Raw genomic sequence first — 60,948 nt, 5'->3', positions numbered from 1 at the left:
AGAAGAAGTAGAACCAAAAAGGCTCATGGATACATGGGACATAAATACAGAGGAGAAAAAAGCAGCAGCAAAGCTCCCGGATGCATGTGACATGAATACAAAGAAAAAGAAACAGCAGCGGAAAAAATATGTATTTGAAGTTACCCAATAATTATATATCAGTCAAACTTCTTTAAAAAAAATGGATACATGTTAAATGGGGGAGACCAAAAGGACGGCCGGTGAAAATTTTACATTTGTTACATGCAAACTTACAGCTTGTTTGGATGGTTGTTACCCATTGTATTATATCGTATTGTTACTTTAAATACGATATTTGTTTTAATTGTTACTTAAATTTTATTGTATCGCATCGTTAAATCCGTCGTTACATAACGACGAAATGTGTCACTTTATGTAACGATCGATTTGGTGTGGTTGCGTTGTTATCTTGTCTTTTTTCTCTCAATCTCACCCTTTATTATTATTAAATAATTTTATTTTATCATTTACCATACCTTTCTATATAATAATTTTATCCTGTATCATAATTTTTCTTTATAATATTGCAAGTTTATTCTTCATATTGCTGGTGCATGATATCATGAATCGATGACAAACGACACAATCTATCCAAACATTATATTTACCAAACGATACAGTACGATACGATACATTATGAAACGATACGTAACAACCATCCAAACAAGTTGTTAATAACTAAAAACAAATGTTGGACATTATTATGAGCCTTTTGGCTATAAATAATACTTATTAGTATTTAAATTTTAAACTTCGATATTCGTAAATCTAGTGCGTCGTCAGTATGTGTACTATCGAACTTCAATATTTCAAATATTGACATGCTAAACACAACAACATTCCAACTTTCACGAACTTAATTGGGTTTTTTTTTCTTCTCTAAATTCAACCGCAAATATTCCTTTTTTGCAACTTCAATCTAATATTTATTAAAACACCTTTAACATCTACCATTTATTTGTAATTATTATTGCAGAAAGAAAATGCATCTAATAAAGGATTGACGGGGAATAACCTCGCAGTAGTTTAGCTCTTTTAAGTAAAAAAGAATAAGAATCTCATCATTTCTCTTAAAGCTAAAGGTAAAAAACGCAAAAAGAAGTGATACATTTCTTTTTCCTCTTCAACTTTCACTCCAAAAATATTTTCACTTTCTCTCCCTTAAAAATTCAATTTTTAATTCAACATGATCTGAAATTACTACAACAGTAATGTGACAAATTCAATTTTCGAAAATAAGGGGTCATAATGACCTTTACTTGAAAAAAATATGTGAAAGTTAAAGATTTGAGAGTGCAAACCATTATTTCACTAGAAAAATAATTTTAACCAATATTTCAATATTTATTATTATTATTATTATTATTATATTTAACTTTATTAGTTCCAAATAATAATTCGTGCTATCAAAAATTAAAACACTGAATTTCAGTGTTCGAAATACTGAAATATTATTTTGATGGCCAACGGTGCTAGAATTGACTAATTATTAAAAAAAAAAATTACCTAATAAATGCCGTATAATAATTTTAAAGTATTAATAAAATAAACTTTTGGATTGAAAATACCATATTTAATGGCCTTGGATAGAGATGGACCTTTCTATCAAATTCTATGCATCAAAAACTATTTCATGATTGCCACTTAAAATGCTCATTAATTCCCTAATTTCCTTTGTATTTAAACCTTTTCTCCTCCCTGGTTAGTAGAAAATAAATAAAGCTGATTACGAAATAACAGGATGAAAATTGAAACAAAAGGGGAAAAAATGTACAATGCGTCTGGGTCGAATTTGAATGGATGAAATCATCAATTAAAAATTACTGCATATTTCAAATCCGAAAGTACGGAAGTACCTAATCATAATCAAATGTCATATCTTTAATAATTCTTTACAATTTGAATAACAATGGACAATGGTGGTGTAATATTTTGAATCGAATAATTGTTTCTACATAGATTTTGAAATGTGAAATAACTGATTCCCAGCCTCTCAAAGCAAAACTGAAATTTCATTAAGAATAATTGAATTTCGGATGTGCTTTAAAAATCATTTATTTGGTTATAGACCAAACAAAATTAATTTGTATTGACAAAATATTACATTCACTCCAACTTCAACTTCAAACACTTTTTTGCGTTAAAGTAACTACTAAAACTTCGAACTTGGTCGTAATATTTTATGTAAAATCTCCAATTTCGTTAGATATTTTTGCATGATGCATTTTTTTCTCTCCGTTTGTTAAGACGGCTTTTTTGATTTTTATCTTATAACAATATATCAAGACCCTCATAAAGAATTCAGTAATTGCCTTCCTGGTTTCCTCTCCAATTATACTCCAATAGGTTTTGAAAAATTTAGCAGAAAATCCATCAATTCCTGGTGCTTTCTCATCAGGTAATTCTCTCACTGCATTATCAATTTGTCAAAGAATTTAGACCAATAACATGTTGTACGACCCTCTACAAGATAATAGCAAAGATCATCACATCTAGATTGAAGCTGGTAGCAGATTCTATCGTGGGGCCCGCTCAGTCTGCATTCATAGAGGGAAAGAACATTTTGGACAATGTAATCATAGCACATGAATTGGTGAAAGGTTACAATCAAAAAGGGGTGTCTCCTAGGTGTTGTATTAAAGTTGATATAAGGAAAGCATATGATTCAGTGGAATGGCCTTTTTTGAAAATGTTTCTGATGGAATTTGGACTACCTGTGGGGTTTGTAAATCTGATAATGGAGTGTGTGACGACAATCAGCTACTCTTTACTACTAAATAGAGGTCTAACAGAAAAGTTCCAAGCTAAAAAGGGGCTAAGACAAGGAGACCCTATGTCTCCCTACTTGTTTGTGTTGGTGATGGAATACCTAAACAGATCCTTGAAGAAGCTGAATCAAAATCCAGATTTCAACCACCACCCAAAATGTTCCAAAAATAATATAACATATATTTGTTTTGCAGATGATCTGATCCTTTGTAGTAGAGCAGACAGGATTTCAATTCAGTTAATGCTAGAGAGGTTCAATCATTTCTCTGAGGTGTCAGGATTGAAGGCAAATATGGATAAAAGTGCTTTATACATAGCTGGAGTCTTAAAGGAATTTACAGACAAGATACTAGAGGAGATGCAATTCACATTAGGAGAGCTTCCATTCAAGTATCTAGGTATTCCACTATCTTCAAGAAAACTGTCTACAAAATAATGGATGCCTCTGGTTGAGAAGATAACAGAAAGAATAAAATATTGGACAGCTAAGTTTTTGTCATGTAGTGGAAGGATGCAACTGCTAAAGAGTGTGGTTTTTGAGATGCAAACATATTGGGCACAGATATTTCTACTCCCAAAGAAGATCATCAAGATGATAGTTGCAGTATGTAGAACTTTCATGTGGACTGGAAGTACTGAGCATTCAAGGAGATCATTGGTTGCTTGGGACACTACATGCAGACCAAGATCAACAGGAGGATTAAATATATTAGACCTTTATTACTGGAATAAGGCTGCCCTATGCAAGTTATTATGGGCAATAACTGAGAAGAAGGAGACATTGTGGATACAATGGGTTCACAGTTTCTACATCAAAGACAGGAATATTGGAAATATGAGTACTCCAAAGCAAGCAAGCTGGATAATCAAGAAGATTTTTGATGCAGGAGAGTGGTTCATGCAGAACTGTCCAAATGACACTCTCAATTCTTATTGTAAGGGAGTAAGTTCTGTATCAAGAAATTGTACAAGGCTTCAAGACCTCAGTACCAGAAGTGCAACTGGAAGATATTAGTCACCACCTCAAAAGCAATACCGAGACATCAATTCATTCTTTGGTTGGCACTACACAGAAGATTGGCTACTGTTGAAAGACTACGAAATGGGTTATAGCAGTTAGCAAAGATTGTGTACTATGCAGCAGAAGCACTGAGAAAACATTTGAACATCTACTGTTCGAGTGAACATACTCCGGAAATATGTGGAATGCAATGTTGAACTGGATAGAAATGCACCATCATATAGGAAGCTGGGATGAGGAAATAGAATGGATAACAAAGGTGGTGGTAAATAGAACAAAGGGTGAAATACTAGTGTCTCTATTTACAGCAGCGATATATCAGATATGGAAGGAAAGGAACAATAGAAGATTTCAAGGAATTGAGACAACATATACAAAAGGATAAAAGAGATTGTCCTAATGTTGCATATCCGAGGACAACAAATAGATAAATGGAGGAAAGAGTTAGAAAAATTGAATAGTTATCCTAACTAGATAGAAATTTTGTAGATAGGTATTGATAACAGAATGTTAGTTTGATGTTTTTTTCAACAGATTACAAAAGGATGTATAGAAACTAGCTCAAGAGTCCAAAAGAGCTAGGGATTGTAAATATTATACTTGGTTAAATAAAGTTTTTAATTTTAACCAAAAAACAAAAAAAAATATATCAAAACCCAAGTTCATGTCATGTAAATTTGTACGTCACCGTATTGATATATTGACTGCCTTTCATCATGAATGTTACATTCACCTCATGTTTGAGAATTAGGCTCTGATACCGTAGTTTTCACGACATAAGCTCATAAGGCGTATTTTTTGCTTTGACCTAATATATCTCACAAATTTATCATGTGGGCAATGCTATCATCGAGCGCAAGAATAAGCATACCATGTGAACATATATTATGACTTATAAATCTCTTTATTTTTCTTTCCTATTCCAATGTGGAATTTGCTTAAGATGACATGTGCACCCATTTTTCAGAAGCTTATCATCCTAGAAGCCTGTCAATCCTTCTAGACCTGCCTCCATGGGCTCGCCATCCATCATAAGCGTCATATAATTTTTCAAACTTTTTACTAAATATATACTCTCGATGCGCAACTGAAAAACAAATTAAGCAAAAAAAGTAATTGAAAAAAAACGCCATTGTGAAAGGTAATAAAGTTATTGTTTTATTTAAGCTCCATATGGAGTTCCTTTTGAATTTTGCACGGCAGGTCCCAACTAGCTAATTCTTGAATACATGAAAGCGAAATAATTGAAGTAATTTAATTGAAAAAATTAACGACTAGAAATTCCAACAAAAGATCAAGAAAAAAAAGAGTCTTTAACTCTTATTCGAACATATACACTAATTGGTACATCAACCAATCACCTTGAACAAGAATGAGTAAGAATAGTAAAAAAAAAAATATGTACATTAAATTAAAACAATAAGATTTTTAACTTCTCAAAATGTTTATCAATCTCGAAATATCTACGTGTGTACAACACAACAACCCAATAATTTCCTACCTTGCTCTTGGGGAGACTCGAACTCACAACCTTTTGGTTGGAAGTGGAAGTTGCTTACCATCAGAGCAACCCCTCTTGTCTAAAATATCTACGCGTGTGTATGTTTAAAAGTTCAATGTTTTGTAGAGTCTATGCATCAACAAATTTTCATAATGAAAGATAACTTTTGTCTGTGTATTTATATAGTGTATTGATTTTCAATTTCCATAATGATTCGGGACATTAGTAATTTTGAATTTTCGATACGAAAGGGAACACAAAATTAAAAACACATGTAACATACTCGGAGAAAATCAAGCTTGTACGTTGTAACCTTTTGCTCACACATTCCAAACATTTAAAATTTGAATTAGATATTGATTATATAAATCTCTTCACATTGACTCTGTCTTATTCAAACGAAGCCAATTTTGAGATGGAAATTTGCTAATCAATTACTAGACCACTAGAATTTTTGCATATTGCACTACCTATGAGGATTAATTTTGTCCATACTTTAATTTTTATTAAAATATTTAATTATCAAAAAATAAATTACCAATAATCTATCTATCTATATTATTATAAAAGCACGAATAATTTAGGTTAAATGTTGAATGACTAAAATATCCTTGAAACATTGATCGACTTTTATAATCTTATTTATTTGTATAATTTAAGGATATAATTGTAAATTACCTAAGACTGATTTTTCTTTTCATTTAAATTACGTATACATTAATGCCACATAGTTGACTTTGGGTCAAATTCTACACACCTACCTTTTGGCCGATTTGGTTTACGATTTGGCCGATTTGGTTAGCTCAACTTTTTTTTTTAAGCCTTTTCCTTGACGATTTGGTTTACGATTGGTTTCTTTAGCTCAACTTTTTTTTAAGCCTTTTCCCTTTTTTACAAGAATATTTTTCTTTATTTATCTTATCCCATAAAATTCAGTCTACTCACCGCCAACGTTTTTCCTGTAGCCTTTTCCTTTTTTGACAACAATATTTTTCCTTATTTAATCTTCTCCCATAGAATTCAGCTTAAATGCACGAATTCATTTAGGAAAAGAATAAGCCAATTATTCCTATAAAAGATGATATGGTTCCACATTGTTTATTATTCTCTAAAGATTTTGGCGTAGAACGAAGTAATTTTCTCCAAAGGTATTATTAGTTCTCTTTATTGTTCCCGTTTTCGTAAAATGCTTTAGGGTCATGTATATGAACTAGAGAGAAAAACAATGACATCTTAACTTTTATTGTAATTGTTTTTTGTCTCGTACTTCTTTCTTTTTCGGCGTAGTTTTTAGTTTTATGTATCAAAGTCTTTTACATTGAAGTAGTATTATGTTTAAATTGTATAGCTTTAGAGATTAATGGTTTATGTTATTTCAACTAATGTTAGTGTAACAATATTAATTTTCAGCTATTACATAATATTTTGCAGCTTATACTTATATATTGCAGGTATTTCGCACAGTGTAATGGAATCGGATTTGGAAAAATAATGTGTCCCAATGAATAACCTTAAACTTTATGATGTTGAATGGGTAATTAAGGTATTGGTTATTCGAAGAGGACCAATAATAAAATATAAGAACAACAAAGGAGAGGGTTTGCGTTGGCATTTAACATTTGTTGACGAAGAGGTAGGCTTATTTTGTATATTATTTTGATTTAATTTATTACTTATTTTTGTTATTTTTAATTAATCTAAAATTATTTTTATATTAATTTATAGGGAACAAAGATCCAGGCAGTACTCTTCAATAAAAATGTTGAAGATTGGAAAAATTTATTTCAACAAAACAAAAGCTATTACATTATAAATGGTCGCGTGAAGGCTGCTAATTCTACATATTTATCTGTGCACAAAGAGTTGGAAAATATTTTAGCAATTATACTACAGTTACGGAATGCACCAACCACTTTTCCACCACAAAATTTTCGAATAATTTTCTACCTTTAGAAGAGGCAACAAAATCCACCATCGGAACATTATTTGGTAATTTTCTTCTCGCTATCTTTTGATAATACATTGGATACTTTTATTTTGTTGTATTTAAGTTTCACATTAATTCCTTTTAATAGTTACTTTGTAACTTACGTGTGATTTCTCTTTATACTTTTCATAGACGTAATCTGCATACCGATAAAAGCAAAGGGACCATCAATGGTGGGGAAAAAAAGAGGCTCGAAATAATAGTTACAGATGAAACGTAAGTAAATTAGTTAAGCCATTTAATTTTTATATTAAGTAACTACAACAGATAAAATATTTACTTATTTCTTGCACAATTAATACATATTTTGATTGTAAAATTTAGGCATGATCGTAAAACTATAACCATGTGGGGTGAGCTAGTTGAAAAAGATGGTGAAATTCTACAACAACTGATAGATGAGAGACCTATCGTAGCATTTTGTGATGTGAAAGGGTTGATTTTTCAAGGTATTATATAAGAAATTTTTATAAGCCAAATTAATTCTTTATCAATTAAATTTATACTAAGCTTTATTTGTCTTTTGTGAGTAGGGATTTTGGTATATCTACGACTCACATTAGTAGTGTGTTGATTCACCCAACATTTCAAAGAGCAAAAGAGATGCAAAATTGGTAAGATATGACATTATTTGTTGACCCAAAATGTTACTTCTTAAGATGCCAGAAAATATTTGATAATCCATTAAATTTCATATTTACAGGCATGATGGTATGAAAGCGCAAAATAAAGATATTACTTTAATGTCATCTAAGCTAATTAGAGAAGCCAAAGAAGTGAAGATCAAAGATATCATAAATGGTTCATCTGCAACTATGAAGGTAAGTTTTGTCAAATACTTTAGAATGATTATACTCCTTTTGAACGTGCTAAACAAAATTAAATAATTGTTATTTGTAGGATTCATATTGTAGATTTAATGCACGAATAACAATGCTTGTAGACAAGGATGAGTTGTGGTATTCTTCTTGCAAGAAATGCTATAAAAAAGTCAATATTGAAAATAAAATTGCGAATTGTAGTTGTTGTATGTCAAAAAACGTTGACCACGAAGAAAGGTAATATTCATACTCCTTCACTTCCTTTATATCTCTTGATATTAATTAAGTTATTAATATAGTTATGCATTACTTTGTAGATATCGTCTAAAAATTGATGTGTTTGATGGCGATCGACATAGCAATATTACACTTTTTGATGCTGCAAGATACTTGCTAGGTTGTGATGTTAAAGAGTATATCCAATCGATCTCGGAAAAGATTATTTTATCTTTCACTTTTATATTTAGTATTAGTATACTTAATATATAACTTGACGGCTATTTGAATACTATTGTGCTTCCTTTCAGCAAAATAATATTTCAGCTAATATATTCCTTTTAATGCTACAGAAAGAAGACTCGGAATTTTACCAGAAGATGATCTTGAGTAAAAATAAAGAATTTACTTTTCTGGTGAAAATTGATAAAAGACCTCAAGGCAATGGAGCTAAAAGGGACTTAGTTGCTGAAGAGATGCATGAAGTTGGAATTATTGTTGCCCCTGAAGCTGAGGAAGACGTGATAGAGTTGGACAAAAGAATCAAGAAGACAAGAGATTGCAGAGACAAAGAAGATACTCATTCAATAATTCATACAAAAATCAAAATAGAAAAGGATTAGGGATTTATCAATCCTCTGTCACTCCAGTAGATTTTCATTACAATATTTCTTTTTTTTTAGGTAATTTTCCAGTATTCTCCAATATGTTACTATTTCAACTTTATTTTTGAGCTACATGTTAGTAATTTGACAAATTCGATTTTTCTACTTAAATTGGTGTGTTGGTCAAAATTTTGCTACCTCATTGCCTATTACCCCTCTGTAAAACTATTCCCTAAACTTAATGCCAATACCTTTGAGAAACACGTTATACATTGTAAATATTACTATACGGTAAACATTTCTTGTCATTTTAAATTATAGCGGCTTTACATATGTATATATTTTAAGGGTTGTTTTATTATTGATATTTATCTTATTCATTTAATTTGGTGTCCCTTCATATTAAGAATTGACTAAACCATCATATGTCATTATTAACGTGCAACGCACGTACATAATAACTAGTATTATTATAAAAGCATGAATACAGTGTCGGTTTACAAAAATAACCTTATAATATTAAGCATAATAACTTATAGTAAAAGGATATAACCGGAGTTCTAGACATTAATTAGCTTTATAATCCTACTAGTTTTAGGACATAATACTACACGTTAGGAATCCTTTATGATGAATCCCACGATCTCACCTAACCTATGAGCATTAAGTTGGCACAATTAAAAAATATTAGTATTTTTACGACAAATATTTCAAAGAAATAATATTCTATTATTTTGGACTTCACAAATATAGTTAGAATATAAAAACTACCAGCAAGCGAAAAATCAAATTGATGTACATGCATTAGTTTATTTCCTAAGCATTTAAAACATGAAAACCAAAAACACGTCAAAGAAAAATGCTCTAATATGCTCTAATTTGATCAATACTATATATATATATTATTCAGGTATTTTTGAAGTTTCTATTACTAATTTAATTTGAAAACATATTATAATGTCCTATTACTAATATAATTTGATAATGTATTATATTGTTCAAATCCATTTAGAAATAAAGAGAGTCTATATCTTCTGTATACTATTATAAAAGCACGAATATAATATTGATAGACCAAACTAGCCATAAAATATTAAACAAAAGAACTCATAGGGAAAGGATATAACTATAATAACCTATTTTTTGGACTACAATACCTTCTATGTTAAGTTTTATAATATTTAAAATTAGTGAATTTTGTCTATTACATTCTTATTACAAATATGTAGGAATATTTAATAAAATCAATTTCATAAGAATCCTCCGTATTGGCAATACATTCCCACCCCATAATATCCAATAGCAAGAAAAAATAAAAGTAATATTAAATTGATTACATAAAACTTTGAAATTGAGAGAAAAAAATTTCCCACGATATATTTTATATTATATTTGAACTATTTTTCTACTAAAATAATATTTTTTTTAATAAATTTTTCGTGTAATATTGAAAAATATACCAATTATGAAACAACAACTAAGAAAGTATTTATGAATATTTAAGAAAGAGAAAGAAAAATGATTTGTAAGAATCAATAGCACTAATGATTTTAGAAATATAAAGATCTAAAAGTGGAATGTCAGATCGATCTTTTTTCTCTTTGAAAATAAAATTTATGGTGGATAAAATTATAATTAAGATTAAATATTCAAAAGAAGAGATGAACTAATATTAAGAATCTAATTAACATAAAATAATTTTTTTTATGTTAAGATCAAATAATTAAATCTTTCAATTAATTATTTAGCAAGAGAATCCAATTCAATTATTTTTAAATTCATAATATGAGTAAAATTATTTTTCAAGTTAAATAAAAATCTTAGGGTACATAAATTTATTCTGTAAAAAAGAGCGTTAAAGATTAAAAAACTAATCACATAGTAAAAAAAGGTTAGTATGTTATTAAGAATCAAACGGCCATACAAGTGCTTGAGGAAGCACAATCAAAGCTAAACCTTGAGCAAGAACAAGCTTTCAAGACTATATTACAAAGAATCGACTCTGGTATAGGGAGATTATCCTTTGTAGATGCCTCAGGCGGAATCAAAATAATTTTTCTATGTCATGCATTACTTGCAAATATCATATCAAGAGGCATGATACTGTTCGCAATAATAACAAGTGGTGTACCAACAAGGATTTTATTATGAGGTCACTCACTTTAGACTTGATATACCTCTTCAAACAACTGAAATAACCATCACAAATATAACAAAGCAGAGCAATAATGTGAAATTTAAAAGGAAAGCATAATTGATAATATGGAATAAAGCGCTTATGGTTAAATGTCAAATAATCGAAATAATGCACGGAGTTCTAGAGATATATTAAATATCAATGAACCATTTGATGAAAAACTAATGGTCTGGAAGATGATTTTTGTTAAGTACTACAGTAGTTCAAAAATCAACAAAAGAAGAGACTGTACTACCTTGCCAAAATTATACTTATGGAATCAAATGAAAAAGATTCAACTGACAAGAAATATAAAGTAAAAACGAATCCAATACAGTGACTTCTTGCTTTGTATCAGAAACGAAGAAGAGCATCCAATAAAAGATGAATCGGTTCTTCTAGAACACTTAGTTATCAACCCTAATGGTAATAGTAGTGTATTTAATAACGGAAATATTTCCATCATTAGATCAAAATGCAATTTGTGCAAATTGCATGATAGAAATTTAAAAGCTATTTTAGCTAGCAAAAATGAATATGCCGGTCAACTAAATAAAAGGTTGATTCCGAAGTTTTATGATAAAAAACAAATTGTTTTTTAGTTTTTGACTTACCAGAAAATGATATCAATAATTACTATAAAAAAAAATACTTAAATCCTTTAATACCAAATGACCTTCTACCATACAAGTTTGTTGTCAAGTTTATTTTTCCTTATCTCGTATCCGCTCACTTTATCTTTGCACGAAAACTCTTCGTGTTTTCGGACAAAGAGAGGCAGTTGTAAGCACGTGATTTTTGCCTCAGACAAATTACCCCAAAATAATTCCCAAAATTAGGTTTTGGCTTTGATTATGTGTTATTTTAGGAATTATTGTGTGATTTTCCTGATTGTTCGCATGTATTTGTGTGCATGTTTAATTTTATTAATGCATCAAAAATACAAAAAATATATCATTTGCATTTAAGATTTGATTTTTACATTTTTTAGAATTAATTAATAATTAGGTGTTTTACAAAAATGAAAATTCACAAAAAAAAATAAACAAATTTTTGTATTTTGGTTAAATTGTGTGATTTTCTTTTAATTTAAGTGTTTAATTATTTGTGATAGGTGTTATTTAAAGTTAATTAATATTTTTAAGCTAATTTAGGTCTTCTGTAGTTTAATTTAGGATTTTTAAGTTTAATTTTTTGAAAGAAAAAGAAGAAAAGAAAAGAAAAGGAATTAATGAAATAGAAGGAAGTCAAATTTGGCCAAATTCAATTTAATTCAAGAGGCCCAAATAAAATGCACTGGAAACCCACCCCAATCCAGCCCAAAACCAGCCCCAACCCGGTCCGTCTTCAGCATCGATTAAACGACGTCGTTTCATGTTTGTTGATCTGAACCATTCGTTTCATTCGATCGAACGGTCTAATATTATCCTCGCAACCCGACCCGTCCACCCCAATAACCGACCCAATCCCCCAACCGGCCAAAACGACTCCGTTTTACATAAGTGGATTGATCCACGTCGTTGATCTCAATTGATCCAACGGTTTGGATTCAATTCCACAACCTGTATATATATGTGTAACACACCCCGCCCCCTAAAGCCCCTACCTAGTCTCCTTCGTCTCTTCAGAGACACCCATGTCTCTCACCGCCTCACACCACCGCCCTTCGCCCACCGGAAATCGCCTCACGACGGTTCCGGTGGCCCAAACAACCCTAAATTAACGCCATTGATTCTCCTTCACCCCATCATCTTAAATCCCCGAACCATTGCCTTCGAATCTTAGTCAAATCCCTCGAATTTCAGATCGAAGATCGGACCCGGACCCTAGTTTACCCAATCAACCCCAAACTAATACCATATGACCACCTTGACCCCCTCTTTACAAATCCCAGAATGGTTTCCTTCGAATCTTTCTAGAACTCCTCGAATATTAGATCCAAATTTAAGCTCTAAAAACTCACAACTCGATACTGTCAAAACTGGTGGCATGCATCGACTCGAGAAGGCTGATTCGTTACAAAATTGATGTCATTCGCTCTTTCTCAACAGAAAAAAGCGATTGGTATCAGTTTTGTATGAATCAAGTTATAAGATTCTAACTTCGAGTTTAGTTGGTGAGTATCCAGCACTACTTCTTTTCTTTTCTTGTTATTATTCCACTTCTGCCCCGTCTTTTTCTCTTCTTAGGTTTGAATTAGGTTTAAAATTGTGAATTATCCATTCGATTGCCTTTGATGAATATCATATTCATGTATGTCGTTAAGTAATTTAATAGCGATTTTGATTTTTCAATCTAGTTAAAGGTTTTAGTCTTTTGTTTACTATAATTATGGTACTTCGGAACTTAGGGGGTATGAATAACAGAAGCCTTGAGGGTAATTTAGGCAGGGAAACTTGTCAATAATTAATTAGAGGGCTTCTCAATAGTGGTAGGGTCTAGGAAATGCACTACTGAATTAATTATAAGCACTAAGTAGTGGAATGAATTAAGAATGAAAAGGGGACTGGTAGTGGCTGGCTTAATGCCCTTTTAGGAGTTGGGAATCAGAGAACATGGGGGATATAATTAAAGACTAAAAATACAGGTGTAAAAGGGTATACAATTTGGAAAGGGAGGGGAACATAAGAAAAAGGACAGAATACACCTTAAAAGGGGGATACTCACTGATATATAAGAAGCAAGGACTGACTTTGTAGGAGGAGAACATTAGAGGAGAGAGAGGCAGAGATAGAGAGAGAGATAAGCATTAAGATATACACAGCAGTTGGATATTCTAAAATAGGAGGGAGGGAGATCCGGATACTCTAAAAATACTGAGAGGAGAAATTCTGAAAATACCAGGCAGCTGTAGAAACTATTGTTTCATTAAGTTATCTTGGTAATTTCTTAGATTTCGAATTCCTGAAATGAATCCTAGTTCAATGTTTCATTAATCTCTCTTGTTTTGATTTTTCTTTCTCAAATTTTCAATCTGTCCAGTCTAGTTTAGTTCATTTGAGTGTTTAAAGTAGAATGGATTTCGTTTTGAGTGGGATGTGAAGTTGGTTGAACAAGTAGATACTCTACGGGTTTCTGGGGTCGATCTCGACACCTGTTGGTTTGAATCTGAGGTTATCTGCTGTACTGCTGATTGTTTGAGCTTGTTGAGTCTCATTTCTTCATTGTTTACCCTCTTTTCCAGGTATTCGCTTCTATTTCCACCTAATGTAAAGCTTGGCTTGGAATATATAAAAGATGGATTTATGGAGCTTTGAATGTGATTTATGTTGTGTTAGTTTACTTGTTTGTTTCTGTTTCATTTAGGTAGTTTTGATCGTCACCCCTCTACCCCTGAATATGTGATCAAGAGAATAACTTTCTGAATATTGTATATTACATGATAGTTTGGATGGGTATCTCTTTTAGTTGAAGCCTTTTAAATATATCTGGTTGGTTGCTTGTTTTTGCTTTAAGGTCTGGATTTGAGCCTGGTTGAATATAGCTAACTCAGGATCTTTTGGATTGATAAATATGTACTAGTTAAGATTGTTCCAAGGTTTATTTGTCGAAGGAAATAAGTATTTTGCTTCCTACTCTCTTATGAGTTTCTAAAATGTATGGACTTTTATGATGATATGGTTTGTTTTGATGCTGGAATTGAATCTTAGTTCATTGCATCCTGCTGTCAGTTAATTCTTTAAAATTGAGTCATGCTAATCAGAATAGAAGTGTATTTGTATGGCATTGTGGAGTTTAGTCATTGCAGGGGACTGATCATTTAGCAGTTGTAATCACTAGTTGGTCACAGTTGTAAATTGACAAGCATGTACTCATGCTAAGTGATTCAAATTGTCCGATGGTTTGTTTTTCTATTCTTGTTTCCATGTACGAATATTTGATAGGCTTCTCATGATTAGTTGCGATCTCATTTGTATTCAAAGATTTACATGAGTTCTCGTATAACTAGCAGGAAGTGTATAAAAATTGGAATTCTAGCGAAAAGTCAATTGAAGCTGTATGTGTCAATATCACATGAGTTTTTTTTTTAATTTCAAGCATTGAAAGTGTATTGCGTGAATTGGCAGTATAATCGTTTAAGTCGACTATTCACGCACCTAACAAATGTTGAACTGGGTATTTGTTCTTGTACAAGTCATTTGTGTATTCTGGCTCATGTAATATTGCAATACAATTGTTTCATGATACATCAATTTCTTTTTATTTTGATTTAAAAAATACAAAGTGTATAAGGATTTTTAGAATTCAGGATCCATGTTGGTAGAATCCATTTGATGTACATGTCAAAAACTAATCTCTATACATCTATCCATATTGACCTTCCATAATCAATGGCCCTCACAAAGCTAGTTAGCTTTTTATTTTTATTTTTTTTATATAGAAAACTTGAAGTGCGCCATTTTCATTAAATAATCCATGACCCTTGTGTAATTAATTTTAATCCTTAGAAACCGAGGCGTGCCATTTAGTTAAATTTTCACGACCCTCGCAAAGTTGAAAAATGCGTAGTTGCTTTAGGCGCGCCATTTAATAATATTACTTTCCTAAACTCGGGTGCGCATTTATGTGACCCAAATCAAAATCTCAACGATCTTGAAATACGTCAAGAATCACGGGTGCATTTATGTGACGTGGTTCGAGACGTGTTTTGATGGCGTTGCAATTCTCTTAAAAATGAATAAAAGCGGTTAAAGTTAAAATTTGCACATAGGTTCATAATTGTTTAAAATCAGATAATTCAAGCCAAATATAACAGTTGAGCGACCGCGCTAGAACCACGAAACCCGGGAATGCCTAACACCTTCTCCCGGATTAACAGAATTCCTTACCCGGATTTCTGGTTCGCGGGCTGTTAAACATAGTCAATATTTTTCTCGATTCGGGATTCAACTGGTGTCTTGGGACACCATAAATCTCCCAAGGGCGACTCTGAATCTTTAATAATAATTCTGTTTCGATTGTCCTTTAATTGGAAAAACTCCCTTATACCCTCCTTCCGGAGGTGTAGGTAAAAAGAAGGTGTGACATCATGTACTGAAAGACTTAGATCCGTCGAATAGCTTATGTAATAGCACATAAATAGTATATAGAAGTTTTGACAATAACATCATACATGCAAAAATTATGATATTGGTCATGTGCTCTAAGTATATTTTTATCCCCGAATTCAACTTTCGTCTTCCTAAAATAAAGAATATACTTCAAATTTGTGTGTAAATAATTTACGGTAATAAATAAAGCACAAAGACAAAAATCCTAAATATTGAACTATATTTACCGCAATAGAAGGAAACGTATACTAAAAAGCATCGTCTAGAAAGAAATGTTCAGTAAGATACCATCACATTAAATACTTTTAAATTATAATACATAGTTATCGAACTAACATGACTAAATTGATCATTTATGTAAGTTTCTGATGATGTCTTTTCATTTTGAATTCAGGTATTATGCTAATGTAATAATATTTTTCGACATTTAAATGATTTAAATGTTTAAACCATCATGTGCCATTATTAACGTGCAACGCACGTTCATAGATACTAGTAATAATAAAAAAAGGTAAGTAACATACTATGACCGACTAAATTATAATTATCGTATAAAATTAGAGCAATTAAATTAAATACCTAAAACAAATAGATTTTTGAATCGCTTCCCTAGCCCATACATATGTGAAAACTAGCTAATACATAATTACTCTTTTTATTATCATATATTTTCCAATCTATCAATGAAATAGGATCTAATTTTCTATCTTAACAAATCCCCGACCCCATCCAAAGAACCTTAATCCCCAAAAGTGAAAAATCAGAAAATTGAAACAAAAAAGGAAAAGTGATTATGATGATGAGACAATTATTTTCCTACTAATACTCAAAATATATAACAAATCTTCACAATACATTTTGTTCAAGCATAAAATCGCAAAAAAGGTTCAATACTACAAAGTGATGGTAAAAGATTATTCTTTTCATTTCATTTTATTTAATCATGTTTGATTTAGATACAATACTTAAGAGGTTAATGCTACTATGTTAGAGAGGGTGGGGACAAAAAATCAAAATAATGGTTAAAAGTAAGTGTGATAGAGAATATCATATCAAATTTAAAAATGTAATAAGTTAGATAATAAAAAATCTTAAAAATCGTGGAAGTGTAAAATAAATTTCAAAAGTTCTAGAAGGTCAAAAATTGAAAAAAAAGAAACATACATGGCTCTTTTGGGTGTTTTCTAAAATATGTTTATTTTGGATACTTATTTTTACAGGAAATTTTATGAAAGTACTTTAGAATATTAGTACTTAGTTTGTATTTGGTTAAATCATTTGAGAAACAATTTTGTTAATGTTAGAGTTATAATTTGAGTTTGGTCAATTTTCAAAAAATGATTTTAACTTTCAAATTATGATTCGATACTTTAGTTAAGCAACTTAGATATTTGTGAGTAAAGAAAAAAGAGTGTGCGAGACATATGAGATAAATTAAAGAAAAATATTGTAGTAAACATAATTTTTTGGTAAAATTATTTTTGTCATGAAACAATTAATTACAATTTTGCTTCTTTTTCAAAGATAAATGTGAATTTTTTGCTCTTTTTTTGTGGTTTCAACTGTTATTCAAAATCACTTATTTTTAAAAATTCGGTTAGACCCTTTTAAGTTTTAACTCTCAACAAATAAGATTTGTTTATTTAGAAAAGAACAAGCAATTCTAATTTCTTAAAATCTTAACCAAAATAGTATAAAAATGAAAAGATAGACCCGACGGAGTAATTAGAAAAACTCTTTCATTTTCTTTTTTCTTTTTGGCTTTTCAGAATCAGAAGTTTGAACTATGGACCATCCCGCTCTCACTCATCCCCCACCCACCCCACCTTCACTACCCACCCTACCCCTTCCACATCTACAGTGTTATATATGTATCATGACTCTCTCACTCTCACTCCCCCTCCCCCCACCCCGCCCCCCTGAAACCACACAGACGAGCTACATTGATTGATCGGAGAATATAGAAACCCTAGCTCTGCTATCGAGGCACCTCCATTTTAACGGTGTCGTTAGCTCATAAGCTATTAACAACGCAGAGTAAGCTCAACTTATATATGTACAAATGAATATGTATATTGTACTAGTTGATTAGCTGCAATGTACCATAACATCGCAGTATTTTGCGACGAATAATGGATTGATTTTGAATTTTTGAATAATTTTGAGCTCCATTTGTGAAATCCTGGAGGATTTGCTTTCGGATCTGTGAGCTTAGCGATTTTCCTGAATTTTCCGAATTGGACTCTGGATTTATTAATTTATTTATTTAATATTTTTGGTTCTTGGTTGTAGTTTTTTTTAATGGTGCATTTTGTTGTCTTTTGAGGTTGAAAAACTGTGTAATTATCATTTTATGGTTACTTATAAAAATGATATAGATTATTATTTTCATTTTTATTTTTGTTCTTAGTTGTAGTTTTTACTTTTTAAAAATTTTATGGTGTATTTTGGTTATCTTTTGAGGTTGGAAAGCTATTTAATTTATTTCTTTGGTTGCTAATGAAACTAATTTGATTTGCATTTTTTAATTTGTATTTTCCTATTTGTTATTCTCAGTTGAAAAAACAATTTAAAATTTATGGTGCATTTTTTGTTTTGAGATCTTAAAGCTATTTAATTCTATCTTTTCAGGTTGCTTTTGAAAAAAAAATTGTTCTAATACTTTTGCTTTGCTTGTGGAACTAGAAGTTAGAAGGAAATAGAGTTTTGCAGTGGACTTGAATTTCCAATTGAAGAACATTGATGGATCTGTCGTGCCATTTTCAGAGGATTTAGGCTAACTTCTTATTTTTGAGTTTATTTATGGATTTTTAAGAAAATCTCCGAGTAGATCAAATTGAGTGATTTTTTAGAATTAAAAATTATCTGTTGCATACAAAAAGGTAATTAAATTGCTTAAACGTTGACTGAGATGAATGATATCTCTTGATTATTTGCTTTCTGTTTAATATAATACTAAAGTAATATTTTAAATTTAGTATCTCATTGGTTGTCATTATAAAAAAAAAAGTATCTCACTTGTTGTCACCCTACATGTATGTATGTTCCCTCAAACTTGTCGTGGACAATAGAGGTGGATTATACACATAGAGTCGAAGTCCAGCATGCACCAATTGCTTATATGTAAGGTCTACCTTTTAATGGATAGGTGCTAAATTTTGAAACTGAATGACTTAATCTGCAGCAACAATGTATGAGTAGGGTACTTTACATTAGTAGAACTTTCCGTGCGAATGCTATGTGCTATCTTTCCTTTTCAGACCGTAATGCTTAACTCATAAGTAAATGTTTGATGCAGGCTTGTTCCCTGGTTCAAGAGTACTATGACTGTTGCTTCTTATTTATACAAAGCTCTAGAATTGTGGTGGAACGCAATGCAGGTGAATTTCACTCTTTAAGATATAGGTGACCGTCCTACATATAGTGTCATTTTTAAGATATTCCGGTCTAGTTAGATCACACTTAGCAGGCGCCCTTTATTCTTTCCTTGTAAAAAAAAAGTTAGAATCAAGCTTAACTAGAAGGTGGGAACATAAAAAACATATGAGTCTTGGCAGTTTGTTGTTGAATAGAGCATTAGATAAGCTCTTACCACTGGTTAGATGTTAGCATAAAGATATTTTGGTTATTAAGTTTGTAGCACTTTTTCATCTTTGCTTCTCTCCAGATAATATCCTTCTGCTTTTAATCAGAATATATGATTGTATATACGCTTGTTATTGATCCTTAGTTGATCAAACGAGTCAGAGGGGGATTCTTTTGCCTGCTGCATTTGAAGATCTAGATTTCCTTTTTTAGCTCTCTTACAGTTTTGGACCTCTTTACTTTAAGTTTCTTTTAGTAGATTGCTAGTGGTCATGCGAAAATGTAATACCATCTTTCATGGAACAGTTTAAAGCGGATAAAGAAAGTCAGGAAAAAGACAGTCTGTATGAAAAGGTGGATCTTTTTCTGTTTGTCATGGGAAAATCTACTAAACATAGTAACAAAAATAGCATAGTTTGAAAATATTGACTGCACTTGACGAAAAGAAGAAAACAAAGTAATGACCGGTTTGTTCCTTTGTAGCTTATTACATTGTTTTGTTTTTGGTATGACTGACTTTCATTATCTAAGTTAATGAAAACTCCTCTAAATTTTTCACTTGTTCTTTACTTCCTTTTCCTAATCAATTTTATGCTTAAATGAATGCTACAATCAAACTAACATTATGAGGTTACATCAATAGTGTTGGATATTCTGACTCTGTGTTTGTAGATGTTACTTGCTGCTTCTATATAAATAGCTCCATCTGGCATAAGTTGCATATAGTTAACTGGATAAGATGAATCCAAGTTCAAGTTACTGTACCAGTTCATAGTAGTTTCATGCTTTTTGATGAAGAGCTTCTCAATTCCCATTAGATCACATGCTGGTCATGTCAAAAACCGATCATGCACTAGTCATCTTCTTGTTCATTTATTTGCTTTACTTTAATGTATCCGAGCTTGCTGATGAATGATATTGTCAGAGCCCTACATATTTATCTATATAACTGTCGTTTCTTTTTATTGGTTGTGTTTTCTTGCATTACATATATATTCTTTATTCTTTTTTCGTCTTCGGGCCCTTGCTAAAGCCCCAAGTCTTTCGACACTCTCTTGCTTTTCACCATTGACAACACTGCTGAAGAACTGTTTATGCTGCTTTATAAAGTTCTATGATATGTCTTTTGAGATTAATGTTAAGTTCCCGCTTATAGGTCCATGTTACACATTTGTTTCCACAGTATCGTTTTCTTAACACTTTTATGTGCCATTTTTATCTTTGGCTATTGAAGGTTTATGATGATGTAATGTTGGCTGTGCAGTTGTAGCCCAGATAATAGGCATATCACCACCTGGATCAATGAGGAATGCAAATATGACAATTGGATCTTCTAATCTTAAAGAGCCCACTATGCGAATCACAAGATCACGGGCAAAAGCCTTGGGTTCATCAGGAGGATTACCACCTCGACACCCGTCTGTCAGACAGGATAACAAACAGGGACTGGGAGCACAGGGAACTAAGTACAAAAGATCTGCCTCGGATGAGAATAATCCAGTTACTAATGCTAGTACAGCCTGTCAACAGCCTAAGCGAAGGGCCGTTCTCAGGGATGTCACCAATGTGCTTTGTGAAAATTCATACATGAATTGCATCAATAGAAGCAAATTTCAGGCGAGTTGTTTTTTTCAAGATTCATTATATCATATTCGCTCTTTCGTTCGAAATGAAATCACTTTGCTGGACATAATATTGGTTATTGAACTAGTGTCTTTGTTTCATCGAATGGAGCTTCAGTGGTGAATCTATCTCTTTGTTCAATATTTATCAAAATGTGGCCAATGATGTCAACTTGTCTAATGGTGATAGGTTAAGAAATTCTCTGATACGAGGAATTCAAAGGTGACACCTGCTATTTTGGTAAAAAGACCGCATAATGAAGATAGAAAAGAAAACACGATTGAAGAAGCAAAAAAAGTAAAGATCGAGAAATCACAAGAACACTGTTCACAAGCACGCTTCAAGGACCTTACATTAACTCACCCAAGTAAATATATCACTCCAGCACAGTGTGGTTTTGTTGATCTTATGCCTGTGAATAGGAGTTTACCTACAGCCATTGCAGTCCCGAATACAACAGAAAAAGGTACGATATTGTGTGCTATCATGCAAGATTTGAAGCCTTCGAATATTCTGATTTATTCACTCTTTTGAAGTAGTCTGAAGTGCAACTATCGTGACTGAGCTGTGTCTGCTCCTTTTAAGTTTGAAAAAAAAAATCTGGTTTCTGTTCAAATCTGTGATAATTGTTGCATGCTTGTTCATAGGGACCAACAACTAATATACTTGTTAAGTGTTAACCGTTCTGGAAACTTTATCATTTTGAATAGTTCTACCAAGATCGCTGGGACTGCCAAAAAGTTTATATTAATATGAAACACCGTTGAATCTGATCCTTATGTGAAAGGTTCTGATGGAACCACATGCAATTCTCTAAGAGCGCGAGAAGTTCTGTAATGATATATGTTTTCGTTAGTAGTACAAAACTGCTTATATCCCTTTGTCTAAGTCAGATATCTCATCATCATTACATTAGGTATCGATTTGAATTCAATGTTATAATTTTGATCGCAATCTCTTGAATAGAAGTTTGTAATGACTTTATTCACTGCATTTTGCATTATATTAAATCTCAATTCAGTAGACTGTTTCTTTTCCCTGTTCCTCATGCGCCCTTGTTCTGTATGGCTGCAACCTTAATTGCTCTCACAGACAAATACGTAGAATTAAACTGTAACTAAGATAACTATGCAAAAAAGAATGAGTTTAAGCTAATTAACTTCTAAAGAGAGATCTTGCTCACTTGAATATGTAGTATCTGACACGTACTACCATCAGAAGAAATGGAGATCTTAGAATAACTGGAAGTTAAGAGACAATGTAATGCACACAACGGAAAGGGTGAAGAAACCAATTGAGTGCATACTACCTTACCAGTGACATGTGTTTGTGGTTTTAAGGGAATAGGTTTTTTATGTATCCATTATAAAAGGGGTAATGTGTCAGTTCACAAATGGATGGACTGCAGAAACGTTTTTCCAGAAAGGTAAAAAGCAAATTGTTGGCAGGAAAACTTATTAATCTGGCTGATCTTCTGTCATTGCTTGCAACATTTAATCATCTAATTTGCATGAATGCATTAATAGTTCTGAAAGGATATCTTTCTATTTGATATGTTTTTCCTGGAAGGGCCTTATTTTGTTTCTGTTTCATCGTGCAGATGAAACCAAGGTTTGCCAGAAACAAGAAGGCTCCGATTCTCTTGGTATAGCAGATATAGATTCAAAGCACAAGGATCCACTAATGTGTAGTCTATATGCTCCTGATATATATAGCAATTTGCATGCCATGGAGGTTTGTATGCATTCCTGTCACTACTTTGAAAATGACTGACGCACTGCTGATAAGTCTAGTGATAGCATCAGCAACTGTAACCATCTAAACAACATCAACCTAGTGTTGCTCAGCAACCGTAACCATCTAAACAACATCAACCTGGTGTTGCCTTTAGTATTTGATTAAAAAAAATATTATCATGGATAATAACAATGAAATAGTTTATCTTTTAAGCACTTTTTCTGGCAAGGGAGTGAAATAGGTTTTTATACTTCTGAACAAGTTTAAGAGATGTACTCTTCCCCTTTCTTTGTCAACCTAAGGAGGACCACTTGTTGAGAAAAAAGCTTTCTGTTGCTCAATTACTCAAAGACATTTTCTTCTCACGAACAGCTTGACCGGCGGCCTTCATTTAATTACATGGAAAAGCTGCAGCGGGACGTTAACAAGGGTATGCGAGGTATTCTAATTGATTGGCTGGTGGAGGTCAGTTAGCTTACTTGATATTTTTACAATGCTTAATATTATGTGAAAGAGTATCTTAAGCAGGATTTTGTTGTTCTTAATAAACAAAATGTTCTCACATCTTTTTCCCCTACCTAAGTTAGTGATAGTAGATAACCTTTTTGTTGATTTCTTTTACTTTGATCTTTTGATAAGTGGTTCCTTTTCCGAATGCATCATCAACTGAATATTTGCTTTACATTAAAGCATTATTATCTTGTTCAACTTTTATGTTTTACTTCTACTTTTTTCTCTTTTGAGTTATTTCCTGAAGATCATGTGTTTTTTTCTTCCTGAAAGCATATCATTGGATGTTAGTTATGACAGGATCTGTCATATTTGGTTTGGTTCACTGATAAGTTATGTTGCGATTGTAATCGGTAAAAAGTAATAACTAAATTATTTAGTACATATATATATATATATATATATTGGATTTTTGGTTTATCGAATCATAAATTAGATGCGAGATTGTAATATGAAACATGTGTATGGTTTTAAACTTGAAAAATGTTTGTTCCAGTAATACCCTTGGAGGTTGTGGGTTAGGAAAAATAATTATAGCATATTATCACATAAAATAATACAATGGTTGGGGAGATTAGAATAAGTAATTTCTGCATAACAAATGTAGTGTTTGTTTGGCAGTATAAGAATCCCTGCATAACTAATGTTTGATTGACGGTTTTAAATAATAAATATAGATAGGTGTCTTTGGAACAAATTAAAAAGGAAATAGTGTCACATAAGATGGAATGGAGGCAGTTTTATTTATGCAAGAGATGAAAATGGCAACCAAAACATTCTATTAGTAATCGGAATTTAATGCTGGAATTGTTTTTTCTTACTGGGAATCAAACCAGCCTTTACGCATATTGCCATAGTCATTTATGCATATTCATAATAGCACTGGCCTATGAAACTCAGACTTACTTTTGATTAGCTCTTTTCCTACTTGTCAAGTGTTTGGATAATTGTATCTGTTGACCATCAATCTTGTTCCCCCTCTTGCAGGTTTCTGAAGAATATAGGCTGGTTCCGGACACACTTTACCTGACTGTACATCTCATTGATAGGTTCCTCTCTGAGAATTACATTGAAAAACAAAAGCTGCAGCTGCTCGGAGTTACCTGCATGCTAATTGCTTCGTAAGTAATTCTCGTTTGTGACAATCATATCAAGGATGACCATTGACCAGTCATGAAGGCCTTTGCACTTCCTTTATTCATGTTTTCCTGTTGAATATTTTCTTAATGTAGTCTAGTAATGATTGGTAGATTTTAAGGTTATAATGTAAACTAAAATGTTTTTACATATTTGAATTTGTAGATCACATAGATATCCCTATATTTTCCATGGGAGCTTGTGGAAAATAGAGCCTTCTAACTTAGTTCTTTTATTCTTTTAACTTGTATGTGCATGTGCTTTACAATAAGGTGATCAGCTCTTCCGAATTTCAAGAAATTCATTATAGCTTCAGAAAAGAGAAACTAGCTGAACTTCCATCTGCATTTTTTCATTGGATTTTTTCTGCAGAGTATAATCTTTTATCTTGTTTTTGTGCTTCCAGCAAATATGAAGAAATTTGTGCCCCTCGTGTGGAAGAATTTTGCTTTATTACAGACAACACTTACTCAAAAGAAGAGGTATGCTCATTCAAATGCTGATCTATTTTTAGATTTCTTTATCATTATGGAGAATGATGTACATGAAGATGGGCTATGCAATAAAGGCAGTTAAATAACCTTAGTTTTGATTAATGTAAGAGGCATGTGTCAGTCTTTTTTTTTGTTTTTGTTTTTTGTTTTTGTTTATTTGAGTTTATTTTCCTGTTTGCATAGGTCATTAGTAACCATCTCCAATGTTTGGTTACTCAATGTTGGGCTCTCATGTTATGTCATCCTGCTCCTGATGTCCATCACTGGGCGTCCTGGGTGTGTTAGAGGCCCATATTGGTTGAGAGTATAGGTTGTAGCTTCTTAATACAGTTTTGACAATCCTCAACTCATGAGCTAGTTCTTGGGGTTAAGCCCTAGGTCCGATATATTATTCTGTATCGTTATGAATCCAACTATTCTTTCAGAATTTGTCCTGGTAAATCAATAATAGTAAAAAACATGCTCCTTCATACTCCAACGCTAGTTCTTTTGACTGCCATTCCAGCAAAGTCGCTCATCCTACAATTTTTTCTTTTGCTGGTTTGAACTAAATTGACTAGCATATTCTGCTTATCTTCTGTTAGACGAACTAGCTAGATTGTGTCATCTAGCTTTCCTCTTTTTTTTTTGATGATATATTCGATGCATAGTTGTTCCTACTTGAGCAATTATCTGAGCATTTTCCAGAATGTTTTTCTCTGTCTTCTATGATATGACTTAAAGTTCCTTCTGGATGTGAAAAGCCTAATATATCGCATGTCAGGTAGTAAGAATGGAAAGTCTAGTATTGAATTTTTTGGGCTTTCAACTTGCTGCTCCGACCACTAAAAAGTTCCTGAGGTACCTCCTACAGCTAGCATTATAAGCAAATTTTACTCATGTTACTTGTGAGAGCAGGCTCCTTATTTGTGCCATTGTCCTTTGTTTTTAGGAGATTTGTTCAAGCAGCACAAGCTTCATATGAGGTAGATGAGATAGCATTCTTGCTTTGGTTGAGTCCTAGAAAATGATGCTTATATGACCAAGTAAAAATTGCTCCAACCTGCAGGTTCCCTCTGTTGAACTGGAATTCATGGCAAACTATTTAGCAGAGCTAACACTTGTTGACTATAGTTTTCTTAAGTTTCTTCCGTCTATCACTGCTGCATCGGCTGTATTTCTAGCCAAATGGACACTTGATCAATCTAACCACCCATGGGTATGCAACTTTTTTGCTCCTTTGACCCTATCTGCCCTTCTCTTTGCAATTGTAATGCAACCACGAAATGACTTTGGAAATGGTTTGCAGAATCCAACTTTGGAGCACTACACTAGTTATACAGCGCTAGAGCTGAAAACCACAGTTCTTTTGCTGCAAGATTTACAGCTGAACACCAGCGGAAGCACCCTGAATGCCATTCGTGAAAAGTATAGACAACCAAAGGTAAGTAACTGTATCAGAACCTTATTTATTCGTTTTGCTAATCTAGGATATGCAAAGATGTTCAGACAAATGGTGGAACAAAAATGTCCACTTTTTCAGCTTCAAACATAATAGAACTTCATTCTTTTCTCAATGAGTATGAGTTTAAAGAAAGCATCAACAATTCGTTTATTGTAATAAAAATACATATGATACACCTCTTTTTTGTACATTCCACATATATCAGCTGTTTATCATTTTAGTGTAATGAAGCTTTCATTTGTATTTCAGTTCAAGTCCGTGGCAACTTTATCATCTCCGGAACCAGTCCAATCACTGTTCTAAGAACTGCTGAAATTAACTCCAGTTGGCCAGTTCAAGTTTAGCATATCCATTGTTGCTTTCTCATGCGAAAAGACATTAATCTTTAACATACAATAAACTATCATTCCTGGAAAGGGACTCATTCTTCTGTTCATTCCTCCGTCAACTTTCAACCAGTATGTATCGTCCTACCATGTTCGTGCACTAGCAGACTGCAGGTGCTCCAGAAACATGGAGACTTCAATGAAGTGAAGGCAGTAAGTTAAAAGAAATGGCAATTGTAAGAAGTAACTTAACAGCATTTCAGGTAGCTACTTGCTATCATGTATTTGGAGCTGTTTGAAAGCTCTTGTTGTTAAATGGTTCCAACTATGACATTTCTATTCTTTCGGCTTAATAAATCCGTTTTCGTTCTAGATACAAGTTTTATTTTTGTTAACGTGGCTGTTAGGTGTTTATGGGTAGTTTGCAATGGTGGTGGGGTTGGTGGTGCGTTGGGGGTTTTAAAACTGCATGATTGGACCCTTTCGAGCAAACAAGAGTGTGAATCCTGAGGGGCATTGGTTTGCTGACAAAGTTATGCAGAGATTATAGTGCATGGCATGCAATACAAGGGTTAATAAGCACGGATTATTTAGCGCATATGCTTTTCTAATGAATGTTTAGTTCATTTAGAGCGCAGCCCGTGATTTAGCATGGTTGGGCTAGAATTTTCGGAACCAATTTAAAAAGGAGGCTTTTAAGCCCGGCCCGAGTAAGCATGTGGCCCGTGAGACTTGACTGTGGCTAGGCTGGGCCGGCCCATAGGCCTAATAAAATATTTATTTAAAATATATAAAAAATAAAAAGTATACTGTCTCTAGAGATGGAAAATCAGAATTGGATCTTTACTAAGAGGAACCAAAACTTGATTTTGAGAAGTTTAAGAGATGGATGTTGTCACGTATTGGAAGGACCATTCTAGAAAATATCTCGACCTTTCAGTGATGGCGCGTGAAGTACTTGGTATTCCTATTACCATTGTAGCATCGGAATCAGCATTTAGCATTGGTAATGTGTTCTTACAAAGTACAGAAGTTGCATTTATTATGAAAATGTCCAAACACTTGTTACTACTCAAAATTGGCTGCACAACTTTTCCCAAACTTAAACTGATAATATTTTTTTATGTGAATTTGAATATTATTAGTTTTTAAAATTTAATTATTCTTAAGATTTAACTAATTAATATTTCATATGAATTGTAGATGTAGATGAAAGTGAAGGTGTTAAGATAACCTTGTCACAAGCGGATTCAAATGTGTTTGATGAAGATGATGTGTTGGGTATCTCACAAGTGTAGATGAAAGTGAAGATGTTAAGATAACCTTGTTATAAGTGGATTCAAATGTGTTTGATGAAGGTGATGTGTTAGATATCTCATAAGCGTCATGGACGTTCTCTTGAATAGTTTGTTTTGAGTTTTGACTTTTAGTGAATGAAATAGTCTTGTCTTTTACTTTTTTTAGTGTTTATTGTGATATATTGGAACACTATAAAAAGTTACTAAGTTTTGCAAAAAATTTCCAATAAGATATTTTACAACTTTTAAATAATCATCTTTTTTTAGGTCAGAACTTAAAGAAAAAATATAAAATTATATTTTTAAAACTGATGGGCCGACCCGTGGAGGCCTGAGGCCCATATAGGGCTGGGGTGGGCTGACCATTATAAGGCCCATCAGAATGGTGGGCTAGCCCAGCTCAGCCCGTCAATTACTAAAGCCCGACCCGGCCCATATTGAACATCTCTAAGTTCATTGCAATAAATATTGAATATACATTACATATAATATAAAAGTTGACAATTATACCCTTGAACTCACTGCAAATAAAAAAATAGAAAGACAAAATGAAGGTTATTTTGGTTGTTTAGGTGTTTTATTCTTGTAAAACTAATCCATGTAGAAGTTGTCTCATGTTGGAGCCGGTGTAAATTATATCAGAACTGCAGTATCAAGTAATATTGGTATTATTTATACAGAAAATGAGATGCCTAGTGTAAAATGTGAAAAAAGAAAAAGCATTCTTTCTGTTTTTAGTAGTGAAAGAAGAACTTTCTTTTCGATGTCATTATCGTGGTTGTGGATTATGGTGGTATTCTTCTATGCTATTGTTGAAAGTTCAAATTTGTTTTGCTGTAAACTACTCCTTTACAACACAGAATAGTATAAAGAGGACAAGCATGGTGTCATTTCTGCTTTGTTTTTTTCTTTAATAAAAGGTCTGGAAACCCAATTGCAGCAGCTTCTTTTCTTTGTCTTTCTATTCTTGTAATTTATCCAATTCTTATCTATCACTACGACCATTTTTAAGATGCAAACTTAGTACAAATCTATTGTTGGGGGCAAAATAAAAAGGTAGTAAATATTAGAAGCTTCAAAAATATACAAATGAGTCAATCTTTTTGGTAAGAACAAAAGAAAAAGAAATGGTGTCAAACAAATTTCTGACATTGGGATTTAAATAGGCTACAATCAGGCCACTTTAAGAGAAACCTCTCAATTTTTCTTTTCTTCTAATCCATAGTAAAATGATATGAACATACTCATCCAACTAGCAAAGCTGAACAATGAAGAAGCCAGGCAAGAAGGTGATGAAAATATCAGCCAAATTAGATTAAAAAAAATAGGCCATGACAAAATGTTCAAAAAGGAAAATAAAGAAACAGATGTTAGTTAGCCCACTACCAAGCCCCCTTCCCGTGCTCCTTCGGGGAAGAAATTTGATGAAACAAACACAGTTGTAGTACTAAGTTACAACAGTTAAGGCTATCATCGGAGTGATCTTCAAAAACCTTCTGCACCAATCAATAGCCATTTCCCATCCTATGATGCCATTCTGGTTTCCCCGTCACTCCAAAACTGAGAGGAACATACACCGAGTAACATGGGGACAACAATAGAGTGACGTGCCTCTTAGCAAGTGATTGAAGTTGCTAAAGGCATTACTAGAACACCGATGTTTCCAGCTATAGGTGGACGTAAACTTGCTGCAATCTCCAACTGTTCCCATGCTTCCTTCCGTTTTTCAGCTTCCAAGTTTATTTTTTCCTGTTCTTCCTTGTAGTGAGAATGGCAAGCCATGAAAACCACATCATCCATTTCCGAGAACATCTTTCTTACATTTAGACTCAAGTTCTGCACAGCCTGGTTCCAGTGGTTCTGAGCATTGTTTTCCACAGCTGGGAATATAATGGGGAGAATCACATGCCGGTTATGTGCAATCAGATTGATAATTTGGTCATTATTCCAAAGGAACAGAGCTCTTTCAGCTACCTGGACAATAAAGGTTCAGTTATTAGGATGACAAACAAGCGGCTTTGAATTTCCAGAAGTGGTATAGTAGAAACCTTTTAGGAAATGCAATTACGTCAGAGAGAGAGAGAGAGAGAGAGAGAGAGAGAGAGAGGGAGAGTAAGAAAATAGCCAAGGAAATTGAGACATATTAACATCATGGCTGTTAAGCATCACAACATGGACTAACAGATAATACTGAGCTGATGCAACATCAAAAAACTCATCAAACACGGCAACCTTTCCAACAGAAGGGAATTCAATATACAGGCCTGAGGTGTATACCCATCACACCACCAGAGATTTTAAGCGAAAATTCAAAAGTGAAGAGCGAAGCGAGAAAAAAGATAAAGGTTTTCAGAAATAAACCAACAACTAATTAAATTTTCTTTTGACCAATTAATCTTTTTAATTCTTCTGTCTCCCTTCCCCTCCACCACAATCCACCCACCCACCCCCAACCACCCTCCAAATATGACGTGGCGTCACTCAAGTGCAATGAATAATCTAGGTACCAAAACTGGTCCAGAATTTCTAGGTTCTGTTAAATTAAATCCATAAAAGATCCAATTAAGTGTTCAGCTGGTCCCAGCCTCTGGAATTCCAATCTTTTAGTCTAAGAATGACTACAGATAAAAGGGCCACTTCAAACATCATCTCTTTCTTCTTACTGACAAGTTCTCTCGTTAAATTTTTTAACCTGATCCATAAAAATGCCCTTGCAAATAATAATAGAGTTTCTTCTTCAGCACTCTTCTATTTACTATCGGCAGTGGTGAAGCCAGAAATTTTCCTCACGGGTGTTCAAACTTAAAAGAGGTGAAAAAAATTTCCCCCACGCAGTGTAATTCAACGAAGGATGGTCGATTGACCAGCCTTTAAGACATGTAGCTTCGCCCCTGACTATCACTCCTTTGAAACCACTTGTTAGTTCATTTAACAAGACTGCTGTTTCAAGTAGCCTAGAAAGACAAAAACTCATGAATACTTTCTTGGAGTTGGAACAAATCCTTCTGGCTCCGTAGATCTTAAGCTTTCAAATTATTACTCAAACCATCTCAAATTAAACGAAAAAACCCAGCCTGCGATCTAGAAATCTATTAGAGGAAGTTGAGATGTCCGTATGGAATTTTCTCATGTCGCAAATCCTCACAACTAAAAAATGCATGTAAATCTGGAAGGATCCTGTCAAACAACTGGATGAAGAATAAATCAATCAATCAACTGCATTTCCATCCCAGTTTAGTTGGGATCACTGTAGGAATCCTCTGTATACATTAGAAAGAGAATTCTTTTCACAATATTTGCTAATAGATCCTTGAATGGACCATATCTGACCGACTATTCAGAAACAATAAACAAAGGTAAAGACATGATTTAGTAGACACACTTACACATACATGTCTAGCGACATAATTGTTACCTGAAAATGGCAACTATTGATGCAGCAACCAATCCGCCAGAACAAAGGAACCATCAATCTTTGGAACTCAGCCATGTTAATAACTTCCAAAATTTCTTCCAACTCACTCAAAAACATTACCTCCTTTTGGGTATTTGTGATTGGCCAGTACTTCAACAAGCCCCTGATTACAGTGCTAGCCAACTTGGGATCCTTCTCTATAAACTGCATAACACAATATGATAACTGCTGAAAATAAACACCCAACGATTTCGGCTTGTGTAAAGGAATCAAAGCCCTTGACAAAAAGATCTTATGCTCCTCTTTCAATGGCAGAGCGAACCCTGTAATCACACTACCAAATATCTCCAACAGTTCAGCAATCCCATTATGTTTCTCAGTCTCAAATACAAATCTATAGAACAAATTGCTTATACTCTTCCTTATAAAGGGCCTGTGGACCATGAACTTGCCATAAATCCTATGCAAGATAGCTTTCAAACAGTCTCTTTCCCTTGGATCTTCAGAATCAAACAAGTCAAGCAATTTCAATATGAAGTGATGGTTTATATACTTTTTTGCAACCTTAGCTTCTAGAGAAGAAGATGTTACAAATTTAAGCAATAGATCATACACAATCTGCAAGTGAGGCCAAGCAGGGTCAAAAGTAGGCTCATCATCATCATTTTCACTGGCGTGGGAATTGCTAGACCGATAATTAGGAGGGAAAACCCGAAACAAATTAACAGCACAAGTTTTACACATTGCAAGAATTGCAGGTTCTGAAAATTTGGGTGGATTAGAAGATACAAAATCCAAAAGCTCAAACAATGTGGCTCTTTTAAGTTCCTTTTCTGCTACATTCTTAGTTGGGTCCCTGAAATCAAAGTCTACACAACAGAGGCTTAACTTACTGATAAAAAGATTCATTTTTTCAGAGCTGGGCACATCTTTGAAGGAAATTAAAGGCTCAATCCCTGCAATCACACTTGCTGGGAACACAACCGAAGAAGTCCTCCTTAGAGCACTACTATTAGGCCTTCCAGAACCCAAATTCGGGCTTGCATTCGGGCCGAGTGGGCCCGAATTGCCTCTTGCTGAATCTACTGACTCAGATTTCAGTGCTTTCTTAGGAAGCTTACTCAGGAAATGCTTCCACATGTTGATTTTCACAATCTATAACACAACAATAGACTCTAAGAGATACAGAGGCGGGGAAAACACACTCAAATCAAGATATTACTGGTAAAGGGAAACAACCCTAAAGTTGTACCATGTCTAGTACAGGACCAAGATCTAAGCCAAAACCCCATTGACCAAAAAATCTGCAAACTTTGAGCTATATAACGAAAAGGGGTACTATATTCTTCAGCAAGAAGGAAGAAAAATCAAATCTTTCCTCAAAATGACCAAAAGGGTATTCAGATCTTGATTACAAAGAGGCAAAGAAGGTTGTAGAAAATGCAAGAATGATGTAAAGCTGAAACCTTTTTGCTCAATTCTACAGCCTTGGATTCTTTTTAGAGAGAGAGAGGCTGGATCTCATTCACATTCATTAGAAGAACTATTTATATAAACATATGAAAAAAGATTCAGATATTACAGAGAGAGGAGGTGGGTGGTTGTCAGAATTGTGAGGTGGGTGGGTGGTGGGGATTGGGGGAGGAAGGAGATTCAGATGCTGATAACAAGGCTCAAGAAAACAAAACAAAAATGTCATTCATCATTCATGTCTGCATGCACTTAGTACTATGTATATTTACACATGTGTAGATATAAATACATATAGAAAAACAAGCTGTAATAAAGCTTTCTTCTTCGTTAGGAAATTTTGGTTTTGGGGGTAGGTGGCGGGGTAAAAAGGGTAGGGGGTGGGTAGGGAACAAGGTAAGGTAAGTGGGTTTCAGAGCTTAATTATGAAGCTTGGCAAAGATGCATGGTGGCAGAGGGGAAATGGTGAAAGTCCATCATTGTTTGTTTGTATCTTTTTGAGATTAATTTATTGTAATAAAAGTGAAAAAAATAAAGGCAGTAATTTGAATGACTGGCTTACTTTTTATTTCTTTCACAATAATGTTCTGCTTTCTCTTCTCGATTCGTGAGATGGTTTTATTGCTTCCTTATTTATTCTGAGAGAATACAGGTGGGTCTCAGCCTCTCAGCTTTGGCCTTCTGGAAGAAAAAAGAAAATTGTAAAATAGAGCAAAGTAACCACACAAATTTGAAAAATATCCTCTCTTTTAAGCTTATTTTTTCTTTACATTTAACTATGATCTTTTTTTAATTAAAAAAATCGTAAAATTTTATCCGGGCGAAGCTATATTTTTACAACCTTTCGTCGAAAAATTACACTACATATATAGGTAAATCTCATATTAGCTTTGTTGATTGAGTCTTCATGTCCATTCGTCCTATCGTCCATTGCAAGACTGCAACAACTTAGTTTTGTTGATTGAGACTTCGTGTCCATTCGTCTTATCGTCCATTGCAAGACTGCAGCAACTTAACTTTGTTGATTGAGTCTTCATGTCCATACTTGTGCTTGCCATAACTTCTCATTCAAGGGAATGAGCACTAGGTGCTAATACCACCCATTGAATTCGTAGTATATGGCAATGCATGATCACAGTGACTTCTCCCGCAAAAAAGAACACAAGATTAGTATAAAAATTTATCACGATATTCTCCTCCATCATGATTTGAACACGATGATCTAGTGAATACTCCAGACCCCTACTACACCTTTCCTCCTCACTCCTTAGTTTTTGGCAACTTTTACCCCCTCAAGTAAGGACATTGTAATATATACACATTCACAATTCTCCTCCCAATTGTGTCTAGATGATAAGAACTAGGGGTCTTCATGGTTCAGTGTGGGTCAATTTTTCCCTTAAAAGAAACCAAACCAAGTAAGTTGGTTTTTCAAATATTGAAACCAAACCAAATTAGTTAAGTCGGATTTTTATCGATTCGGTTTTTGTCGGTTTTTCGATTTTTTCGGTTATTTATCTATTTTTTTCTTAAATATGAGACATACACTACCAAGCGCATATTTTGGCGACTACATTTTCAACATAACACTATCAAATCAATTGCTCTTTGAGAAGTCTATCATTTACCAAGATATATTAATGATAATTGAATCAAATAGTGATAAATAATTTAAGTACTCGATTAAAAATCGATTATTTTTAACATGAAATAAGTTTTTTTTGTACTTAGCAAAAGAAAACTACCAATCAAACTAGAATGTAAAAGCAAGAATTCGATTACTAAATAGCAAAGAACTAGACTAAAAATATAAATGAGTAATATGTACCGTAAAATTTTAGAAACTTTATATAAAAATATACATATATATTGGTGTAATAATAAATTTGAATAGCTACTTATATAGTGGCTTTGGTTCGTTTTTTCCGGTTATTTTTTTATTAAAACAAAAACCAAAACAATTTGATCGGTTTTTAAAATTCAAAACCAAAACCAAACATAAAAAAGTATCGATTTTTTGGATCGATTTGGTTCGGTTTTCAGTTTGGTTCGATTTTTCCTATTTTTATGAACACCCTAACGAAAACCATGACATTCAATATCCCAAATCCACTGCATAATTTGCCAAATGATCAGCCAGTTTATTCCCTTCTCTAAACGTATGCGACACCCTTCTAAATATTCATCAATGTAAAAAGGAAAACTATAACGAACCAAAAAAAATATTTTTCACAAGAACCTTTCCTTCAAAAAACCCTTTTTAAAAAAATCTCCAAGATGTTGTTCGAACTGCTAATGCTCTTTTTAAAAATAAAATAAAAAACATAATGACCAAGAAAAAGGAGAGAAACGGTAAAAATTAAACTCAAGTATATTTATGAGGAAGAATATCATTGACACTAGACTACAACAGTAGGGTTTGTTTGGTACGCGAGATAAGAAATAATTAATTTTGAGATTAAATTTAAGATTAGTTTATTTTATATTTGGTTGGGATAAATTGAGATATAACTAATTACGAAATTAGTTATTCCGAGATTGTAGTGTAATTTTTATTCTTATGGGACGGTGAGATAACAATTATAGGCTAACTAATCATGCAATAATTAATCATGAAATAACTTATTTCCCAATCAACCGACCCCTTAGTTATTTAATGCTTTCCTTTCTCAATTCATTTGTTTTTTCACGCAATGTTTGTTTACTTTTTCCAAAAAAAAAAAAAAAAACTTTCAATATATACATATGACTATACGAGAATGAAGTTGTATATTCAAAAAATAAGTGCAGACAATTTTTACATAGCAAAGGGTATCAAATGATGATAAATCAACAATGCATTGATTTTAAAGTAGCTACCATTAGACCATCTACTATTTGTATGACGCAATTCGATTACAAGTGATATCAATAATTACTCCTCAAATGTGAAAATAATATATCATATCGTACAAATCGACGCACGTAACAAGACGTACAAATAATTCTTTTTCTTTTGGCATAATAATACTTCTCCCTCTTGTTGCATATGGTATACATACCTTTTTTTTTAAATTCCCTCCTAATTTAGGAGCATCTATAGTGTTTTCACACTTTTCTTTCAGCGTGACTCGAAATTTTACCAACTAAACAAGCCTCACTTGTCATATAGTATACATACAGTTCACAAAAGATATAGCCAATCTAACTTTTTATTATGATATATTATTTTCAAAAGCAGCAAATGTAATTTTAGTATTTTTTGAATTTAGAATATTATTATCTTTATGACGATAGTGTCCGAAGTAGTTTGCGTGTACCTCAATCATTTTATCAGTTATAAGATGAGTTGGAAGATGAATACATATTTCTTATACGGATGAGACAGATCACACATGGTTAATGATAAATTTTGAAGTATCGATTATCTCTCGCCACCACATATAACAGATAACTCTGTTCACTAACAGCTTGTTTGGATGGTTGTTACATCTCGTTTCATAATGTATCGAATTGTATTGTATTATACCGTATCGTTTGATTAATACAATGTTGATAGATCGTATCGTTTGCTGTTGTTTCATGATATCATGCACCAACAATATGAAGAATAAACTGACAATATTATAAAGAAAAATTATAATATGGGGTAAATTTATTATATAAAAAGGTAGAGTAAATGATAAAATAAAATTATTTAATACAATAATGAAGGGTGAGATGAGAGGAAAAAAAAATAAGATAACGACGCAACCACACCAAATCGGTCGTTACATAAAATGACACATTTCGTCGTTACGTAATGACGGACTTAACGATACGATACAATAAAATTTAAGTAACAACCAAAACAAACATCATATTTAAAGTAACAATACGATACAATATGTAACAACTATCCAAACAAGTTGTAAAACTACCTCAGAAAAACCTACTTTTTTTAATCTGCTTATTTATTAATAGTTAGACGTATAATATTTACTGCTTTAATTTCTTCTTCATAAAATTAACTTATTGTTTAACCTTTCATTACTGGCATTGAGGGAAGAAGAAGTTTAATGTTTAATAGTGTTTTTGTCACGATCACAAATTTCCTCCGTAGGATGTCGTGACGGCACCTAATCTTTAAGACTAATAAAGACTAGGTAAGTCTAACAACATGCAAAATAATTGAAATAAATATTAAAAGTCTCAAAACTGCAATAATTATATAAATAAAGTCAGTCACTCAACAGATGTACAATTCCCAAAATCCGGCAAAATATAAGACACAAGCTCTACGAAGTAATACTAAATAACTCTATACAATAATGTCTAAATAAGGAGAAGGAAGTAAAATAATTCAGGTGGAGGGGGACTCCGAGGCCTGCGGACGCTGGCAGGTGTACCTTGAAGTCTTCGCGGTAGAATCCCGACTAATGCCTGGGCTGATAAGAAGAACCTGGATCCGCACAAGAAAAAAATACAAAAGAGTAGCATGAGTATACCACAACGGTACCCAGTAAGTGCCAAGTCTAACCTCGGTAGAGTAGTGGCGAGGTCAGACCAGGGCCCTATTAGAAATAAATAAAAGACTGAACAAAAGTAGGCAGTGAAATAAAGATAGTAATGAAATTGAAACAACGATTAGCACAACAAGATTAGCTACACAGAACTAAGCAAATAGTGCAACACGGATAAAGACACTTAATAATATACTAAAGAAATAATGATCAAAAACGAGTACAAAAGAATGGAAAAATATCAACAAGAGTCACTATCGAGGTACCGCCTCGTAGTCTCAAATCATAACATAAGTCATAGTCTTTCTTTATATCACCGTGGGAGCCTTTGCATTTAGTTTTTGAAAAATTATTTTTTTCCGAAATAGCATCCCACATTTTAGCTCACCTTATCACACCGCATGGCTTCTAGTAGTTCCCCTACTAGCCACGCGTATCAAGCCTACCTTATATCACCACATGCGTCTTAACACCCAGACCTTATACCACCACATGCATATCAATATCACAACGTATCACAAATCGCACCTCAAGTGCTCAGTATCATAATTTCCAGAGAAATCAAACAATAACAAAATTTCACAAAAAGGAGCTCACGGCTCAACCACAATGTACACGAAGTCTCAATAACTAACAACCGGAATAATAACTCAATAGAATGATATCTAACAACTTAACACTTTGCCTCAATAGGAATCACGACCCTTGCAACTCAATACCAATTTCAACAATAAGATATTCCAAAAAACAACAATTTCAATAAATAATTCCACAGTTAAATAATAAATACGAAATAAGAGAAACAAGAATTTCAACTAAATATGTAGAGCAATTAACAAGTAAGATATAAGACAAGTAGACATTTGAAATTTGGCTAAAAATTAAGACTATAACATTTTAAAGTAACCCAATTAAGACATGAAAGGAATTTACATAGCTAAAAACCGAAATTTTCCCATTTAGCCCGTGTACACACTCGTCACCTTGCGTACCCGGCTCTTACACATCACAATTATCACAAGTAACACCAATCCTAAGGGAAAATTCCCACACAAAGTTAGGCAAGTCACTCACATCAAATCATGCTAAATCAATCCACTAGAAGGCTTTTTCCTCGATTTTCCAACTCCGAATGGCTCGAATCTAACCAAAATAATTTTATACTATAAATATAACTATAGGAAACTAATTCAAATAATGAAATTACGATATTACCAAAGAATTGAAAATTCAACCCAAAAGGTCAACCCGGATCCACATCTCGGAACCCGACAATAATTACAAAATTCAAATACCCATTCGGTATTGAGTCTAACCATACAAGAATTATTCAAATACGACCGCATTTCGCTTTCCAAAACTCAAAAACTTAGTCTAAGAAGTTCTACCTCTTTTTCCCAAATTTTTCAACTCCAATCCCTAATTATATGACAAAAACAATGACAGATTTGAGTAATTTAACCAAAATCAAGTTAAGAATTCTTACCCTGATGTTCTCTTTGATAATCTCTTGAAATTGCGTCTCCCACCAAGCTTCCAAAATCCTAAAATGAATTATAAAAATTAAACCTCGAATTTCCCCTTTTCTGCCAGTTAAACTGCACCTGTGACCTTACTATCGCATCTGCGGATCCGCACCTACGGAATTTTCATCGCAGGTGAAGCCATGACTTGATCCTTACTCTCCGCTTTTGCAAGCATAGGGCCTCACATGCGCGTGCGCGCCTGAGATGAAATGTGTCGCACCTGCGGCCACTGTCGCTCCTGCGTTTCTCTCCATCGCAGAAGCGAAGCCGCTTATGCGGAACATTTCCCGCTCATGCGCCCCAGCTGGGCATACCCAGCTCCGCATATGCGACCAAGTGCTCGCTTTTTCAAGATCACGCCTCCAGTCAATCCCTCCGCAGGTGCGAAGACACCAGAAATTACCAACCTTCAGCAAAATTCAACAAGTTCAAATTGTTCCGGATTCGATCTGAATCACACCTGGGGCCCTGGAGATCCGTACGAATATACCAACTAGTTCAAAAACACATAAAGGTCCTACTCGAGGCCAAAAATCACATCAAACAAATTCAAGCGTAAGAAATTATGAACTTCTGAATTCTGAAACCAATGCCGATTCATACCAAACCAACTCCGATTGACTTAAAATTTTGCACACGAGTCATATTTGACATCACAAACATATTCCAACTTCTACAATCGGGATCCGACCCTGATATCACTAAAGTCAACTCTCGGTCAAACTTTTTAAAAAAAATCCATTTCCAACATTCGCCAATTCACGCGGAAACGACCTATGGACCTCCAAATCAACGTCCGTACATGCTCCTAAGACCAAAATCATCATACGAAGCTATTGGAACCATCAAAACTACATTCCGTAGTCATCTTCACATCAGTCAAACTACCGTCAACTCCCACGATTTGATCTTCCAACCTAGGGACTATGTGTCCCATTTCACTCCAAAACTCACACGAAACCAAAACCAACCACCCCGACAAGTTACATAACCACAATATAGCAAAGATGAAGCATAATTTAGGGGATGGGGGCTAAAATACTCAAAACGACCGGTCGGATCGTTACATTATCCCCCTCTTAAAACAAACGTTCGACCTCGAACGAGTATAGAGATATACCTGAAGTGATGAAAAGATGAGGATAACATCTATACATATCATGTTTGGTCTACACGTTGCCTTCTCGACTGGCTGACCCCTCCACTGAACCTTCATCGAAGCAATGTCATTCGACCTCAACTTTCGAACCTGCCTGTCCAAAATGGTCACCGACTCTTTAACATTAGAAATATCCTTTTCCAATTGGACTGAGCTGAAGTCTAACACATGAGACAGATTACCATGATACTTTCAGAGCATAAAACGTTGAATACTGGATGATCTGCAGCTAGAAAATATGGTAGTGCAAGCCTGTAGGACACCTCTCCAATCCTTTCAAGTATCTCAAATGAACTGATATACCTAGGGCTCAACTTGTCCTTTTTCCCGAACCTCATAACACCCTTCATGGCGAAACCTGGAGCAAGACCTGCTCCCCAACCATGAATGTAATGTCGCGAACCTTTCGATCCACATAACTCTTCTATCTGGATTGGGCTGTACGAAGTTGTTCCTGAATCAATTTAACCTTTTTTAAAGCATCCCGAATCAAGTCTGTACCCAATAGCCTAGCCTCGCCCGGCTCAAACCAACCCCTCGGAGACCGCCACCGTCTACCATACAAAGCCTCATACAGGGCCATTTGAATCCTCGACTGGTAGCTGTTGTCGTAGGCAAACTCCGCAAGCAGCAAGAACTGATCCCAAGAACTCCCAAACTCCATCACATACACATGAAACATATCCTCCAATATCTGAATAGTGCACTCGACTGTCTGTCCGTTTGAGGGTGAAATGTCGTACTCAACTCAACTCGCGTGCCCAACTCATATTGTACATCCCTCTAGAACCGCGATGTAAATTACGTGCCCCGATTAGAGATGATGGATACAGACACGCCATAAAGCATGACATTCTCACGAGTATAAACTCGAGCCAGCTGCTCAGAAGAATAAATAGTCACCACTGGAATGTGGTCAACCTATCCACAATCACCCAAACTGCATCGAACTTCCTCTAAGTCCGTGGGATCCCAAAAAAAGTCATAGTAATCCGCTCCCATTTCCACTCCGGAATCTCTAGCTTCTGAAGCAATCCACCTTGGCATTGATGTTCATACTTCACTTGCTGATAATTTAGGCACCGAGATACATACTCTATTATGTCATTCTTCATTATCCTCCACCAATAATGCTTCAGCAAGTACTGATACATCTTCGCAACACCCGGATGGATGGAGTACTGCGAAATTTGAGCCTTCTGGAGAATAAACTCACACAAACCATCTATATTGAGGACACATAGCCTGTCATACATCGTAATACACCGTATTCCCCGATAGTGACCTCTTTGGCATTGCCGTGCTGAACCGTGGCCTTAAGGACAAGCAGATGAGGGTCGTCATACTGACGCTCTCTGATACGATCATGAAAAGAAGACCGAGAAACCACACAAGCCAAAACTCGACCCGGCTCAGGACCATCCAGTCTAACAAAATGATTGGACAAGGCCATAACATCCAATGCTAATGGCCTCTCCGCTGCCGGTGGACATGCTAAATTGCCCAAACTCTCCGCCTTGCAACTCAAGGCATCGACCACCATATTAGCTTTCCAAAGATGGATTGAATAGTGATATCATAGTCCTTAAGAAGCTCTAATCACCTCCGCTTATGCAAGTTAAGATCCTTTTGTTTAAACAGATGTTGCAGACTTCGGTGGTCGGTGTAGACCTCACAAGGGACACCATACAAATAGTGCCGCCAAATCTTCAAGGCATGAACAATAGTTTCTAACTCAAGGTCATGGACAGGATAGTTCTTATCATGTACCTTTAGATGTATAGATGGGTAGGCAATCACCCTACCGTTCTGAATTAATACCACGCCGAGACAAATATGTGACGCATCATAATACACAGTATAAGACCCCGAACATATAGGCAATGCCAATACTGGGCTATATTCAAAGCAATCTTGAGCTTTTGAAAGCTCTCCTCATACTCCTCGGTCCACCTGAACGGAGCACCCTTCTGGGTCAATCTGGTCACAAGTGATGTAATAGATTAGAAACCCTCTACAAATCGACGGTAATGCCCCACCAAACCAAGAAAGCTCCGGATCTTTATAGCTGAAGACGGTCTGGGCCAACTCTACACTACTTCAATCTTTTTCGAATCTAACTTGATTCCCTCACTCTACACTACATGGCTCAAAAATGCTACCAAATCAAGACAGAATTCACACTTTGAAAATTTTGCATATAACTTCTTTTCTCTCAAGGTTTGGACCACAGTCCTCAAGTGTTGCTCATGATCCTCCTAGCTCCGGGAGTACACCAGAATGTCGTCAATAAACATAATGACGAATGAGTCAAAATAGGGTTGAAATACATTGTTTATCAAGTGTATAAATTCTGTTGTGGTGTTGGTCAGCTCAAAAAACATCATAAGGAACTCGTAATGACCATACCTAGTCCTGAAGGCAGTCTTCGGGATATCTGGCTCCTATCTTCAACTGATGATAGGCTGAAGTCAAGTCAATCTTGGAGAATACTCTAGCACCCTGTAGCTGATCAAATAGGTCATCAATGCTTGGCAATGGATACATGTTCTTCACTGTAACCTTTTTCAATCGGCAATAAAAAATACACATGTGCGTAGAACTATCGTTCTTCTTTACAAAAAAGATTGGAGCACCCCAAGGCGACACACTGGGCCGAATTAAGCCCTTATCAATCAATTCTTGCAATTGCTCCTTTAATTATTTCAACTCCGCTGGAGCCGTACGATATGGTGGAATGGAAATAGGCTGAGTGCCAAGTAACAAGTCAATACCAAAATCGGCATCCCTATCAGGCGACATGCTCGAAAGATCCACCAAAAATACATTTGGATAATCCCTCACTACTAAAACTAACTCCACGGTAGGAGTATGAACACTAACATCCCTCATGAAGGCTAGATAAGTGTTAAACCCCTTCTCAACCACACGTTGAGCCTTTAAAAATGAGATAACACTACTAGGAACATAATCCAAAGTACCCCTCCCCTCTATCCGTGGCAATCGTAGCATAGCTAGCGTCATGGTCTTGGCATGACAATCGAGAATAGTATAATAGGGCAACAACCAGTCCATGCCCAAAATAATATCAAAATCTACCATACCGAGCAATAATAGATGGTCTCAAAACTACCAAGAACAACTAAACACGATTGATACCCACAGTCAACAATAATAGAATCTCCTACAAGTGTGGACACATAGATAGGAGAACTCAAGGAATCATGGGATACACCTAAATATGGAGCAAAATAAGATAACACATAGGAATAAGTGGAGCTTAGATCAAATAAGACTGATGCATCACTATGACAGATCGGAACAATACTTGTGATGACTGAGTCAGATGCAACTACCTCTGTCCTAATAGGAAGGGCATAATATCTGGCCTAGCCTCCCCCTCTAGGGAGACCTCTACTTGCTTGACCCCTACCTCTGGCTTCTTGTGCATGTGGAGTGGTAACTAGTGCGTAACCTTGGCCTGAGGACCTGATGGAATACGCGGAGCCTGAGTGATCTGTGGAGGTACACCCCTCTTGAGTCTGGGGCAATCCCTTACCATGTGATGAGTGTCACCATACTCAAAAAGTCTCTCGGAGGACGTGTCCATTGTTGACTGGACTTACCATTGAAAGCATCTCGTGTAGGAGGTGCCCTAGACAATGGTGGTGCATAATAGGGATCCTGAGGCCTAGGAGTGGCGGGAATACTGCTGGAAGCTGGAAATGCTGAATGAACAGGGCAACTCACATAGCCCTACCATAACGAGCTGTAATTGGGGCACGAGCATCATTATATGTTCCAGAATCTCGAGACCTCTTGGCCTCCCTCTCCTTTCTCTCCTTGGCCCACATACCCTCCAATCTTCTAGTGATATCCATTATTTGTTAGTAAGCGATGTCCATCTCTAGCTCTCGGGCCATGCTAAATCTGATACTAGGGTTGAGCCTCTCGATAAATCGATGGACTCGCTCTCTAACAGTAGTAACCAAGGTTGGTACATGCCTATACAAATCAGTAAACCGGACCGCATACTCTAATATGGTCATAGAACCCTAGCACAACTGCTCACTCTGTGCCCCATGCATCTATAAGACTCTAGGGAACAAACTCCCTCAAGAACATATTTGAGAACTAAGCCCAAGTGAGTAAAGCTTCCTCGGCCAGACTACCCAACTCATATGCTCGCCACTATTGATAAGTCGCTCCCTTAAGCTGGAACATAGTGAAAGCAACCCCACTAGACTCCACTATACCCATAGTACAGAGGATACAATGTCACTCTTTCCAAACCGCTAAAAGTAGGAGGGTGGGTACTTCTTGTACCTCTCGAGCTTGAGTTGTTTCCCCTCAGACGCTGCTGCCCTACCTCGGGTTGAACTGGGGTGACCGGCTGTACTGGTATGACCTCTAGGACCTAGTTAACCTGGACCCACTGCTCTCAGGTACGGGCGGTGGGAGTTTGTGCTCCTCCCCCAGCCTGAGATGTGGCAAGAGCAAGTGGTATCAACCTTACCTGATCTAAAGTGCCGAACATGCTCAAAAACTGGTTGAGAGTCTCCTAGAGTGTTGGGGCAGTAACAGGCGTCTCAGGTGCTTGCTCCCCAACTGGAGCTACTAATGGCTCCTATGTAACAACTTGTATAGGTGCTCTGGCTGCACCATGTGGACATCCTCAGCCTCTACCCTGACCCCGGCCTCTCGTGGCTCTAGCAGGGGGCATTGGTGTCTGGACATCCGATCTGACTGTTTGTGTCCTCACCATCTATGAGCGAATAAAAAGACAGAAGTTTAGAATCCCGAATTCAACAATTTTGCACGATAAGGAATTAAAGAAGTGATGTTTTTCTAACAGTTCCATAGCCTCTCAAAGATAAGTACAAACATCTTCATACTAATCTGCAAGACTATACTAAACCTTCTTGTGACTCATAACACCTTAGGAACTTAGAGCTCTGATACCAACTTGTCACGACCCCAAATTCCCTTTGTAGGATATCGTGACGGCACCTATCTCTAAGACTGGATAAGCCTAACAACATGCAAAATTATTTAAATAAAGATTAAAAGTCTCAAAACTGCAACAACTATATAAAATAAAGTTTGCCACTCAACAGATGTACAATTCCCAAAATCCATCGAAATATAAGCCACAAGCTCTACAAACTAATACTAAATAACTCTATACAATAGTGCCTAAATAAGAAAAAAGAAGTAAAATAATCTAGGTGAAGGTGGACTCAGAGGCATGCAGACGCTGGCAGGTGTACCTTGAAGTCTCCGTAGTAGAATCCCGACTAATGCCTTGGCTGATAGGAAGAACCTGGATGTGTACAAAAAAATATACAGAAGAGTAGCATGAGTACACCACAACGGTACTTAGAAGTGTCAAGCCTAACCTCGGAAGAGTAGTGACGAGGTCAGGTCCGGGTCCTATTGGAAATAAATAAAAGACTGAACAAAAGTAGGCAGTTAAATAAAGACAATAATGAAATTGAAAAAACGAATAACATAATAACATTAGTTACACAAAAGTAAGAAAATAGTGAAATACGGAGAAAGACATATAATAATATGCTAAGGAAACAACGATCAAAGACAAGTATAAAAAATGGAAAAATGTCCACAAGAGTCACTACCGAGGTACCGCCTCGTAGTCTCAAATCACAACATAAGTCACACTCTTTCCTTATATCACCGAGGGAGCCTTTGCATTTAGTTTTGATCAATTAGGTTTCCCGAAATAGCATTCCGTATTTTAGCCCACCTTATCACACCGCATGGCTTCTAGTAGTTCCCCTAATAGCCACGTGTATCAAGCCTACCTTATCTCACCATATGTGTTTCAATATCCAGACCTTATACCACCCCATGTGTATCAATATCACAACGTATCACAAATCGCATCTCAAGTGCTCAATATAACAATTTGCTAGAGAAACCAAACAATAACAGAATTTCACAAAAAGGAGCCCACGGCTCAACCATAATGTACACAAAGTCTCAATAATTAACAACCAGAAGAATAACTCAATAGAATGATATTTAACAACTTGACACTTTGCCTCAATAGGAATCACGGTCCTTACAACTCAATACCAATTTCAACAACAAGATATTCCAAGAAATAGCAATTTCAACAAAGAATTTCACAGTTAAATAATGAATACGGAATAAGAGAAACAAGAATTTCAACTAAACATGTAGAGCAATTAGCAAGTAAAAGATAAGACAAGTAGACATGTGAAATGAGGGTAAAATGAAAACTATAACATGTTAAAGTAACCCAATTAAGACATGAAATGAATTTACATAGCTAAAACCCGATAATTTCCACATTTAGCCTGTGTACACATTGCGTACACGACTCTTACACATCACAATTATCACAAGTACCAACAATCTTAAGGGAAAATTCCTTCACACAAAGTTAGGCAAGCCACTTACCTCAAACCATACTAAGTCAATTCACTAGAAGGTTTTTTCCTCGACTTTCCAATTCTGAACGGCTTGAATCTAGCCAAAATAATTTCATACTATAAATATAACTATATGAAACTAATTCAAACAATGAAATTACGATCTTAGCAAAGAATTGAAAAATTGACCTAAAAAGTCAACCGGACACCCATACGATATCGAGTACAATCATACAAAAATTATTCAAATCCGACCTTATTTCGCCTTTCAAAACTCAAAAACTTAGTATAATAAGTTCTACCATTTTCTCCAATTTTTCCAACTCCAATCCCTAATTACATGATAAAAATAATGATAGATTCGAGTAATTTAACCAAAATCGAGTTAAGAATTCTTACGCCAACGTTCTTTCTGAAAATTCCTCGAAATTACATCTCCTACCGAGATCTCAAAATCCCATAATGAATTATGAAAACCAACCCTCGAGTTTCCCTTTTTCTACCACTTAAATCACACATATGACGTTACTGCCGCATCGGTGGCTCCGCACCTGAGGAATTTCTATCGCAAATGCGGATATGACTTACTACTCACTCTTCTCTTCTGCGAGCAAATGGCCGCACATGTGCGTGTGCGCCTACGACGAAATATGTCGCACCTGCGACCATTGTCTCTCCTGCGTTTCTTTCCATCGCAGAAGCGAAGGTGCTTATGCGGAACATTTCCTGCTCCTACGCCCCCAATTGGGCATGTCCAGCTCCGCATCTACGACCAAGTGCTCGCTTTTGTAAGACCATACCTTCGGCCAATCCCTCTTTAGGTGCGAAGACACTAGAAGCTGCCAACCTTCAGCAAAATTCAACAAGCCCGAATTGTTTCGGATTTGAACCGAACACACCCGGGGCCCCTGAGAGCCCGTACGAATATACCAATTAGTTTCAAAATACATAACGGACCTACTCGAGGTCAAAAATCACATCAAACAGTATAAATTCTATGAATCGCAACCCAAATTCAAGCCTAAGAAATTATAAACTTCCGAACTATGAAACCAATATCGATTCATACCAAACCAACTCCGATTGACTTTAAATGTTTTACACAAGTCATGTTTGACGTCATGGACCTATTCCAACTTCTGTAATCGGGATCCGACCCCAATATCTTTAAAGTCCACACCTGGTCAAACTTTCCAAAAATCTTTCATTTTCCAACATTCACCAATTCACGCCGAAACGACCTACGGACCTCCAAATCAACGTATAGACACGCTTCTAAGACCAAAGTTACCATACAGGGCTATTGGAACCATCAAAAATTTATTCCGGAGTCATTTTCATACAAGTCAAACTATGGTCAACTCCTACGACTTAACCTTCCAACCTAGGGACTATGTGTCCTATTTCATTCCAAAACTCATCTGAAACCAAAACCAACCACCTCGGAGAGTTACATAACCACAATATAGCATAGAGAAAGAATAATTTAGGCGATCGGGGCTAAAATACTCAAAATAATTGATCGGGTCGTTATAGTTTCACACTTATTTAGGAGTAAAATAATTATAGAGAAATATGCTAAGGAGAACAAAAAGATTAAAAATATATCGCTAACTTGCATGCATTTAGTCATTTACAAAACCGGCATTTTTATCTTTGAAACTTATCTCAAATTAGCACATATGGTTGTTATAACCTGCATAATAAACTCCTTTGACTGCTCATCATGTGTATATAACAAAATATGTATGAATGCCATAAATTAGAAGTTTGTGAATGTGTAAAAAAGCTCTTGTTCAAGTCTTCCTCCAACTCATCTTTCTGAGCTTTCCACCATTGTTGATCTACGGACTTTGCGGATTCCATGCAGATTCAGTAAAAATATAGAACAGAACAACAAAAAAATCTATACAGGAAATATCTATTAGTCAAGAATATATTTTAAACACGCTAACACTTTTATTGTAGGTCATGTGGTTTCTATAAGTGATTTAGCCTTTTAGCGGTCACTTGGTAGGGTGTATTAAAATAGTACTAAATAGGGTAACGCTGGAACTTGGAATTAGTAAAACTGAGATTAGTTTTGTGTGAAGATTAGTTATGCTGGAATAATATATTTCTTATTGACTGTTCGGTTTGGTATATTAAAGTTTTTAAAATGACAGTTATGTCTTTATACATACTTATCCATGTATTAAAATCATAAAATTAAAAGTGTCATGGTTTTCTATGTATAATAATAGTACTAAATATAGTGTATAATTAATGCAAGTATTAGTTATATATAGGTAAAACATTACCAAGCTCAGGATTATAAGAATAAGAGTAAAGCATAAAAGCTGATAGGTTTATTGAATCAAAGCAGCTTTTAAATACAAGAGTGAAAAATAATTCCCTAAACTAACTCCTCTGGAAGAGGAGGACTAAACTACTTGCTGAACAAACTCCTTGAATAAGGGGATTTACTTAGGAAAATAAAGGATTAACAAAATCTTAACTACTAGCTAAAGAAGTGGTCAAAGCAACAAACTAGTAGGCAATTAACTTGTGCTCTAATACGCCCCCCTCAAGGTAGGCAGTGGGTAACAACACCTAGCTTGAATAAGTGTCTGTCAAAGGCTGGCTTTGGTAGAGCTTTGGTGAGACTATCCGTGAGTTGATCTGTAGTATGAATATAAACAATGTGAACTTGATTCTGGTGGACTTGCTTGCGAACAAAGTATAAGTCCACCGCAATGTGTTTCATACAACTATGGAATATTGGACTTGCTTTCTTGCCACAGTAAATTGTTGGTGCTTGTGAAAGTGAAACATGTAACTCTTTTAGTAGATTCATCACCCAATTTGTTTAAGTAAGTGCACTTGCAACCACTGGATACACTGCTTTGGTTGATGCGCGAGTAACTGTTCTTTGTTTCCTGGATGACTAACTCATAAGATTTTTGGCCGAAAAATAATATGCAACCAGTAGTGGAGGCTAAATCACTCGCATCTCCAGCCTAATCCGCATCAGAATACAAGTGTAGCTTGAAATCATTATCTCTTTGAATGCGAAGACCAAACTGAATTGTTCCTTGGAGATACGTGAGTAATCATTTGAGTGTTTCTAGTGTATTTCAGGTGGGGAGTGCATAAATTGAGATAATTTGTTAACAAATAAACTTATGTCACGATGAGTGAACGAGAAATACTGGAGTTTTCCTAGAATTCTCCTGTAGCGAGTGACATCAATTGGTTCTACTCTATCATTTTGTTGAAGCACTTCACTAGAACTCATTGGAGTTTTGCTGAATTGCAATCTTTAATATTTTCTTTAGAGAGGATTTCACTGATGTAATTGGATTATGATAAATTAATTCCATCCGCAACACGAAGCACCTCAACTCCGAGAAAAAAGTTAAGATTTCTGATATCCTTAATGAAAAAGTGGCCAGCAAAACAAAAGATAGTCTGATTTACATATGAGTTGTGGCTCCCGATGATGATGATATCTTAGACATAAATTAGCACATACAAAATCTTGTTCGACACATTGCAAATGAAAAGCGATGCATTCGATTCCGACTTGACAAATCCCCCATAGAAGAGGAACGTCTTAAGGTCATTGTACTAGGCCCAGGGAGCTTGCTTGAGTCTGTATATGGCTTTCTTTAGATGACATACATGTGAGGGAAACTACCCGTCTTCAAAATCCGAAGGTTAGACCATGTAGATTTTTTCTTCTAGGTGACCCTACAAGAATGCGTTATTGACATCAAGCTGACGTATGGGCCAATTTTTCTGGACAACAAGCGAAAGCACCAAGATCACAGTAGTTGGTTTGACAACAGGACTAAATGTGGCGTGAAAGTCAATTCCAAGGCATTGTGTAAATCCCTTTGCAACAAGACGAGCCTTGTAGCGATCGATTGTCCCATCAGCTTTTCTCTTTAACTTGTATAACCACTTGTAAGAAATAATATTTTTCGTGGGGTCATGTGGTACCAATTCCCATGTCTGATTATTCAAAAATGCATTAAATTCACTTTCCATTGCTCTCTATTACTATGGTGTTTATTAGATTATTTAAAACTGGTAGGGGTGATGATGAGAGATAAGTGAGACATGAAGTCAAGGATGGTTTTCGGTCTGTGAATGTTGTATCGTGATTGGAACTGATTGGGGGGAAGGTTGTGGGGGTTGCAGAGTTGAGGTTGTGGTACAAGCAACAAAGATTTGGCTAGTAGATATCTTTTTTGTCGTTTTACGATTGTATATAATTGGAAAAGATAGTGAGTGATGTTGTGGAACTGAGGTGAATGGTTGTTGAGAATATATAGGCGTTGAGGAAGGAGTGGTGATAATACACATAGTGATTATGGAGTAGAGGAGACATTTGAGTTTTTTGGGATAACTGTTGGGGATGGTAATGAGGGATAAGATTAGGTATCATTAAGATCAGGAGGAACAACAGAATTTGTAGGAGGAGAAGTAGAAGACGTACCTCTAATTGCAGATTCTGTTGGAGCGCAGGCAAAGGAGACGGTGTCTATGTGAGCATTGATTTTATTTGTATTTAGGATAAGTATATAGTTGGTTAATTCACTGATTATGGGAGGAGAAAAAATAGGAGATTTTGTTGGGTTAGTTTTAGTTAAGTTTTGCCACGTAAGGGTTTAAAAATTTAAGGAAATATTTGAAAATATATTCTAAAAAGAAAAATTATTTTCAAAAAACAAATTCATTTCGAGATAAATATATTTTGGAAGATTTCAGATCAAAACATAGATGACAATGATTTAAAGAATAACCTAAATAAATACAAGGTGTTGACCGTGGCTCTAATTTATTTTTTGAATATGGTTTGAGCCAGGGATAATAGAGATATCCAAAAAATTTTAAAGAATTATAATTTGGATCGTTACCAAATAATATTTGAAAACGTGATTTATTTTGTAAAAGTGAGGTTGGAAAGTTATCTATTAGATAAACCGCATGTTGACAAGCAAAAGACCGAAGAGTCGGTGGAAGTGAAGCTTCATGAAGAAAAGTTCTCGCCGTTTCTATAATATGTAGGGGTGTCAATGGTTCGGTCCGGATGAATATTTTATAAATTTTGTACCGTGCTAATTTTCGGTTATTCTATTATGTATAACCAAAATTAGACTTTTAGAAAGTGTACCAATCATGTCGGTTTCTCTTCGGTATCGGTACGGTACGGTTAATTTTCAGTATTTCTTTAAATATCATTTAAAAATCACTACTAAAAGCATAATGCAATAACATACGTACTTTTATAGGACTTACCAAAACTCTCTAGATATTTTTACTATTTAAAGGGTGATAAATTAAGAAAACATAAAAGATAGCTAGAGTGTAGATCTATCAAGCGTGAAAGAAACTAAGCAAAGATAAATAAATAAATCACATGAGTGGAAAGATATTAAGCAAATTGGGACTCAAGAATAAAGTCTATAGAAGATTAAATATTCGAGAATATAAATCTAAATCATACGAAGGAGACATATTCAATACATTGTAGTTTAGTACTCATAATAGCTAGAATACCTTGTGTCTTGCTAGTGAATATGTTGGAAATAGTTTAGTTTTAATAGGAGTATTATAATAGGTTTGGAATTAGGATTATTAGTTTAATTACTTGTTGCCTTGTAACCGTTTTCTTAGTTCCAAGGCCCGAGGAAAAATTTAATATTTTATTATTTTTTAACTTAATATATAAATATATTTCTCTCATGTAAATTTATTCGGTAAGGCTTTGTATTTTTTTGGTTTATTTTTATAAATAAAAAATCTGCCCTAATTATCGGTACGGTTAGATTTATATAAAAATCTACAGTTTTATTAAAAAAAACCTAAAAATTGGTTTCGTGCGATACGGTTCAATCGGTTTATTTGATTTTTAAATATCTATTGACACCCCTCATAATATCTCTGTTATGTCTTTCGGCAAGAGCAACTCTTTGGGGGTATATCACAAAAGACTCTCAACTAGTCACTGAATATTTGTAAAATATTCAATCCATGGCTGACGAACTCTCTACTATTGGTGCCCCGGTCACAAGCTCTGATACCATATAAGAACAAGAGTAAAGCACAAAAGCTGATATGTTTATTAAATCAAAGCAACCTTTAAATACAAGAGTGAAAAACTAATTCCCTAAACTGTAATATGACCAATATTTTGGCTAGTGGAGTCCATCCCACATAAGCATAAGCCTATTTGCAAGTAGATTTTGCTGGCAATATTCTTTAGGGCTAAAGTATTGCATTATGTGGTGGATATCATTTGTAAAAGTTGTATATTTTCTTTTAAAGCTTGGAGTCCAAGGCTTTTTTACCTATAAAAGATCATTGATGACGTCCAAATCCACTACTACAAAGTAAATGGACGCGGTCACATGTAGGGGGGCAAAATAGTTCAAAGAAAATAGTTAACCACCCATATTATCCATTAAAAATGGGTTGGATAATGAACTATTTAAAAATGGGTCAATATGGATAAAACCATATTATCCATTTAGAAAATGGATAATCAACGGGTAACCAATGGGTCTTAAAGCCTCAAATTGGGGGTTCCACAAGTTAGGGAGACTAAGAATTCTCCCAAAAATGATCATATCCAAGAAGTCATGGATAATATGGTTACCCATATTATCCGCCGGTTAACCCGTATTTTATCCGTATTAAATATGGGTCGGGTCGGATAATTTACTAGTTTTTTTATTATTTGTTTTTTACCCGAATTATATCCGACCCGACCTGCCCGTTTGCCACTCCTAGTCGCATGCAATATAATTTACCCAACTATGAGTCGGGGTCGAATCCCACAGAGAACAATATGTAGGCAATTAGGAATATAAGAGAATTATCATTTATTATGCAATGCCAAACACTTAGAATTATTTTTAGAAAATATTTATACCTAAATGCAAAAATGTAAACTAACCTAGAAAGCAAGTAAAATGATCAATGGCTACAAATATGGATACACGGGAAATTACACTCAATTAACGATCCGATGTATTTCACGATTTTATAAATATGAACGAGTTTATGTTAATTAGCCTCAGGTAATAATTCTATATTAGCTTCTTCTAAAGACTAACAAGACTTCCTACTTGAATTGTCCCTAAAACAATAAGGAGATTAAGCACACCCGATTATGGCTACAAGTAGTTCAATCCTATCCCTAGGTAGAATCTATAAAATGAGGGTTAAAGCCTCAAGTTCTTGTTAATTAATCTTTCCCAACCCCAAATAATCTTTCTCAAAATTAATTCGAAGTTAATGGGCGAGTCCTAGGGTTAGCTAGTCCCTTTGGAAACATTAAAGAACAAGAATAATTAAAGAAAAAATAACTCACTTCATAAAAGATAAAAAATCATTCAATACATAAACACGCCAAGATATTTAATCCACACTTTAATTATGAATATTTTCATAAACAAGATTCAAGTGTTGAAATAAATACTACACACTTAAGATATTCAATACAAAGCAGGGAAATGAAGAAATGAATAAGAAATTTTTAACCAAAATCTTCGAAACTCAAGTGTATGTGCAAAAACCTTAGTTTCCAAACTTGTTCTCTCTAGTCTTGAGGACTGAAAATAAGCCAAAGATGTTTTACAAATGAGCTGGTTTGTGTATTAAATGGTTTGGGGTCAAAATCGTAAAATTCCAGAACTGCCCGATTTTTCCGCCCAGTTTCTTCTTCGCGTTCGCGAAGGTTTGTTTTCCTTAAGCTTCGCGTTCGTGATTGATCCTTCACGTTTGCGAAGGTTTGAATTCTGCTGCTTCGCGTTCGCGAAGGTCTGGCTTTCTGCTTCTTCACGTTGGACCTTCGCATTCGTGTTGGACCTTCGCGTTCGCGAAGGGTAAATCACTGGGCAGATTTTCATTGTCCATTTTAGCTCCTTTTGACTTGTTTTCACTTGGTTTCTTCACCATCACTTCTAAATCACATACAACTTATAAAATAGAAGTAAATGACATTAAACACATGATTTTATCAACCAAAAATAGCAAAAATCTAAATTTAAAGACGAGATAAGTTGGTAAAATACCCACTTATCAGTCATTCATTCATTTTCAACACACCAGCAAGATTTGAGTCTTTATTTCTTGTTTCTTCCTCTTCTCCTTTATTTATTGAGAGAGGTTTGTAAGAGAGTTGAGTGTTAGGAAACACTTGTGTGATCCCCTTTCTCTGGGGTGATCTTATGAGGTTATTCTTTCGGGGGTATTTGAGATTAATTAGAGTATTTGCTCTAATTATATACTCTTATTGGTATAGTGAATTTGCTCCTCTTCGCTTGTGGACGTAGGTCACTTTAAACGAACCACGTTAAATTTGTGTCTTCTTTATATGCTTTAATTATCGTTGTTATCAACTTGCATTGTCTTTGTTATTGTTATTATAATATTATTTGGCTAAATTCCATACTACCCGGGTTCGCAATCCTAACAAATTGGTATAAGAGCCGGATCTAACCAAGTTAGTTTTAGTAGTCAATATGACTCTAGCAAAGACTTATATTGAGAAATTTGATCGAATTGCAAACTTTGGGATGTGGCAATTAAAGATGAAAGCTATCCTAATTCAGGATGGCTTAGATTTGGCATGTCACGACCCATTTCCATAATAGGTCATGATGACGCCCAACACCATTTGCCGGGCAAGCCAACGCGGAAAATACTAAATAACTTTCATTTACCTTTAACCAAATTAGTTGAAATAATTCTTTAAGTAGAAACAAAAATCAGAAATGATCAGTAAGGACGAAATAATCATACAACCCCAAAATAATACAGTCTACCAATGTGTGTGCCAAGACCTGGTGTCACAAGCTGTGGGCAATTAGTAGAATATACAAAAGAATCACACTATCCTACTGTCCGAAACAGAATAGACAGCAAAAATACATAAGAAGGACTTCTTCAGGCTGCTGAACGGCATGGAAGGGAAGCGGCTCACCGTAGAAGTCTCGAAGTCCGCTCAGGAATGCGTACCAGACTGATAGCCAGATACACCTGCCTCAGATCCTGTACAATTAAGTGCAGAAGTGTAGTATAAGTACATAAATAATATGTACCCAGTAAGTATCCCGTATAATCTCGAAAAAGTAGAGACGAGAGGTCGACTTGATACTTACTAGGGTCAAATAATATGAGAAAAATTTATAATAAGCATGGATAGCACAATTCATTAACGTTTTATGGCAACGAATAATAGTTTTTTTTCAAATAATGTCATGGGTATCCATTTACATTTCAAGGCATATATGAAGTTCACTCCACAGAGAAATACTAAGTAAAGCATGTGCAAGTAACAAGAGCGACGTACGACCCGATCCAACATAAAAGAAAATTGTGCACTGTCGAGGGTCGAACGACTCGCACCATAGATGCATCTATTACCCCGCTTGCGAATCACACGTGCGACACGGTCAAATATAAATAAGCTCATCAACAAGCAGACAATAATATATATATCTGAGGAGTGTTTATTCATAGGAATATCCAAATTCTCTTTGAAAAGACCAAACAGGATAAGGTTCCTCCACTGGCCTCATTTACCTTAATCAACATAATTTATACGAATCCGAATTTATCATCAAGTTACAAGAATATCACGTAGAGCATGCTTTTGGGTCCTAGACTACCCGGACTTAACATAATAGTCGCTACGCACGGACTCTCGTCACCTAGTGCGTATGTAGCCCCTGCATATAATAGCAATTAATTCAATTATTACACCTATGGGGACAATTCCCTCTTACAAAGTTAGAAAAGAGATTCACCTCGCTTCAAAGTGTACTTTCAATACCAAGAACGAGTCCAAGCCCTCAATTCGGAGTCGAACGATCCCAAACTAGTTATATGAGGCAAGAACTAGTCAATATAGGTTCACAAGATCGAATTCTAGCTATTTAAGTAATTTTCGAACCTTTAACACAAGTTTTCTAAAATCCGACCCGAGGCCCACGTTCCCGTATTCCAAAAAATTTCGAAGGAAGTTGTTCTCTATAACCTAAGGATCGATAATATATGATTTCTAATTTATTCCATAGCAAATTTCGTGGTTAAATATAACTTTTACTAAAACCCTAGGTTTTTGCTCTAACCCCATGATTTCACCTTAATACTAGTGTTTAATCTACCTAAGACATGATTATTAAACTAGAAATAGGTAGAACACACTTACCTCAAGATGCTAGGTGAAGATCTTCTCTCAAAAGCTCTAAAATCGCCAATGGAAGAGTGAAAAAGTGATAAAAATGGCTTAGAACCCGTATTAAATGAACCTCACTACTTCAGCGATTTTCGCATCTACGGTCAGGGGGTCGCATCTGCGAGAAATGGACTGCATCTGCGAAATGGTCTAAAAGAGCTGGGACCGCTTCTGCGGTCTTATGGCCGCATCTGCGGTTCCTAACCTTGCCTGCCCTGGGCCGCATCTGCGATGAAAGGACTGCTTCTGCGGTCTCGCACCTGCGGTCCACCAACCGCATATGCGGTTATGATAGAAGCAGCAACTTTAGCTCTTCTAAAAAAATTCAACTTCACTCGAGCCTCATCCGATTGACGCTCGGGGCTCCCAGGCCCCACCCAAATATACCGACAAGTATAAAATCATGAAACGGAACTACTCAAACCTTCGGAACACCCGAAACAACGCTAAATCTAAGAATCACTCCCTAAAAGCAAATGAATCAAACTTATGAACTTCAAGTTCTTAATTTTCCTCTAACGGGCCAAAACGCTCTTAAACTACTCGGATTGACACCAAATTTTGCGGGAAAGTCTTAAGTGATATATCGGACCTGTACTGGGCCTCGGAACCAACATACGAGCCCGATACCCATGAAATCAATCATTAATTAGTTTCTTTAAATCCTTAAAACTTCAGATTAATAATTTCTAACAAAAATTCATTACTCGGGCTAGGAACCTCAGAATTTGATTCTGGGCATACGCCCAGGTCCCATATTTTCCTACGGACCCTCCGGGACCGTCAAATCACAAATCCGGGTCAATTTGCTCAAAATGTTGACCAAGGTCAAACTTAGCATTTTAAGAAAATCATAAGGAATCAAATGGGCACATTTCACTCCAAACTCTTCCAAATCCTGAACCAACCGTCCCCGCAAGTCGTAAAGTAGCTAAAGCAAGCACGATGAGTTTTATTTAAGGGAACGGGGTTCTAAAAGGCTAAATGACCGGTCGGATCATTACATTCTCCACCTCTTAAACAAACGTTCGTCCTCGAACGGATGTAGAAAAGTACCTGAACTGATGAATAAATGGGGATATCTGCTCCGCATGTCCTCCTCGACCTCCCAGGTCGCCTCCTCGACTGGTTGGCCCCTCCACTGGACCCTCACCGCAGAAATCCTCTTGGACCTCAACTGGCAATCCTGTCTATCAATAATGGCAACTAGCTCCTTCTCATAACCCAAGCTCTCATCCATCTGAATAGTACTGAAGTACATGGGACAAGTCGGCATGATACTTCCGAAGCATCGATACATGAAAAACTGGATGAACTCCCGATAAGCTGGGAGGTAAGACAAGCTCATAGGCAACCTCCCCAACTCATCTCAACACCTCAAAGGGTAAAACTTGGGCTCAACTTGCCCTTCCTCCCGAACCTCATAATACCTTTCATTGGCGAGACTTTCAAGAGAACCTTCTCGCCAACCATGAATGACACATTACGCGCCTTTTAATCTGCGTAACTCTTCTGTCTGGACTGAGCTGTACGAAGCCTCTCCTAAATCAACCTTACCTTATCCAAGGCATCTTGTACCAAATCTGTACCGTATAACCTAGCCTCGCCAGGCTCGAACCACCCGATAGGAGAACGTTAACGACGACCATATAAAGCCTCGTATGGAGCCATCTCAATGCCTGATTGATAGCTGTTGTTATATGTAAACTCCGCCAAGGGCAAGAACTAATCCCACTGCCCTCTAAAGTCAATCACACATGCCCTGAGCATGTCCTCCAAAATCTAAACTGTCCGCTCTGACTGCCCGTCGGTCTGAGGATGGAATGTTGTGCTGAGCTCTATACGAGTCCCTAACCCACTCTGAATGGCTCCCCAGAAATGGGAGGTGAACTGAGGGCCCCTATCTGATATAATGGAAACCAGCACACCATGCAACCGGACTATCTCCCGAATGTATATCTGAGCATACCTCTCCGCTGTATAAGTAGTCGCTACTGGGATGAAGTGAGCCGACTTGGTCAATCTATCAACAATGACCCATACTGAATCAAACTTCTACAAGGTTCACGGTAACCCAACTACGAAATCCATGGTGATGCGCTCCCACTTCCACTATGGTATATGCATCTGCTGATGTAGGCCACCCGGTCTCTGGTGTTCATACTTGACCTGCTAGCAATTCAAACACCTGGCTACATACTCCACTATGTATTTTTTCATCCTCCGCCACCAATAATGCTGCCTCAAGTCACGGTACATCTTCGTAGCACCTGGATTAATGGAATACCGCGAACTGTGAGCCTCCTCTAGAATCCTCTCCCTCCGACCATCAACATTAGGAACACATAAATGACCCTAGAGTTGCAAAACACCATCCTTGCCAATAGAAACCTCCTTGGAACCTCCCTAAAGCACCGTCTCTCTGAGAACCACCAAATGTGGATCATCGAACTATCGGGCCTTGATCTGCCCCAACAACGAATATTGAGCAACCACACACGCAAGAACTCGGTTAGGCTCTGAAATGTCCAACCTCACAATTCTGTTAGCTAAGAATTGAATGTCCAAAGCTAGTGGCCTCTCCGCTGCTAGAATGAATGCCAAGCTACCCATACTCTCCACCTTTCTAATCAAGGCATCCGCGACCACATTTGCCTTGCCTGGATGATAAAGAATGGTGATGTCATAATCCTTCAGTAACTCAAGCCACCTGCGGTACCTCAAATTATGATCCCTCTACTTGAACAAATGCTGCAAACTGAGATGATCAGTATAAACCTCACATGATACCCCATACAGATAATGCCTCCATATCTTAAGAGCATGAACAATCGCGGCCAACTCTAGATCGTGCACAGGATAATTCTTCTCATGAACCTTCAGCTGACACGAGGCACATGCAATAACTCGTCCCTCCTGCATTAATACACATCCCAAGCCAACGCGTGAAGCGTCGCAATATACCGTATACATCCCTGAATCGGAAGGCAACACCAGAACCAATGTCGTAGTTAAAGCTATCTTGAGTTTCTGAAAGTTTTCCTCATAATCATCGGACCAACGGAAAGGAGCACCCTTCTGGGTCAATCTAGTCAAAGGTGATGCAATAGATGAAAAGCCCTGCACAAATTGCCGATAATAACCTTCTAACCCTAGGAAACTTATGATCTCGGTCACTGAGGTAGGACGTGGCCAACTTTGAACCGCCTCAGTCTTCTTGGGATCCACCTCAATACCCTATCCTGACACAACATGCCCCAATAATGCCACCGACTCTAGCCAAAACTCACACTTGGAGAACTTAGCATATAGCTTCTACTCTCGCAAGGTCTGAAGCACTACTCTCAAATGCTGCTCGTGCTCCCCCAAGCTACGGGAGTATATCAAGATGTCGTCAATGAAGACGATGACAAATGAATCAATATAAGGCCTGAACACCCTATTCATCAAGTCCATAAATGTTGTTGGGGCATTAGTCAAGCCAAAAGACATCACCAAAAACTCATAATGGCCATACCTAGTCCAGAATGCAGTCTTCGGAACATCCGAGTCCCGAATCTTCAGCTGATGGTACCCTGACCTCAAGTCTATCTTAGAGAACACCCTCACACCCTGCAGCTGGTCGAACAAATCATCGATACAAGGCAATGGATACTTGTTCTTGATGGTGACTTTGTTCAACTGGCGGTAATTAATGCATATCCGCATAGTCTCATCCTTCTTCTTCACAAATAATAATGGTGCACCCCAAGGTGATACACTGGGCCTAACAAACCCCTTTGCCAACAACTCCTCAAGCTGCTCCTTCAACTCCTTAGGAACCATACGGTACAGAGGAATAGATATAGGCTGGGTACTTGGAGCCAAATCAATACAGAAATCAATATCACGATCCGGCGGCATGCCAGGAAGATCAGAATGG

At 35.5% G+C, this 60,948-nt stretch overlaps 2 protein-coding genes across 2 annotated transcripts; one reads left to right on the top strand and one right to left on the bottom strand.

The window, feature by feature from the left end:
* The first annotated feature begins 18,065 nt into the window (after positions 1-18,065).
* Positions 18,066-27,396, top strand: LOC107811824 (cyclin-A2-2-like). The gene is made up of 13 exons (XM_016638621.2): positions 18,066-18,205; positions 19,467-19,548; positions 21,018-21,370; positions 21,566-21,842; positions 22,977-23,110; positions 23,486-23,578; positions 24,611-24,744; positions 25,167-25,242; positions 26,018-26,094; positions 26,186-26,219; positions 26,303-26,452; positions 26,543-26,677; positions 26,948-27,396. Exons 3-13 carry the CDS (start codon positions 21,056-21,058, stop codon positions 26,999-27,001), a joined length of 1,479 nt encoding a protein of 492 aa, XP_016494107.1. The 5' UTR covers positions 18,066-18,205; positions 19,467-19,548; positions 21,018-21,055; the 3' UTR covers positions 27,002-27,396.
* Positions 27,397-29,612: 2,216 nt separating this feature from the next.
* On the bottom strand, positions 29,613-33,814 carry LOC107813916 (serine/threonine protein phosphatase 2A 57 kDa regulatory subunit B' kappa isoform-like). Its single transcript, XM_016639550.2, has 2 exons — positions 31,738-33,814; positions 29,613-30,296 (listed from the first exon to the last, which is right to left on the bottom strand). Exons 1-2 carry the CDS (start codon positions 32,875-32,877, stop codon positions 29,937-29,939), a joined length of 1,500 nt encoding a protein of 499 aa, XP_016495036.1. The 5' UTR covers positions 32,878-33,814; the 3' UTR covers positions 29,613-29,936.
* Positions 33,815-60,948: the final 27,134 nt, after the last annotated feature.

This window comes from Nicotiana tabacum, chromosome 8 (genome assembly GCF_000715075.1).
Source record: "Nicotiana tabacum cultivar K326 chromosome 8, ASM71507v2, whole genome shotgun sequence".
NCBI lineage: Eukaryota > Viridiplantae > Streptophyta > Magnoliopsida > Solanales > Solanaceae > Nicotiana > Nicotiana tabacum.
This window is presented reverse-complemented; position numbering and strand designations above follow the sequence as displayed.

Bases quoted from the DNA above. Each gene is read 5' to 3' on its own strand.
- LOC107811824 (XM_016638621.2), top strand. From the start codon at position 21,056: ATGAGGAATGCAAATATGACAATTGGATCTTCTAATCTTAAAGAGCCC. The intron at 21,371-21,565 runs GCGAGTTGTTTT...TAATGGTGATAG, and splicing joins TCAATAGAAGCAAATTTCAG to GTTAAGAAATTCTCTGATAC. The intron at 26,220-26,302 runs GTAGATGAGATA...TCCAACCTGCAG, and splicing joins CAGCACAAGCTTCATATGAG to GTTCCCTCTGTTGAACTGGA.
- LOC107813916 (XM_016639550.2), bottom strand. From the start codon at position 32,877: ATGTGGAAGCATTTCCTGAGTAAGCTTCCTAAGAAAGCACTGAAATCT. The intron at 30,297-31,737 runs GTAACAATTATG...TTTATTGTCCAG, and splicing joins TCAATAGTTGCCATTTTCAG to GTAGCTGAAAGAGCTCTGTT.